The sequence below is a fragment of the Sciurus carolinensis genome, unplaced genomic scaffold (genome assembly GCF_902686445.1).
Source record: "Sciurus carolinensis unplaced genomic scaffold, mSciCar1.2, whole genome shotgun sequence".
NCBI classification, from domain to species: domain Eukaryota; kingdom Metazoa; phylum Chordata; class Mammalia; order Rodentia; family Sciuridae; genus Sciurus; species Sciurus carolinensis.
Genome location: NW_025920187.1, coordinates 6,332 through 78,420, shown reverse-complemented (window position 1 = coordinate 78,420; position 72,089 = coordinate 6,332). Strand labels below are relative to the sequence as shown.

The following is a 72,089-nucleotide window of genomic DNA, read 5'->3' as shown; positions in this document are numbered from 1 at the left end:
ACACTCTAGGCTGCCATCTTGAAACTCCAGCATGTCATTGTTATAGAGACTGCCTTTAAACAAGCAATCCTCCTGCCTCAGCCTCCTGAGCCCATGGGATTACAGGCATGTGCCACCACACCTGGCTCAGTTGCTTAGAAATCTTTAAAGCATTTGTAGATCATTTTGGAAACATCCTGACTCTTCACTTCCTGCTGCAGATGTTCAATGGGTCACTGAAAACAGAAACAAGAAGCATGCCCTCTCTGCCCTCTTGTCATATGTCTCTTCTCTGTTAGTCTAAAACTTTGGGTCAGATTTTTGCTCAACTCTGCAGGTAAACATACTCATCATTTCTCAAGTGGCTCCTCTGGACTCAAATACAGGTTGATTTGATGTCAGCTGACCTAACTTGCCTCCTCCCATGAAGGCTGCATACAGCAACAGAAAGTTAACCAAGACTCTGTCCCTTCCAGGCCTCGGGAATGGCTCCTAAGGTCTCCAGTCAGCAGTTCATTCCTGCCCACTCCCCTACCTGCCCCTTCTTTGCTCTCCCTGTGGTCCTTTAGGATACAGGATCCCTATCATGGCTTTCCTGGTAAGAGCCTACTATCTTCTTGGGCTTGCTAGCTGTCCAAATTAACCTCTCTCCTTTCCCATCAAGTTGGCATCAAAATCTTGGCCTTTTTCAGTGGGAAACAAATGGATTCCATTGTGACAATTCTGTTGTCAATTAGACATGACGTTCCTTCTTTAAGACTTTTCTAATGTTCTTAATAATTACTGGCCTTCGTGTCTTTGTATTTGTCTTGTACCTGTGTTGCTCAGGATGTGAGCACAGGTTCTCAGGGCAGTGCTCTCTGTTAATTCAGGCTCCCCTTGCAAATGCTGATGGTATGCAGGCTCCCAATATGAAAACCTAAGAGATGGCACCATGCAGAAAGCCTTGTTTGATGCAATTTACCTGCAGCGACTCCCATGGTGGTTATCGTAGATTTTAGCTAAAATTAAACAAGCAGTAAAATGTTTTTCTTGGTGAGATGGACAGGTCAGTACTTTGACCTGCCTAAAACAAAGATTGACCCATGAATTCAAGTATTATCATATATCTCTCTCTCTCTCTCTCTCTCTCTCTCTCTCTCTCTCTCTCTCTCTCTCTCTCTCTCTCTCTCCTTTCCCTTTTCCCCCTCTCTGGCATTACCTATCCTCAACCTGAATCATTTGCACCTCAATGTTGAGAAAAGCATCAAACATTATCCAATTTTCTCCAACTCTGAACATTTCACAAAAGAATATTATTCAGAAACCTGTAGAACTCGAGTGAGAAATATGAAAAAACAATGAAAATCATCAAAAATGAAGATGAAATTCAAAGGAGTGCCATCAACTTCACAATCACCAAATTCAAGGAGCATTATAAACATAATGGGGGAAGGAAAGATGAACAATCTTGGAAACACAAAGGTCATTTCAGAAAATGGTTAAATACAGAAGACTGGCAAAGATGATCTGACACAGAATAAGTGCAGGTTCCAGACAAGGAACCAATATTTGTAATCAAGAGAACATTCATAAAACTAGAAGTGTCATAAGGTGACATATCTATAAGGCAAACCAGTAAGTGGAAAAATTTACTCTGAGTAGGCAAGGCCAAATAGTGTCCATGTAAACTATGTAACTTGAAGCAGCCTGATTACTTCAAGCTTCCACAAAGGGCAAAGTTGTCAAAAAAAAAAAAAAAAAAAAACCTTACTTCTAACTTCTACCTAATCCAAAGTATATGCGGCATCATTGTCAATCACAGTGTGCCACGGAACACCAGGACAAGTTCATCCAACCTATGAACCTGTGCCATTGACCAAGCTCCCTTCTTCACTCCTCCCTACCATTCCTGGTCTCTGCTCAGCACTATTCTGATGTTCTGATGTTCTGTTGTTGATTTTTCTATGTTCCTTGCAAGTGTAGAATTGGTTTTCATTAGCTGGCATATGTCACTTATAATGTCCTGTAGGTCCATTCATGCTGCATAACAGTAGGATCGCATGACTTTCACACTGAACAGATGACATGGCTTATATCTGCCATATTTTTTTGTCCACTGATCAGAAAACACACATTAACTACCAGAGAATTTTATCACACTAGTGGGAGATGACACACCAACACTCAGTGGCAGTAAAGTGTCAGGAAAATGCTATAAAACAAATCATACAAGTATGTGTACCAACAATTTTATAACCAATGAACTGTCCATTGAATGTAAGGGATCCACACAAAAGTGTGCACAATCAACAACTCGGTAACTGTTCTCACCTGCTATTCCACAGGAATCCAATAGGCATCAGCACTGCTCACTCTCCATACATAAAACACAGTTCTACCTCGATGGACACCAAGGCCCATGAATTTGCAGTGTGTTAGTTAATGAACGCAGTAAATTCTGACCACACACGTAAAATGGCATGGTGACTTAGGTCTTGCCACAAGCAGATGACTTGAAATTTGAATCCCCACCTCATACTTTACCAACAGTGAGAACTTAAAAAGTTTACTTAACTTCTTCGGGCTTTTGTGAATGCTAAATTCGTTGAATACCATTTTATACTATATGGAGCTTGGAGGTTTTGTTTTAAAGTAGAATCATCATTTTAAAATAGCCATTTTATTGTTATAAATTCTAGTACTAGAAACAAGACAAGCAACAGTGACTAAACAAAACTCCTCAGCACACACTGTGTGCTAGATATTCTTTTACTTGTTTGCCACATAATATCATGTACAGTCCAGCAAATTCATGAGTAAGGTGCTATTCTTACCTGCATTTTTATAAAAGGAAAGTGGATCAGAAAGCAGTGTAGACCACACAGTAAATGTAAAAGTCACCATGTGAATCCAGAGAGACTGACAACAGAGACAGCATTTGTAAAATTAATCATTGCCTATGATAATAATTTTACTCATTGGCAGAAATGACAATCAATTTCTCTTTTATTCAAACAGTCACAGGGTTTTCCATCAAACTACCCATGCTCTAAACATGACACATGTATTTCATTTATGTTTTTCCAGGACCAGTGTATAAATCATTCCACCCCAGGAAACATAAAGACATTGGTAACAGTTATGCAAGCAGCCAACAAACAGAGATTTCCCAGTATGATCCACAGACCAGAGATGATTAACTGGACATTACAGGCATAGTTGCCAGCAAAGCCTAAACTTTGCTCTCCAGTCTTCAGACCCACAAGTACAAATTGGAAGTACTAACTGGTGAAAGGTTACCAATAGAAAGGAGTCTGGAAATATTCTTCTCTGCTCTCCGGCAGGCATGAACATCAGATTACTTATGAAGATTTAAAAGCATGGCATAGGCACTAGACTCATGGGCAACAACAGGAATTCTTCACAGCTCAGCAGCTGTCCTGTTTGGGCCTGAAGGTTCTCTCCACATCAAATCACACATTCCTCACACCAAATCTATGAAGAAACCCAGGTCAGTTAATTCAACAAAAGCTCGTTAATCAAGTACTCATTCTCAGGAAATGTTTTATCTTCCTGCAGTGAAATGTTAAAGCAAAGATTCCACCATCTCAGAATGTGCAGTGTGGTTGAGGAGAATGATAAGGAAACCACACATTCACAGATAAGATTGTAAATGAAGGTAAGGCCACCAATGTAGAGTATAAAGTCAGGCAGAGACGCTTACTGTGGAATATCAAGTCCTTGTAGGGGGGATGGAATTGTGTGAGTCACCATTTTAGACAGTGATTACAAAGGCTCCTCTGACTGCTGACGTGGATTTGCTAAACTATGAGGATTGGAGGAGGAAGAGAGAACTACCTGCCATCCTTCAGGAATATTTTGGCAGACAGAGCCAAAACGTCAATGAAATGAAACCAAATTGTGCTTGGACAGTTTGAGGAATGGCAGGAAGGCCGCCTGATTGGAATGGGAGTAGTTTACTACTAAGCTCTAGAGATACTTTGACTCTCTCCCAAAATATGGAGCACTATGTGCTTGGGACTCACTCCATGGTTGAGCTCTTGCCAAGATCACGTGAGATCACAAGTCAATCCCCACAAATGTAACAAAAATCTTTCTGAGCTGTGCATCTGTGAAACACAGGTATTAAACAACCCCTGTCACAGATACAGAGTGAGTCATTAGCTAACAAGCCCACTAAAACAAAGGAAATTCCAGGATTGGAAAGTTAGTCTACCTGATGGTAAAGCTCACATATTCTCCTTGGTTTGAAAGACACATTGCAGAAGTTCTCAATGGAAACTGCCAAATATATCTTCCCTGTTATATAGAGAAAATTTGACCCACGGCCACCCCTGGTTCTGCCCAGAGGAGAGCACCTGTCCACACAGGTCCTCCTGGCTCCCCAGGCCAGCCTCCATCTTGGAACACTGCAGTGGCCTCCATAGCCCCCTCCACATGGTAGCCTCCACCTTAGGAAAACAGACAGACAGGGCCTGGAGGCAACTGCCTGAGGAAACAACATCTGCCACAGAGTTGCTATCCAAACAGGTTCCCCTAGGACGCCCGAGGGCCCAGCTTCGCAGCCCTATTTCTGAACATTTGCCTCTATTCTAGGTCACCTCCACTGCCCTCTTGGTTCACCTCTGTGTTTCCTCTGCATCTTCCATCCTGGGACACCAGCCAGGGCCTGAAAGCCCAACACCAAAGCACCTACAGGTGTGATGCTGCCGCTGCCAACTTACACCATGGTGCTTCCATCTAGGGACAAGAGCCAGGATCTGAAAGTCCACTTCTGAGTCCCCACAAGGTGGTACAACTGAGAGTCCCGTTCTCTTTTCTCTCCTGCTAACAACCAACTTATACTGATTCCTCTTTCACTCTTCCTATGATCTAATACCTCCATGTTCTCACCTATTTCTTCATAAACATCACATCCTACAACCCCTTCTCTCTTCATCCACCATTAGAACTGTACACACTATTGCAAACCTACTGTTTACATTGTAGGTAATAATTGAACGCATCATTTCTGTTTGTTGCAATAAAATGTAAACAACTTAATAGGGACTAATTGATTTAAAGCTGCATATTCTTCAGATTGGGTGCCCTTCATATTGATCTCCCCCTTAAAGGGGAGGTATTGGAAACCTGCAGGAACACTATAAATCTATAGGGTTTAAAATGTAATACTTCAAATCTGCACTGCTAGAGGGGAAGACACAAGTACATAACGAAAAAACACAGGAAGAAAGCACCCCAAACAATCCAAGACACTACAATAAACAACTCATTGACAGCACAGTAGAAGAAATATCAGAGAAGGAGTTCAGAAAGTACATCATTAAAATTATCTGCAAAGTAAAGGATGATATATGACAGCAATGCAGGAAGCAAATATTATTTCAATACAGGGATAGAGATTCTGAAAACAATCAGAAATCCTTGAAATGAAGAAACAATGAACCAAATAAAAAACTCAATAGAAAATTTAACCAACAGACTAGATCACTTTGAAGACAGAACCTCAGATAATAAAGACAAAATATATAATCATGAAAATAAAGTTGACCACACAGTGAATATGGTAAGGAACCATGAACTGAACCTACAAGAACTAACTATGGGATAACATGGAAAGAAAAAATTTAAGAATTATCAGGGTAGAGGAGGTGCAGAGACAAAAAACAAAGGAATGCACAATCTTTTCAATGAAATAATAACAGAAAATTCCCCAAATATGAAGAATGAAATGGAAAATCAAATCCACAAGGCTTATAGGACACCAAATGTACAAAATTACCACAGACCAAACCAAGGCACATTATAATGAAAATGCCTGGCATACAAAATAAAGATAGAATTTTAAAGGCTGCAAAGGAAAAGTGTCATACATCTTATTGGGGGATTAAATGCTACTCTTATTTCAGCCAGAGTCATACTCTTGCCCCAATTGGTGGTCATTCTCCCCAGGATGCACACAGCAGCTGAGCCACATCAGATTTAGAATCAGCATCAACAGCTCCCAGTTGAATACACAAGTGCTCAGTCTAGTAACACACCCAGGAATTGGCAGGAAGGGTGGAAAGGGCTTCTGCTCCTGATGACCAAACATTCGCCATAAAACACCATTACCTTCAACGTGGGTTGACATCATTCATCAGATGGTTCTCACTGGAGGTGACAGAAGTCCATGGGGAATTGATAAAAATGCAGGTGTATCCTGAAGCATTCCTGACAGCAGGAGACCAGTGTTTAAGGACTCCGTGGATTTGATATGTTGCCTACACATGTGAAGTGTTGACCCCCAGGGTCAACTGGGAACTGAAAGTGCTAGCGCAAGTATGTGACAGGGTATTCATTCATTGCTGATGTGGCAGATAAGAAAATTCACTTATCTCAGTCCTTAAATCCTGGAAGAATGAAACCCAGTCTCATGCGTCAATCAGAAGGTAGAGAAGGACTGGACCCCAGATCCAGTTACAGTCCACCCCCATATCTAACGACCCTAATGCAGGTCCTTGTCCTTTAGAATCAAAGAGTCATCAGTGCATGTTCCTCAACATCCTTCCAGGCTATTATCACTACACTGTACCTCTCAGTTTCATGTAGAAATTCCATATTGAAAACTCTTTGTAATGCAAATAAATGGAAAAGAATGGCCTTCTTCAGGTCCCAGGTATTGCTCACTGGTTTATATGGCCGCATTGCTGTGGGGTCCTGCCCATGAACTCATGCCCAGATCATCATGCTCATGGTCACTGAATGAGTCCAAAATTGCTGAATACCATGAAGCTTTGGATCACCCGTCAAAATTTCCTTTTACCAACCAGTTAAATTGACAACAAGAAAAAGTTAATGATTCTTTGAAATTTCCTTTAAAGGCTAGTCTCCCAAAATCTCCCACAACTTCCAATGGTGGCTACAGTTGAAACCCAGCCCCACGACCAGAGAATTCCTCATCATGACATATGAGTTCCTGTGGTTTGAAGGGTTACCTTTTCCTTTTGTTGGTCACACCATTGAAGGTATAAAAGAAGCATGTACTAAGTATGTGATAAAGGATGAAGATACAGTAATGGTGTCGTACCCTAAATCAGGTAAGGAATCAGGACAGGAAACACCCATGAGAAAGGTGAGAGCTACGTCCTTGTGCACTCAGCAGATGGATGGAATGTGCTCCACATGCCAGGGAGCCCTGCTCTGGGAGGAAGGGGCAGTGCCCCAGCCACTTCCATTCAGACAATTGCAGAGAGTGAAACAAGTGCTCAGCAGGGATCATCTTAGGTATTGGAAGAGCGTATAGGAGTGAATCCTAAGCAGATTCAGATGTTTGTGTGATGGCATGGGAGAAATGGGTGGTGAGCAGGACCAGTGAAGAACTAACAGCAAAAGAGCAGCTCAATAGAAATAAAAAGTTGAATAGGAGATCATGTGCAGAAGAAGGCTATTTTAGAGTAGGAGAATCAGCATGGGAAAAGGCTGGGAATCAAAAATGAGCAGGGAAATTGTAAAGGACTGAAAGGGCAGGCATCCTGCAACCTTGGGAGTGGAACTGGGGGCAGGAGCAGGGCAAACTGTGTGACAATGGAGGCCAAGGAATCAGAAGGGATGGTGTGTTGGAAAGTCAAGAAGAGTGGGAACATCATCAAAGGATCTCAGCAAAGAGCCATGAGGTGGAAGCAACCTCAAATGCATTGACAAGTGAATGCATAAACAAAATGTTGCATATTAATACAATGGAATAAAATTCATTTTTTTTTCTTTTTTTTGCAGTACTGGGGATCGATCTCAGGGCCTTGCACTCTACCAGCTGAGCTATATCCACAGCCCTAAAATTCAGCAATAGCAAGGAAAAATATTCAGAACCTTCTACAACATAGATCAGTCCTGAGGGCATTGTGCTAAATAATATGTCAGGCACAAAAGGAAAAATACTACATGATTCAATTGGTGCAAATACCTAGTGTAGTTAAGTTCATAGAAACAGAAAGCACTATGGTGGATCCAGGGACTGAAACGTGTACATAAGTAGGGAAATGCTGTTAATAAGCACAGAGTTCCAGTTATTAAAGATGAACAGGTTCTGAACATTGGCTGACAAAAACAGGAACGTGATTAACACTACTTAGCACTACCTGATTGCATGCTTTGAATGGGGATATGGTTATGTTTATGTTATGGATTTTATCATGGTTTTTTGTTCACAAGTCAGGTTAAAATGAATGAACATCACTTTTACTTCCTTATCTAGGAACCCACTGGTTGATTGAAATTCTCTGCCTGATTCACTCCAAAGGGGATACCAAGTGGATTCAGTCTGTGCCCATCTGGAAACGCTCAGCTGGTTACAGACAAGACTGGGTTGCAAATTGCTAAATGAGAGTGAAAGACCAAGACTCCTGACCTCTCACCTTCCCTTCCATCTATTCCCCAAATCTTTCTTCACTTCCAAGGCCAAGGTAAGTGTCTAATGTTTCATCAATGCTTTTTGTCCTTCATGGGCCTAGATAAAACCTGTAGATCTTGCAGGCTGTCTGCTCATGGGGTAGGTTGGGAGAGACCTGAGATTCTCAGACACTAGGTGAGGTTGATGAGGCCACAACTCAGACCACACTTGAGTGCAAGGATGTGGACCATTGCACTCATTACCTAGCCTGAATTGAGCCATACAGGACTGGCTAAGGCCAGAGTCTTAGAAAACCACAACTTATGTGCAACCAGAATTTATAACTTCATCTACACTAGAGTATCCCTCCTTCCTGCTCTTGAAGATGTTAGCTAATATTAATTCAATAAAAGCCTCGTGCCAGGTAGGTGGAAGCCCCCATGTCAGAATTGCCCATATGGAGTGCAGAGTATGCATACATCAATAAATGCATAAACCCTGGGACTGATCGGGAGCCTGGCTCTCTATTCTAACCACCACAGCCCACTGCATGTCAATGTGCTTTGTGATCAGCAGCCACTTCAGCCTCCCCATGGCTGAGGATTAGTCAGCATGGACCATGGATATCCAAGATCTAAGGTGTCAGAGGCTATTTGTAGAAACATGCTTTCTAAAAGTGTTTGTTGACTTCTGATTTTTTTCATATGTTTCTTTAAACATCACCAAGAAACCTAGATTAATGAACTCCTGTCTTGGAAAGTGCCTCACAGTGAGGCTGCTCCAATACACACAATTCCATGTCTCCTGTTGGGTTTCCTTAACCTCTGCCTCATTAAACTGAGGCCTAAGAAGACATTAGACCTGCAAGAATAACACCAAGACAGTTGATGCAAACACATGTCAAATTCTGATGTTCCACTCCACTGGTGTGTGTTATGTTTGTGTGCGTTTGTGTGTGTTTTCATTAACATTGAACACAGGCCTCTTAATATATACATATGTACACAGTTAAGCAACTATATTCCAGACCAGACTTAGACATTTCTACAGTCCAGAAAGATTCCCCAGGCCCCTTCTACTAATCGGTGCCCACAAACTGAGGAAACCCACCCTGGAATACAGTTACAGATTACTTTGCTTATTCTTGAATTTGTATAAATGCCTTCATGCTTTATGAAAGTAATGTCTGTGCAATTCTCAAAGGTCTTTTGTGTGTGAATGACCGTATATTGTTATGAATCTCAATATTTCATAACTTCTTAATCCATTCTGCTGTTAGTGATCATTATGGGAGAACACAAAAATAATTCAACCATTACCATGTAAAACTTTTCAGCAGCTTCCTCTATTCTGTAGACTGATAACCCAGAAATAAGAAACAAGTTAGACCTCTTCTATTCCTATCAAGGAATATGATATAGGAAGTTTACAATGTATATTTTATTAAGGAATACTATAACGAATTTGTCAAAGGAACCCACTGAAGTTAAATAGAGATTCAGTAAGATCTACCTGAGGAAAGATCAAGATCAAGGTGAGAAATGACTGATTGAGACTGATTTTTCATTCCCTCATTTTTTCCTAATTTAAGGTGCTATATCTCATGAGAAATCCCAAAGATGTTCTTGTATCAAGTTATTATTTTTGGACTACATCAAACCTTACTTAAGAAACCAGAGTCACTGGAACAATACTTTAAATGCTTCATCCAAGGAAATGGTGAGAGTTCCGAGACATAAGATCTGCTTCCCCAACTCTACTGCCCTTTCTACTAATTTCCTGTTATCACTTTTGTGTTCTTTTTCTGTATACTTTCCACATATGAGAGAAGACAGACAACCCTTCCCTTTGTGAGTCTGACTTCTTTCAATTAGCATGTTGTTCTCCAGTTCCTTCCTTTTTCCTGCAAGTGACAGAATTGAGTTCTTCTTTATGATTCAGTAAGCCATGTCATGTATATGGAGTACATTTCCTTTATCCATTCATCATCCAGTGGATACCTAGGCTTGCTCCATAACTTAGCTGCTGTGATTGAACTGCTATTAACATGGGCATGCATGCATTGCTATAGTACAATGACTTTAATTCTTTTGGATAAATACCAAGGGATTCTATGACCAAGGCATATGGTGGTTCCATTCCTAGACTTTTGAGAAAACCCCATACTGATATCCATGCTGGTGGTACTAATTGTAAGTGTTCTTTTTCTCTCACATCCCTGACAGCATTTATTGTTATTTGTGTTCTTGATGATTCTAACTACAGTGAGATGCAATCTCGGTGTGGCTTTAATCTGCTTTTATCTGGTTGTGTAAGAAGTTGACAATATTTTGTATAAAATTGTTTGCCATCATATTTCTCCTTCTGAGAAATGATTGTCATTTACCCATCTATTCATTGGGGTATTTGATTTTCGGTGTTAAGATTTCTGAGCATGTATATATTCTGGGTATTAATCCTGTCACAGGAGTAGCTGGCAAAGATTTTCTCCCATTCTGTAGACCCTCTCTTCTTTGTCTCATTCCCTTTGCTCTGCAGAAAGTTTTTAATTGATGCCATTTCATTTACCAATTCTTGGTTTTGTTTCCTGAACACTAGGAGTCTTATGGAGAAAGTCATTCCTGCATCTATACATTGACGTGAAGGTGCTTTGTTTCCTACTAGTAGTTCCAGTGTTGATGGTCTAATTCATGTTTTATTGATCCACTTTGAGTTCATTTTTGTGCAGGATTTAGCGTCATTTCTCTATATGCAGGTATTCAGTTTTCCAAGCACCATTTATTAAATAGGCTGTTTTCTCCAATATTTGCTTTTGGTGTCTTTGTTAAGGATCAGAAGAGTCTGTCTCTGAAGATTGTCTCTGTGTCTTCCATACTAATCAATTGATCTATAGGTCTGGTTTGATATAAGTTCAATTTTTCTGTTACTACACCTCTTTGGTATGATTTGAGATTGGGAAGACATTGGAATGTGACACCTTCAGCATTACTCTTTGTGTGTGAGTGTGTGTGCTGGGGACTAGACCAGGGCCGAGCACATGCCAGTCAAACGCTCTGCCACTGAGCCTCATGCCAGCTCTTCATCATTGTTCTCATTGCTCAGATGGCTTTAGATTTTTCTGTGTCATTTCAATTCTGGGATTCTTGCTTCTATTTCTCTGAAGAACGTCAATGGTATTTGATAGGGATTGCATTGACTCTGTAGATTTATTTTCGTAATATGTCAATTTTGATTCTGGTGATCCAAGAACAAAAGAGGGCTTCTCAAATTCTCATGTCTTCTTCAATTTCGTTCTTCAGTATTCTATAATTCTCATTGAAAGAGATTTTTCTCCACTTTAGATAGATCACATCCAGGGTTTCTTGAGTATTGTTTGATATGGTACCAGGGACTGAACGCAGGAGTGCTTAACTACTCAGCCACATCACCAGCACTCTTTTGGATATTGCTGAGTTGCTTAGGGCCTCACTAAGTCGCTCAGGCTGGTTTTCACCTCCCAATCCTCCTGCCTCACCTTCCTGAGTCCCTGGGATTGTAACCATCTGTCACGAAACCTGGATAATTAGGATTTTTTAAGACCATTGTGAATGGAATTATATTCGTGATTTCTTCCTCAGCAGATTCATTACTGTTATGAAGAACAGATCTTGGGCTTTCTATATTGGTTTTGCATCCTGCTACTTTGCTGAATTTGGTAATCAGTTGTAGAAGTGTTTGGGGAGAGTTTTTGTGTCTTCAAAGCATACTATCTTATCATCTGCAAACAGTGATAATTTGGCTTCATTCCTACTTGTAATATTCTTTACCCATATCCTGCCTGATTTCTAAGGCTAGAGTTTCAAGAACTCTATTGAATGGGAGCCGTGAGTCTGGACATCATTGCATTCTTCCTGATCTTAGGAGAAATGTTTACAGTTTTCACCAATTAGCATGATATTGGCTTTGGGTTTGACACATATAGTCATAACGTTCAGCCAAGTTCTTCTCTCAAGAAGATTCTTCAGATGTGGTAAAAACCCTTCATAAATTTTCACAAGTTGAACCAAACTTAAATCCCTAGAATGAAACCAACGCATCATGATATGTAATCTTACTGTTGAATAGGATTTGCTAATATCTCAATAGGTTTTCTGTGTCTGTGTTCATCAGGAATAGTGATCTGTTGTTTTCTGACTTGATATGTCCTTGGTTTGGGTATCATGATGATATTAGTTTCTTAGAATGAGTTCAGGAATGGTCCCGCTCTCTGTTTCATTACCTAGTTTGAGGAACATTATCAATATACCTGAATCAAACTGTCAGAGTGTGATGAGTGACAGGGACAGCCCAGCCGCTGTTTGGTAGTGTTTAACCTGCACCCCTGTACCTGACCTGCATTGCCTGATGGATCATGGTTTGAGCACATTCGTGGCTGGATGTCCATGAGACACAGGGAGAACGTCCTGCTGCTGAGTTATGAAGAGCTACAGAAGGTGAGAACGCTCTCATAGTCAGTGCCTGCCACTACACAACTTCCTTGCTCCCTCTTGATCCTCAGTGTCTCCACTACACGTTTCCTGTCAAAGCGCAGCCTCTCGGAGAACACTGGGAATTAATAAGCCCTGGGTCTTCTTTACCCTGCTTATGCTTAACACTCACCAAGTTCAAGCCCTTTCTCCATGCCTCATCCTGAGTTCCATCTGGGAACAACTAAAGGGCCCTTCCACACACTGAGGCAGGGTGCCAGGGTTTATTCTCATACCTGTGGCTGTCAAGGATTTCTCTGTGCAGAACCCAGGATGCTGACAGGAACCTAGTCATCACAACGGACAGGCAGAAAGTACTAACCCCAGAATGTGTCCCTCTCTCTGGCTTCTCCCCTTGACTGACAAGGTGATGAGAAGATGAGAAGTCACTCTGTGTGACTCCTCTGAGAGGTCAGGGATTGGAGTGACAGGAAAGGTCTGCAGATGGTGCTGAGCACTGGGGTGGGTGCAGGTAGAGCTGGGCAACTGGAAGACCTCTACCTATCTGAGCACAGGACGGTGACTGTGGATGACAGTCATTGTGCCTTTCCACATTGCAAATGGAGAGTCTGTTCAAATTTCCCAAGTAAATATCTGAGTGTGAGGACACTTACACTGATGGATATAGCACGCTGAATATCTACTGATTCTAAGTTGATTTTTCTGTTGGTGCACGACCATGCCACACTGACCTGCACAAAGCTGCACAGTTCTGTGTGAGTTTACTAGGTCCAGATGTAACTGAAATCTTTAGAATTTTTATAAATATCATTCAGAATTATTAAATATTGTGCAAAAACCAAAACAGTGAACAGACTTTAGAAAACACGTGGTCTGTTAGTGATGTCTTGGGGACGGAGCAGATGCCATATGCAAGCTGTCTGCTTCCCCTGGTGAAAGGCCTCTGGTCTCCTTCCTGCAGCTACTTCATGTTCTCCTGTGTTCTCAGCATGAAGTCAGTTCTCACCAAGGAGCCCTGGATACCATGTTCACCTACCTCAGCAGCAAGCTCCCACACTTCCCTGTAATTCTCACTAGAAATCACACAATACTTTTTAAATTACTACCACAGTTGTTTCTTATTGTTCTATAGTAACTGGGGCTCAGAGGACAAAAATAATTATAAAGCACTGTTACCCTAAAGGGAAGGTGTAGGAGCCAAAGCAATATTTTTTCTTACAGATATACATGTCTTTTTTGGGATCTCCCAGGGATATCCCTCCATAATCATGGGTCTGAGTTGAGGAAGATTTTCCAAAGTCCTATGTTATTCAAGTGCCAGTTATGGGACACAGCATCATCTGGGGTAAGGAGGAGTCTTTTGGACTTTGTCTCTTGACCTTATCTTGCACTCTCAGGAGTCTCTTTAGAAATCCTGACACCTGCCTCTGGGGTGTCCTAAACTCAACCACACTGGGAAGCAACCCTGATCTTCATATCACACACCCTTTCTGTCCCTCTTCCTGTTCCCTTTTGCTTTCTCCCTCCTTCTGGAATCCATCTCAGCCTTTTTCCATTTGGATACATCTTCCTCTCCTCTTTCTCTCCCACATCCCTCTTAACACTTCGATTCCAATCTTCTCATGTCTGCTGTCTTTCTCTTTCACAGTCTCAATCTTGCTTGTTCGCATTTTAGGACCCAAGAAGCACCATAGAGAAGATCTGTCAATTCCTGGGAAAGAAGTTAAATCCAGAAGAACTGGATTCAGTCCTCAAGAATAGCTCCTTCCACGTCATGAAACAAAATAAGATGTCTATTCTTGAAACAATGCCTGAATCTTTAACGAGTCAGCACTTCTCAATTGCAAGGAAAGGTAAATGCTCTGGTTTCAGAATGCATGAGATTACTCTTCTCTTTACCACCCGACAATAAGAGTGAAGGTGTTTGAACATATCACCTTTAATCATGTATGGCCCTGAAGCTGCTAGTGTTGCCTTACAGAAAAAAAATGTTTGATTGAAACTGGTATTGGCTGCAGGTACCTGGGGAAAGCTGATTCAGTGCTAGAGAGGAGGGTGGTTTTGGAGATGGTGGTGTCTGGGCTACTCCACTGCTGACTTACCATAGAAAACAGCCCTAAAGATAGAGATTCCCAAAGAAAGAGCAAGCTGAAGAAGGTAGAGAGGAGGTCGTTTGCCAGGAGACATTGTCAGGCCTCCTTCTTGTGAGGAAAGATTAATCCCATCAACGCACTTGGATTCAGGCCTATTGAAAACGTCTACTGCAAGTGATGTGAGAACCTCTTTTTCCAAAATTCCTCCAGTTCTCACGTATCTGGAATGGTGAACCATGGAATAAATCTAACAAATGCTTCAAAAGATACTCAAGAGGTCAGGATTCCTGCACACAATGCACATGGAGCACAGAGAGATAAACCAGAGGACTGGGCTGGGGATGTCACTCAATGAGGGAGCAGAGTCTAGCAGAGGAAATCAATGAAGATTGTCTGATAATGAAGACAACAATGAAAATAAGAGTGAGAATGAGTGTTTATAAGATAGCAACGACATGTTAGGCATTCTACTACAATAGTGTTTACATAAATATAACATATTAGCATAGATATTTTATATATTTATTGTACGATTATATGTAACAATTTAAATGATACATAATATAACACAAAATCACTTAAGTGAAGGCTTTATATCCATATCATTAATTTCCATTTCACACCAATATTCTCAATGGTAAAGCCTCTGGGGCTTCCTAAATTCTTATCTGTAAAAAAGGATATGATGCTCATATTTTATTCACTCCTTATTAATCCTGCCAACATTTACTTAGTATATAGCATGTCATTCTTTGAAGCACGAAGAATGAGACAATTAATAGAAAGTGTTGACTTCCTAATATTTTAAAAACATACCATATGCACATTCCAAAAGGAAATGCCTAGAACATGCCATGTTTGATCATTGCTGTGAAGTGAACGAGGGTGGAGGTGTTCAGTCTGAACTGAGGGCCTCACTGAGTAACTGCATGGGAGCAAACACTTGAAAGAGGCAAATGAACAAGAGGTGAATGCGTCCAGCAGGACAGCACTTTAGGGAGAGGTCAAGACATGTAAAGAGCCTGCAGAGGGGGAGCCTGGCATGTTTAAAGCTGGGCAGTCCCAGGGGTGGCATCTGGAACAACAAGAACGCTATGGCCAGAACAACAAAAGCACCAAGGGACTTACCTGCAAGAGACTGGAAGTCCTGGGAGACTCGGAACCAGAAGTGACTGGAGCCACTGGGCCTGGCAACGCATCAGTGTGGGTGCCAGGGGCAGAATAGCTTCTATCAGAGAATGGCCAAAGCAGACTAGTTGTCGTCTGATCTGATCACCCAGGTCAGAAATTTGGTAGCTTGGGCCAAAGGGGTAAAACAAGAAGTGGTCAGGCTTAGTTATATTCCAGATATTCTGATTTTATACCCAGCACTGTGGCTTATGGATTTGGTACAAGATGGTTGGGGAGAGAGGGGGAGTCAGGACACACTATAGAGGCAGGTAGAAGTGTAAAAGCATATGGTGCCCAGGCAGCAGGAGGGCTCTCCATGACCCAGTGGTCATTATACTGCTTTGACAGTGTAAGGACATCCTAGTTTTCAGACCTGTCACTAGATCTGATGTGACTCTCCTTCATGTTTCCAGGCATCTGTGGGGACTGGAAGAATCACTTCACAGTGCCCAAGATGAAGCCTTTCATAAAGTATACCAAGAGAAGATGGCAGATTTTCCCAAAGACCTGTTCCCATGGGAATAATGTCCAAGACATTTTGGGTCTTATATGGATGCTAATAAATGTTGTCCTGTCCTGGGATGAGTACAGAACTGGGGAGTTCTAGAATAAAACCCATTTCTAGAGGAAAGGGGAGGGAAGGACAAGATGGCATAAAGAACCAATGAAATATAAACTAATAGAGGAGCAAAAGGAAATCTAGCTGAGAAGAGAAGGAGAATGGGAAAGGGGAGGAGGCCCAGCAGGGAGGGGGGAGCGAGACCTGAAATGTCTTTCCCTGCAGGGATGAGTGTTTCTGGATCTACTCAACTACTGTGCATAATAAATCTAACGCTCTGACACAAAATTAAAAACCTTGTTCCTCACTCTGGAGCCCGGAATTATACATTTTGCTTCTCTGATCACTTACTTCTTAAAAGTGACTGGGATTTCTCTATTCAATTCATTACTTTCTAGCTTTAAAAGAACTTTATAGTCTTTTAAATGCATAGAAGGCCAGACACAGAATATGAATATCACACACAATTGTGTCTAATTTTTAAAACAAGAATAGAATATAGAAGAAGCTAAGGTTCCTTTTCTATGACATCTATCTCCAGAATCCATGAGGAAGATGATCTGCAGGAGTCTAATTTGCAACCTAGTTTTCTTTTCATTCCTAGTGGTGTAAACACCATAAATAACAAGTGCTGGGAATGGAACTTTCATAAGGTACCTAAATGATGAGTGGTATGATACATTCACAGACTTACTATTCAGCAGTTATCCTTGGTTTTATCTGAGCTGATGTGCATAGAGTACTTCAGAACTGAATTGAGGCTTGACACACTGTAGAGTTACCGGTACTCCTGTAAATGTCTCTGGGTTCTCCTCACCAATTTCCCCATATTTCCTTGGGCAAGTAAGAAAAAACCAAGGTCAGAGTTTTCCTCAGGTGAACATTTAGAACTGATTTTGACTGTTCACTTTTAGTCTCTTGTAGGTGTAACAAAATGTTTCTCCAATCATCTTGGAATGAAAGTAAAAGTCAAATCAACTCATTTACCACTGCTCACTTTGAGATGACTGTGGAATTCATTAATTTTGGAGGTCAAGCAGCTGAGCTACATAGCATTGGTCTCCTACTACCTTGCTGTAGAAAACACCTCTTCCATGAGGGTATGATGATAACAGTTGCTTAGGATTCTTTTTTGGTGATGGGGGTATCAGGAATTAAACTCCGGGACTTGACCACTAAACCACAAAAGGAGCTCTATTTTGTATTTTATTAGGGACAAGGTTTCAGTGAGTGGCTTAGCATGTCACTTTTATAGAGACTGGCTTTAAACAAGCAATCCTCCTGCCTCAGCCTCCTGAGCCCATGGGATTACAGGCATGTGCCACCACTCCTGGCTCAGTAGCTTAGGAATCTTTAAAGCATTTGTAGATCATTTGGAAACATCCTGACTCTTCACTTGCTGCTGCAGATGTCCAATGGGTCACTGAAAACAGAAACGAGAAGCATGCCCTCTCTGCCTTCTTGTCATATGTCTCTTCTCTGTTAGTCTAAAACTTTGGGCCAGGTTTTTGCTCAACTCTGCAGGTAAACATACTCATCATTTCTCAAGTGGCTCCTCTGGACTCAAATACAGGTTGATTTGACCTCAGCTGACCTAACTTGCCTCCTGCCATGAAGGCTGCATACAGCAACAGAAAGTTAACCAAGACTCTGTCCCTTCCAGGCCTCGGGAGTGGCTCCTAAAGTCTCCAGTCAGCAGTTCATTCCTGCCCACTCCACTACCTTCCCCTTCTTTGCTCTCCCTGTGGTCCTCTAGGATACAGGATCCCTATCATGGCTTTCCTACTGAGAGCCTACTATCTTCATGGGCTTGCTAGCTGTCCAAATTAACCTCTCTCCTTCCCCATCAAGTTGGCATCAAAATCTTGGCCTTGTTCAGTGGGAAGCAAATGGATTCCATTGTGACAATTCTGTTGTCAATTAGAGATGATGTTCCTTCTTTAATCTTTTCTAATGTTCTTAATAATTACTGGCCTTTGTGTCTTTGTATTTGTCTTGCACCTGTGTTGCACAGGATGTGAGCACAGGTTCTCAGGGCAGTGCTCTCTGTTAATTCAGGCTCCCCTTACAATTGCTGATGGTATGCAGGCTCCCAATATGAAAACCTAAGAGATGGCACCATGCAGAAAGCCTTGTTTGATGCAATTTACCTGCAGCGACTCCCATGGTGGTTATCGTAGATTTTAGCTAAAATTAAACAGGCAGTAAAATGTTTTTCTTGGTGAGATAGACAGGTCAGTACTTTGACCTGCCTAAAACAAAGATTGACCCATGAATTCAAGTATTATCATCTCTCTCTCTCTCTGTCTCTCTCTCTCTCTCTGTCTCTCTCTCTCTTGCTCTCTCACTTTCTCCTTTCCCTTTTCCCCTTCTCTGGCATTACCAATCCCCAACCTGAATCATTTGCACCTCAGTGTTGAGAAAGCCATCAAACATTATCCAATTTTCTCAAACTCTGAGCCTTTCACAGAAGAATATTATTCAGAAACCTATAGAACTCAAGTGAGAAACAAAAAAACAACAATGAAAATCATCAAAAATGAAGATGAAATTCAAGGGAATGCCATCAACTTCACAATCACCAAATTCAAGGAGCATTATAAACATAATGGGGGAAGGAAGGATGAACAATCTTGAAAACACAAAGGTCATTTCAGAAAATGGTTAAATACAGAAGACTGGCAAAGAAGATCAGACACAGAATAAGTGCAGGTTCCAGGCAAGGATCCAATGTTTGTAATCAATGGAACACTCATAAGATTAGAACTGTCTTAAGCTCACATATCTATAAGGCAAACCAAACGTGGAAAAATTTACTCTGAGTAGACAATGCCTATTAGTGTCCATGTAAACTATGTAACTTGAAGCATCCCGATTACTTCAAGCTTCCACAAAGGGCAAAGTTGTTTAAAAAAAAAAAAAAAAACCTTACTTCTAACTTCTAACTATTCCAAAGTATATGAGGCATCATTGTCAATCACAGTGTGCCACAGAACACCAGGACATGTTCCTCCAACCTATGAACTTGTGACATTGACCAAGCTCTCTCCTTCACTCCTCCCTACCATCCCTAGTCTCTGTTCAGCACTATTCTGATGTTCTGATGTTCTGTTGTTGATTTTTCCATGTTCCTGGCAAGTGTAGAATTGGTTTTCCGTTAGCTGACATATGTCACTTATAATATCCTGTAGGTCCATCCATGCTGCATAACAGTAGGATCGCATGACTTCCACACTGAACAGATGACATTGCTTATATCTGCCACATTTTTTTGTCCATTCATCAGATAACCGACATTAGCTACCAGAGAATTTTATCACACTAGTGGGAGATGACACACCAACACTCAGTGGCAGTAAAGTGTCAGGAAAATGCTATAAAACAAACATACAAGTATGTGTACCAACAATTTTATAACCAATGAACTGTCCATTGAATGTAAGGGATCCACACAAAAGTGTGCACAATCAACAACTCGGTAACTGTTCTCACCTGCTATTCCACAGGAATCCTATAGGCATCAGCACTGCTCACTCTCCATACATGAAACACAATTCTACCTCGATGGACACCAAGGCCCATGAATTTGCAGTGTTAGTTAATGAACGCAGTAAATTATGTCCATACACGTAAAATGGCATGGTGACTTAGGTCTTGCCACAAGCAGATGACTTGAAATTTGAATCCCCACCTCATACTTTACCAACAGTGAGAACTTAGAAAGTTTACTTAACTTCTTAGGGCATACTTTTTGTGAATGCTAAATTCGTTGAATACCATTTTATACTATATAGAGCTTGGAGGTTTTGTTTTAAAGTAGAATCATCATTTTAAAATAGCCATTTTATTGTTATAAATTCTAGTACTAGAAACAAGACAAGCAACAGTGACTAAACAAAACTCCTCAGCACACACTGTGTGCTAGATATTCTTTTACTTGCTTGCCACATAATATCATGTACCGTGCAACAAATTCATGAGGAAGGTGCTATTCTTACCTGCATTTTTATAAAAGGAAAGTGGATCAGAAAGCAGTGTAGACCACACAGTAAATGTAAAAGTCACCATGTGAATCCAGAGAGACTGACAACAGAGACAGCATTTGTAAAATTAATCATTGCCTATGATAATAATTTTACTCATTGGCAGAAATGACAGTCAATTTCGTTTTATTCAAACAGTCACTGGGCTTTCCATCAAACTAACCATGCTCTAAACATAACACATGTATTTCATTTATGTTTTTCCATGACCAGTGTCTAAATCATTCCACCCCAGGAAACATAAAGACATTGGTAACAGTTATGCAACCAGCCAACAACCAAAGCTTTCCCAGTATTATCCACATACCAGAGATGATTAACTGGACATTTCAGGCATACTTGCCAGTAAAGCCTAAACTTTGCTCTCCAGTCTTCAGACCCACAAGTACAAATTGGCCCCTATGACTGCTGACATGGATTTGTTAAAATGTGAGGATTGGAGGAGGAAGAGAGAACTTCCTGCCATCCTTCAGGAATATTTTGGCAGACAGAGCCAAAACGTCAATGACCCGAAATCAAATTGTGCTTGGACAGTTTGAGGTATGGCAGGAAGGCCGCCGGATTGGAATGGGAGTGGTTTGCTACTCAGCTCTAGAGATGCTTTGACTCTCTCCCAAAATATGGAGTACAATGTGCTTGGGACTCACTCCATGGTCGAGCTCTTGCCTAGATCACGTGAGATCACAAGTCAATCCCCACAAATGTAACAAAAATCTTTCTGAGCTGTGCATCTGTGAAACACAGGTATTAAACAACCCCTGTCACAGATACAAAGTGAGTCATTTAGCTAACATGCCCACTAAAACAAAGGAAATTCCAGGATTGGAAAGTTAGTCTACCCGATGATAGAGCTCACATATTCTCCTTGGTTTGAAAGACACATTGCAGAAGTTCTCAATGGAAACTGCCAAATATATCTTCCCTGTTGTAGAGAGAAAAATTGACCACGGCCACACCTGGCTTCTGCCCAAAGGAGAGCACCTGTCCATACAGGTCCTACTGGCTCCCCAGGCCAGCCTCCATCTTGGAACACTGCAGTGGCCTCCATAGCCCCCTCCACATCATAGCCTCCACCTTAGGAAAACAAACAGACAGGGCCTGGAGGAAACTGCCTGAGGAAACAACATCTGCCACAGAGTTGCTATCCAAACAGGTTCCCCTAGATGCCCGAGGGCCCAGCTAAACAGCCCTAATTCTGAACATTTGCCTCCATCCTAGGTCACCTCCACTGCCTGCTTGGTTTTCCTCTGTGTTTCCTCTGCATCTGTAGTTGGGGCATCTTTCATCCTGAAACAACAGCCAGGGCCTGAAAACCCAACACCAAAGCACCTACAGGTTTGATGCTGCCGCTGCCAACTAACACCATGGTGCTTCCACCTAGGGACAACAGCCAGGATCTGAAAGTCCACTTCTCAGGTCCCCACAAGGTGTACACACTATTGCAAACCTACTGTGTACATTGTAGGTAATAAATGAGCACCTCATTTCTGTTTGTTGCAATAAAACTGTAAACATCTTAATAGGGACTAATTGATTTAAAGCTGCATATTTTTCACATTGGGTGCTGTTCATATTGATCTCCCCCTTAAAGGTGAGGTATTGGAAACCTGCAGGGACGCTATAAATATATCGGGTTTAAAATGTAATACTTCAAATCTCCACTGCTAGAGGGAAAGACACAAGGACATAATGATAAAACACGGGAAGAAAGCACCCCAAACAAACCAAGACACTACAATAAATAACTCATTGACAGCACAGTAGAAGAAATATCAGAGAAGGAGTTCAGAAAGTACATGATTAAAATGAAATATCAGAGAAGGAGTTCAGAAAATACATGATTAAAATGATCTGCAAAGTAAAGGATGATATACGACAGCAATGCAGGAAGCAAATATTATTTCAATACAGGGATAGAGATTCTGAAAACAATCAGAAATCCTTGAAATGAAGAAATAATGAACCAAATTAAAAACTCAATAGAAAATTTAACCACCAGACTAGATCACTTGGAAGACAGAACCTCAGACAATAAAGACAAAATATATAATCTTGAAAATAAAGGTGACCACACAGTGAAGATGGTAAGGAACCATGAACAGAACCTCCAATAACTATGGGATAAGATGAAATCACCACATTTAAGAATTATCAGGGTAGAGGAAGGTGCAGAGACAAAAACCAAAGGAATGCACAATCTTTTCAATGAAATAATGTCAGAAAATTTTCCCAATCTGAAGAATGAATTGGAAAATCAAATCAACAAGGCTTATAGGACACCAAATGTACAAAATTACCACAGACCAAACCAAGGCACATTATAATGAAAATGCCTGCCATACAAAATAAAGATAGAAATTTAAAGGCTGCAAAAGAAAAGTTTCGTACACCATATCAGGGGATTAAATGCTACTCTTATTTCAGCCAGAGTCATACTCTTGCCCCAATTGGTGGTCATTCTCCCCAGAATGCACACAGCAGCTGAGCCATATCAGATTTAGAATCAGCATCAAAAGTTCCCAGTTGAATACACAAGTGCTCAGTCTAGTAACACACCCAGGAATTAGCACTAAGAGTGGAAAGGACTTCTGCTCCTGATGACCAAACATTCTACATAAAACACCATTGCCTTCAACGTGGGTTGACATCATTCATCAGATGGTTCTCACTGGAGGTGACAGAAGTCCACGGGGAATTGATAAAAATGCAGGTGTGTCCTAAAGAATTCCTGGCAGCAGGAGACCACTGTTTAAGTTCTCCGTGGATTTCGTATGTTGCTTACACATGTGACGTGTTGACCCCCAGGGTCAACTGGGAACTGAAAGTGCTAGTGCAAGTATGTGACAGGACCTTCATGGATCACTGATGTGGTAGATATGAAAATTCACTTATCTCAGTCCTTAAATCCTGGAAGAATGAAACCCAGTCTCATGCATCAATCAGAAGGTAAAGAAGGACTGGACCCCAGATCCAGTTACAGTCCACCCCCATATCTAATGACCCTAATGCAGGTCCTTGTCCTTTAGAATCAAAGAGTCATCAGTGCATGTTCCTCAACATCCTTCCAGGCTATTATCACTACACTGTACCTCTCAGTTTCATGTAAAAATTCCATATTAAAAACTCTTTGTAATGCAAATAAATGGAAAAGAATGGCCTTCTTCAGGTCCCAGGTATTGCTCACTGGTGTATCTGGCAGCACTTGCCCATGAACTCACGCCCAGATCATCATGCTCATGGTCACTGAATGTGTCCAAAATTGCTCAATCCCATGAAACTTTGGATCACCCGTCAAAATTTGCTTTTACCAACCGGTTAAATGGACAACAAGAAAAAGTTAATGATTCTTTGAAATTTCCTTTAAAGGCTAGTCTCCCAAAACCTCCCACAACTTCCAATGGTGGCTACAGCTGAACCCCAGTCCCACAACCAGAGAATTCATCATCATGACATATGAGTTCCTGTGGTTTGAAGGGTTACCTTTCCCTGATTCTGGTTTCAGCTCTGAAGTTATAAAAGAAGCATGTACTAAGTTTGTGATAAAGGATGAAGATACAGTAACGGTGTCTTACCCTAAATCAGGTAAGGAATCAGGACAGAAACCACCCATGAGAAAGGTGAGAGCTACGTCCTTGTGCACTCATCAGATGGATGGAAAGTGCTCTACATGCCAGGGAGCCCTGCTCTGGGAGGAAGGGGCAGTGCCCCAGCCACTTCCATTCAGACAATTGCAGAGAGTGAAACAAGTGCTCAGCAGGGATCATCTTAGGTGTTGGAAGAGCGTATAGGAGTGAATCCTAAGCAGATTCAGATGTTTGTGTGATGGCATGGGAGAAATGGGTGGTGAGCAGGACCAGTGAAGAACTAACAGCAAAAGAGCAGTTCAATAGAAATAAAAAGACTGAATAGGAGATCATGTGCAGAAGAAGGCTATTTTAGAGTAGGAGAATCAGTATGGGAAAAGGCTGGGAATCAAAAATGAGTAGGGAAATTGCAAGGGACTGAAAGGGCAGACATCCTGCAACCTTGGGAGTGGAACTGGGGGCAGGAGCAGGGCAAACTGTGTGACAATGGAGGCCAAGGAATCAGAAGGGATGGTGTGTTGGAAAGTCAAGAAGAGTGGGAACATCATCAAAGGATCTCAGCAAAGAGCCATGAGGTGGAAGCAACCTCAAATGCATTGACAAGTGAATGCATAAGCAAGGTTTGGCATATTAATACAATGGAATAAAAGTCAGCCTTAACAAGGAAAAATATTCAGACACCTTCTACAACATAGATCAATCCTGAGGGCATTGTGCTAAATGTATATGTTGGGCACAAAAGGACAAATACTATATGATTCCATTGGTGCAAATACCTAGTGTAGATAAGTTCATAGAAACAGAAAGACCCATGGTGGATCCAGGGACTGAAACATGGACATAAGTAGGGAAATGCTGTTAAAAAGCAGAGAGTTCCAGTTATTAAAGATGAACAGGTTCTGAACATTGGCTGACACAAACAGGAACATGATTAACACTGCTTAGCACTACCTGATTGCATGCTTTGAATGGGTACATGATTATGTTTATTTTATGGATTTTATCATGGTTCTTTTTTTCACAAGTCAGGTTGAAATGAATGAACATCACTTTTCCTTCCTTATCTAGGAACCCACTGGTTGATTGAAATTCTCTGCCTGATTCACTCCAAAGGGGATACCAAGTGGATTCAGTCTGTGCCCATCTGGGAACGCTCACCCTGGATAGAGACAGATCGGGGTTACAAATTGCTAAAGGAGAATGAAAGACCAAATTTCCTGTCCTCCCACCTTCCCTTCCATCTCTTCCCCAAGTCATTATTCACTTCCAAGGCCAAGGTAAGTGTCTAATGTTTCATCAATGCTTTTTGTCCTTCATCGGCCTAGATAAAACCTGTAGATCTTGCCAGGCTGTCTGCTCATGGGGTAGGTTAGGAGAGAACTGAGATTCTCAGACACTAGGTGAGGTTGATGAGGCCACAACTCAGACCACACTTGAGTGCAAGGATGTGGACCATTGCACACATTAGCTAGCCTGAATTCAGGAATAAGAGGACTGGCTAAGGCCAGAGTCTTAGAAAACCACATCTTATGTGCAACCAGAATTTATAACTGCATCTACACTAGAGTATCCCTCCTTTCCTGCTCTTGAAGACGTTAGCCGATATTAATTCAATAAAAGCCTCCTGCCAGGTAGGTGGAAGCCCCCAAGTCAGAATTCCCCATATGGAGTGCAGAGTGTGCCTACATCGATAAATGCATAAATCCTGGGACTGCTCAGGAGCCTGGGTCTCTATTCTAACCACCACAGCCCACTGCATGTCAATGTGCTTTGTGATCAGCAGCCACTTCAGCCTCCCCATGGCTGAGGATCAATCATCATGGACCATGGATATCCAAGATCTAAGATGTCAGAGGCTATTTGTAGAAACATGCTTTCCAAAAGTGTTTGTTGACTTCTGATTTTTTTCATATGTTTCTTTAAACATCACCAAGAAACCTAGATTAATGAACTCCTGTCTTGGAAAGTGCCTCACAGTGAGGCTGCTCCAATACACACAATTCCATGTCTCCTGTTGGGTTTCCTTAACCTCTGCCTCATTAAACTGAGGCCTAAGAAGACATTAGACCTGCAAGAATAACACCAAGACAGTTGATGCAAACACATGTCAAATTCTGATGTTCCACTCCAGTGGTGTTTGTGAGTTGTGTGTGTGTTGTGTGTGTTTTCATTAACATTAAACACCGGCCTCTTAATATATACATATGTACACAGTTAAGCAACTACACTCCAGACCAGACTTAGACATTTCTACAGTCCAGAAAGATTCCCCAGGCCCCTTCTACCAATCGGTGCCCACAAACTGACGGAAACACACCCTGGAATACAGTTACAGATTACTTTGCTTATTCTTGAATTTGTATAAATGCCTTCATGCTTTATGAAAGTAATGTCTGTGCAATTCTCAAAGGTCTTTTGTGTGTGAATGACCGTATATTGTTATGAATCTCAATATTCTATAATTTCTTAATCCATTCTGCTGTTAATGATCATTATGGGAAAACACAAATATAATTCAACAATTACCATTTAAAACTTTCCAGCAGCTTCCTCTATTCAGTAGACTAATAACCCACAAATAAGAAACAAGTTATACCTCTTCTATTCCTATCAAGGAATATGAAATAGGAAGTTTACAATGTATATTTTATTAAGGAATACTATAACGAATTTGTTAAAGGAACCCACTGAATTTAAATAGAGATTCAGTAAGAACTGCCTGGGGAAAGATCAAGATCAAGGTGAGAAATGACTGATTGAGACTGATTTTTCATTCTCTCATTTTTTCTTAATTTAAGGTGCTATATCTCATGAGAAATCCCAAAGATGTTCTTGCATCAGGTTATTATTTTTGGGCTACATCAAAGTTTTCTATTAAACCAGAGTCACTGGAACAATACTTTAAATGGTTCATCCAAGGAAACGGTGAGAGTTCTGAGAAATAAGATCTGCTTCCCCAACTCTACTGCCCTTTCTCCTAATTTCCTGGTATCACTTTTCTATTCTTTTTCTGTATACTTTCCACATATGAGAGAAGACAGACAACCCTTCCTTTGTGAGTCTGACTTCTTTCAATTAGCATGTTATTCTCCAGTTCCATCCTTTTTCCTGCAAGTGACAGAATTGAGTTCTTCTTTATGATTGAGTAAGCAATGTCATGTATATAGAGTACATTTTCTGTATCCATTCATCAGCCAATGGATACCTAGGCTGGTTCCCTAACGTAGCTGCTGTGATTGAACTGCTATTAACATGGGCATGCATGTATTGCTGTAGTATGTTGACTTTAATTCTATTGGATAAATACCAAGGGATTCTAGGACCAAGTCATATGGTGGTTCCATCCCTAGACTTTTGAGAAAACCACACACTGATATCCATGCTGGTGGTACTAATTGTAAGTGCTCTTTTCCTCTCACATCCCTGACAGCATTTATTGTTATTTGTGTTCTTGATGATTCTAATGGGAGTGAGATGCAATCTCGGTGTGGCTTTAATTTGCTCTTATCTGGTTTTAAAGATGTAGAAAATGTTTTCTCATAAAATTCTTCACCATCATATTTCTTCTTCTGAGAAATGATTGTCATTTACCCATCTATTCATTGGGGTATTTGATTTTCGGTGTTAAGATTTCTGAGCATGTATATATTCTGGGTATTAATCCTGTCACAGGAGTAGCTGGCAAAGATTTTCTCCCATTCTGTAGACCCTCTCTTCTTTGTCTCATTCCCTTTGCTCTGCAGAAACTTTTTAATTGATGCCATTTCATTTACCAATTCTTGGTTTTGTTTCCTGAACACTAGGAGTCTTATGGAGAAAGTCATTCCTGCATCTATACATTGACGTGAAGGTGCTTTGTTTCCTACTAGTAGTTCCAGTGTTGATGGTCTAATTCATGTTTTATTGATCCACTTTGAGTTCATTTTTGTGCAGGATTTAGCTTCATTTTTCTATATGCAGGTATTCAGTTTCCAAGCACCATTTATTAAATAGGTTGTTTTCTCCAATATTTGCTTTTGGTGTCTATGTTAAGGATCAGATGAGTCTGTCTGTGAAGGTTTGTCTCTGTGTCTTCTATTCTAATCAACTGATCCATTGGTCTGTTTTGACATAAGTTCAATTTTTCTGTTACTACACCTCTTTGGTATGATTTGAGAATGGGAAGACGTTGGAATGTGACACCTTCAGCATTACTCTTTGTGTGTGAGTGTGTGTGTTGGGGACTAGACCAGGGCCGTGCACATGCCAGTCAAACGCTCTGCCACTCAGCCACTTGCCATCTGTTCATCATTATTCTCACTGCTCAGATGGCTTTAGATTTTTCTGTGTCTTTTCAATTCAGGGACTCTTCCTTCGATTTCTCTCAAGAATGTCAATGGTATTTGATAGGGATTGCATTCAATCTGTAGATTTCTTTTGGTATTATGTCAATTTTGATTCTGGTGATCCAAGAACAAAAGAGGGTTTTTCAACTCCTCATGCCTTCTTCAATTTCTTTCTTCAGTATTCTATAATTCTCATTATAAGAGATTTTTCTCCACTTTAGATAGATCACATCCAGGGTTTCTTGAGTATTGTTTGATATGGTACCAGGGACTGAACACAGGAGAGCTTAACTACTCAGCCACATCACCAGTCCCTTTTTAGAAGTTGCTGAGTTGCTGAGAGCCTCACTATGTTGCTCAGGCTGGTTTTCACCTCCCAATCCTCCTGCCTCACCTTCCTGAGCACCTGGGATTATAAGCATCTGTCACCAAGCCTGGATACCTAGGATTTTTTAAGACCATTGTAAATGGAATTGTATTCCTGATTTCTTCCTAAGCAGATTCATTACTGTTATGAAGAAAAGATCTTCAGTATTGTATGTTGGTTTTACATCCTGCTGTTTGCTGAATTTGGTAATCAGTTGTAGAAGTGTTTGGGGAGAGTTTTTGGGTCTTCAAAGCATAGTACTTATCATCTGCAAACAGTGATAATTTGGCTTCATTCCTACTTGTAATGTTTTTAATCCCTTCTTCTACATGATTTCTAAGGCTAGAGTTTCAAGAACTCTATTGAATGGGAGCCGTGAATCTGGACATCATTACATTGTCCCTGATCTTAGGAGAAATGTTTACAGTTTTTCACCAATTAGCATGATATTGGCTTTGGGTTTGACACATATAGTCATGACATTCACCCAAGTTCTTCTCTCAAGAAGATTCTTCAGATGTGGTAAAAACCCTTCATAAATTTCCACATGTTGAACCAAATTTACATCCCTAGATTGAAAACAACACATCATGATGTATAATCTTACTGTTGAATAGGATTTGCTAATATCTCAATAGGTTTTCTGTGTCTGTGTTCATCAGTAACAGTGATCTGTGGTTTTCTGACTTGATATGTCCTTGGTTTGGGTATCCGGGGATACTAGTTTCATAGAATGAATTCAGGAATGGTCCCGCTCTCTGTTTCATTACCTCGTTTGAGGAGCATTTATCAATATACCTGAATCAAGCTGTCAGGTTGTGATGAGTGACAGGGACAGCCCAGCCCCTGTTTTGGTAGTGTGTAACCTGCACCCCTGTGCCTGACCTGCAGTGCCCTATGGATCATGGTTTGAGCACATTCGTGGCTGGATGTCCATGAGACACAGGGAGAACGTCCTGCTGCTGAGTTATGAAGAGCTGCAGAAGGTGAGAACGCCCTCATAGTCAGTGCCTGCCACTACACAACTTCCTTGCTCCCTCTTGATCCACAGTGTCTCCACTCCACATTTCCTGTCAAAGCACAGCCTCTCGGAGAACAATGGGAATTAACAAACCGTGGGTCTCCTTTGCCGGGCTCCTGCTTGACCCTCCCCAAGCTCCGCACTCTTTCTCCATGCCTCATCCTGGGTTTCACCTGGCAACATCTAAAGGGCCCTTCCACACACTGGGGCAGTTGCCAGGGCTTATGCTCACACCTGTGGCTGTCAAGGTTTCTCTGTGCAGAACCCAGGATGCTGACAGGAACCTAGTCATCACAATGGACAGGCAGAAAGCACTAATCCCGGAATGTGTCTATCTCTCTGGCTTCTCCCCTTGACTGACAAGGTGGTGAGAAGATGAGAAGTCACTCTGTGTGACTCCTCTGAGAGGTCAGGGGCTGGAGTGACAGAAAAGGTATGCAGATGGTGCTGAGCACTGCGGTGGGTCCAGGTAGAGCTGGGCAAGCCGAAGACCTCTACCTATCTGAGCACAGGATGGTGACTGTGGATGACAGTCATTGTGCCTTTCCACATTGCAAATGGAGAGTCTGTTCAAATTTCCCAAGTAAATATCTGAGTGTGTAGATGGGACACTTACACTGATGGATATAGCACACTGAATATCTACTGATTCTAAGTTGATTTTTCTGTTGGTGCACGACCATGCCACACTGACCTGCACAAAGCTGCACAGTTCTGTGTGAGTTTACTAGGTCCAGATGTAACTGAAATCTTTAGAATTTTTATAAATATCATTCAGAATTATTAAACAATGTAGGAAAACCAAAACAGTGAACAGACCTTAGAAAACACTTGGACTGTTAGTGATGCTTGGGGACAGAGCAGATGCCATATGCAAGCTGTCTGCTTCCCTGGTGAAAGGCCTCTGGGCTCCTTCCTGCAGCTACTTCATGTTCTCCTGTGTTCTCAGCATGAAGTCAGTCCTCACCAAGGAGCCCTGGATGCCACGTTCACCTACCTCAGCAGCAAGCTCCCACACTTCCCTGTAATTCTCACTACAAATCACACAACACTTTTTAAATTACTGCCCCAGTTGTTTCTTATTGTTCTATAGTAACTGGGGCTCAGGGGAAAAAACTAATAATAAAGCACTGTTATCCTAAAGGGAAGGTGTAGGAGCCAAAGAAAATTCTTTTTCCTTACAAATATACATGTCCTTGGTGGGATCTCCCAGGATATCCATTCATAATCATGGGGCTTGAGTTGAGGAAGATATTCCAAAGCCCTATGTGTTATTCAAGTGCCAGTTATGGTACACAGCATCATCTGGGGTAAGGAGGAGTCTTTGGGGCTTAGTCTCCTGGCCTTATCTTGCACTCTCAGGAGTCTCTTTAGAAATCCTGACACCTGCCTCTAGGGTGTCCTAAACTCAACCACACTGGGAAACATTCCTTATCTTCATATCACACACCTTTTCTGTCACTATTCCTGTCCCCTTTTGCTTTCTCCCTCCTTCTGGAATCCATCTCAGTCTTTTCCCATTTGGATATATCTTCCTCTCCTCTTTCTTTCCCACATCCCTCCTACCACTCTCATTCCAATCTTCCCATGTCTGCTGTCTTTCCCTTTCACAGCCTCACTCTTGATTGTTCACACTTTAGGACCCAAGAAGCACCATAGAGAAGATCTGTCAATTCCTGGGAAAGAAGTTAAATCCAGAAGAACTGGATTCAGTCCTCAAGAATAGCTCCTTCCACGTCATGAAACAAAACAAGATGTCCAATTATGAAATGTTGCCTGAATCTTCAATGATTCACTCTCCAATAGCAAGGAAAGGTAAATGCTCTGGTTTCAGAATGCATGAGATTACTTAGAGGGCACTCTTGTCTTTACCACTCAACACTAGACTGAAGGTGTTTGATCATATCAAATTTCATCATTCATGGCCCTGAAAGTTGCCTGTGTGCTCTTTTGGATGATATGTTTCCATCTTACTGGTATTGGATGCAGGTGCCTGGTAGAAACTGATTCAGTGTTGAAAAGGAGGGTGTTGTTGAAGATGGTCATGTCTGGGCTACTCCACTGCTGACTTACCATAGAGAACTGCCCTAAAGAAAAAGATACCCAAAGAAAGAGCAAACTGAAGACGGTAGAGAGGAGGTCATTTTCTAGGAGACATTGTCAGGCCCCCTTCTTGTGAGGAAAGATGAATCACATCAACACCCTTGGATTCAGGCCTATTGAAAATGTCTACTGCAAGTGATGTGAGAACCTCTTTTTCCAAAATTCCTCCAATTCTCATGTATCTGGAATGGTGAACCATGGAATAAATCTAACAAATGCTTCAAAAGATACTCAAGAGGTCAGGATTCCTGCACACGGTTTACATGGAGCACAGAGGGATAAACCAGAGGGCTGGGCTGGGGATGTCTCTCAGTGAGAGAGCAGAGTCTAGCAGAAGAAATCAATGAAGATTGTCTGATAATGAAGATAACAAGGAAAATAAGAGTAAGAATGAGTGTTTATAGGATAGCAACGACATGTTAGGCATTCTACTACTTTATATTCATATGAGTATAGTGTTTACATAAATATAACATATTAGCATAGGTATTTTTATATATTCATTCATTAATTGTACTATTATATAAAACATAATTTAAATAATACATAATATAATACTTAATCACTTAAGTGAAGGCTTTGATTATGTCCATATCATTAGTTTCCATTTCACCCCAATATTCTCAATGATAAAGCCTCTGGGGCTTCCTAAATTCTTATCTATAAAAAAGGGTATGATGCTCACATTTTATTCACTCTTTATTAATCCTGTCAACAACATTTACTGAGTATATAGCATGTCATTCTTTGAAGCACCAAGAATGAGACAATTAATAGAAAGTGTTGACTTCCTAATATTTTAAAAACATACCATATGCACATTCCAAAAGGAAATGCCTGGAACATGCCATGTTTGATCATTGCTGTGAAGTGAACGAGGGTGGAGGTGTTCAGTCTGAACTGAGGGCCTCACTGAGTAACTGCATGGGAGCAAACACTTGAAAGAGGCAAATGAACAAGACGTGAATACGTCCAGCAGGACAGCACTCTAGGGCAAGGTCAAGACATGTAAAGAGCCTGCAGAGAGGGAGCCTGGCATGTTTAAAGCTGGGCAGTCCCAGGGGTGGCATCTGGAACAACAAGGACCCTATGCCCAGAAGCACAAAAGCACCAAGGGACTTACATGCAAGAGACTGGAAGTCCTGGGAGACTCGGAACCAGAAGTGACTGGAGCCACTGGGCCTGGCAACGCATCAGTGTGGGTGCCAGGGGCAGAATAGCTTCTATCAGAGAATGGCCAAAGCAGACTAGTTGTCATCTGATCTGATCACCCAGGTCAGAAATTCAGTTATCTTGGGCCAAAGGGGTAAAACAAGAAGTGGTCAGGCTTAGTTATATTCCAGATGTTCTGATTTGATACCCAGCACTGTGGCTTATGGATTTGGTACAAGATGGTTGGGGAGAGAGGGGGAGTCAGGACACACTATAGAGGCAGGTAGAAGTGTAAAAGGGTATGGTGCCCAGGCAGCAGGAGGGCTCTCCATGACCCAGTGGTCATTATACTGCTTTGACAGTGTAAGGAGAAGATCTGTCTTCAGACCTGTCACTAGATCTGATGTGACTCTCCTTCATGTTTCCAGGCATCTGTGGGGACTGGAAGAATCACTTCACAGTGGCCCAAGCTGAAGCCTTTCATAAAGTATACCAAGAGAAGATGGCAGGTTTTCCCAAAGACCTGTTCCCATGGGAATAATGTCCAAGAAATTCTGGATCTTCTATGGATATTGATTATTGTCCTGGGACATGTAGAAGACAGGGGGGTTCTTTGCATAAAACCCATTTCTAGAGGAAAGGGGGAGGGAAGGATAGGATAACATAAAGAACCAATGAAATATAAACTAATAGATGAACAAAAGGAAATCTAGTCAAGTAGAGAAGGAGAATAGGAGAGGGTGGGGACATGGCAGGGATAGGTGGAGCATAAACATTAATGGATCTCCAACTATGACTGAGTGTTTCTGGATGGAAACAACTACTGTGTATAACTATGATGTTGTGACCAAAAAAAAAAAAAAAACTGTGTCTTCACTCAGAAGCCTTGAGTCATACATTTTTGTTTCTCTGATCACATGCTTGTTAAAAATCACTGGAATTCCCAATTCACTTTTCACATCCTAGCCTTGAAAAGATCTTTGTAATATCTTAACATGTAAGAGGCTACAAGCATGTAATATCACCCACAATTGTGTCTAAATTTTAAAACAAGAAACAAAATGTAGAAGCAGCTAAGTGGGAAGCAAATGGATTTTGTTCAGTGACTGTTCAATTGTCGATTAGTGAAGATGTTCCTTCATTAAGAACTTTCTAATGTTCTTAATTATTATCTGGGCTTTGTGTGGTTTTATTTGTCTTGTACCTGTGCTGTCAAGGATCTGAGCAGAGGTTCTCATGGCAGCATCGCTGTTAGCTCAGTCTCCTTGTACAACCATTATCTGCACCCAGGCTCCCAATATGGAGAACTAAGAGATGGCACCTTGCAGACTGTCTTGTTTTATGCAGTTTCCCTGCTGCATCTCCCATTGAGATTACTGTAGATTTAACTAAAATTAAACAGGCAGTAAAACCTTCTCTTGGTGATATAGATAAGTCAGGTTTCAGCTGCCTAAACCAAACAATGATCCATGATTGCAAGTATTATCATCCTTATATTCTTATTCTCTGTGTGTCTCTACTGTCTCTGTCTCTTCGTGTATCTATCTCTCTCTCTCTCTCTCTCTCTCTCTCTCTCTCTCTCTCTCTCTCTCTCTCTCTCTCTCTCTCCTCACCCTCTTCTCCTCTCTCTGGCTTTATTTATCCCCAACATGAATAATTTCCACCTCCGTGTTGAGAAAAATGGTAAACATTATTTCAATTACCTCAAACTCTGACTCTTTCAAATAAAAAGAGTATTATTCAGAAACCTAGAGAACTAAAGTTAGAAACAGTTAAAAACAATGAGTCATCATAAGTGAAGATGAAAGTCAAAGTAGTGCCATCAACATCACAATCATCAAATTCAAGAAGGAATGTAAACATAATGGGGGATAAAAAGAAACACAACGTTGAAAAGATAAAGACCATTTCAGAAAATGATTGAATATAGAGGACAGGAAAAGAAGATCAGACAGAGAATAATTGCAGTTTCTAGGGTCTCACTGCACATCCTTATTGGGTGAGGAAAAGGGTTCCTGTTGTAGGAATCGTCTGGCTCTGAAACAGTCTCCTAGAAATGTATTTATCATCAAGAAAGACAGGAGACAATTGTCTTCTGAATCAAGGGCGTGCTCGCTTGAGTCGTCCATAAGGGACTGGTGCTAACAAAATGGAGGAGCCCATGTTTCCTCATTTAATGTGTCAGATCAAAGGGGGACTAGTAGGAGCTTCTTCCATGAGAAACAGGATGGGGTGGACAAAGCCATTTTGCTCTAGCTGGTCAGCCCACCAGGTCCTGCAAATTCTGGCGGTGAACCACGGCATGGAAACCACATACTCCAGGCAATCTGGAACAATTTCTCATAATTGTCAGCTCCTGAGAGCCAGATTTCTGTGTCTGATAGCTCAACCAAGTCTGGTTTTATATGCAGGCCATGAATGGCACCCTGCATCTCCTCCTTTTTTCTCTTTTTCTAAATGTAAATTATGGGCATCTACTTTGAGGTCCTGGATCTTGGTTCTGAGAGGATGGCAACCTGTTATCATGATACAAAAAAGAATTAGTAGCAAACATATCATTCCAATAATATACCATGCAGAATGTTTCAATATATTTCCAGAATTAGAGTCATTTAGTTCATGAAGTATTTAATCAGCTAGAGATGCAGTTAGTTACGTTGCATCTTTTACAAGCTATGACATATTTATTGTCTTTTCTCTTAACTCTTACATTTCCAGTAATTAAAGCCTAAGGAGATTAAACACAGACTCACAAGCCATAGCAGGAGTCCTCTTTGTAATTTCCTCCTACAAAGTCAGGTATAGGGCCATCTGTAAAATGGAGAAAATCTGAGGCAGGAATTAAACGCCAAAAGGTCTTTTTGAATACCACCTTCGCTGAAAGTGAGAATATGACCAATGAAACCTCCAGGGGTCATGGTATCCTTCTGTAGTTGTCTTTTATCGATTCTTGGGAACCAAACGAAACTGTATTCACCATTTCTAGAAATTTTATGTTGTACTGGCAAGACATTTGCACATTCCATCCATTTAAGAAAGATGCCAACCTCTATTGCAGATCTATTGGGGCAATAAGGTATTGGTGGATGTTCTGCAGAAATGACAGGCTTGTTATTTAAAAAGTCTCATTTTAATAACTGTTTGAACATATAATCTTAAGTTCCAAGAGCCAGTGTGATTGTCTGGCCTAGGTACTCTTCAAAAGCTACCTTTAAATAGCCAGCATATTTATCATGGGACCATCATATAGTAATTTCCCACTGGAACCAGTATAATTAAATCCAGTAGCATGAATACATGTAATATGTTTGTCTGTAAAATTTCCCATTATATGAATATCATTAGTAGATACTGGAATGGATTCTCCAGTCCGCATCACTGGGTGTATTAAAGGTGGATCTGGGAAATAGGAATAACAAGTTTCCCCATGAACTCCAATTACCTGACAGCTCAATAGAGCTAACATGGCCACAAACATAGTGGTTGGAGACTTAAGATCTCCTTGTTGAACCATCTCCAGCCTGAAGGTTAGATCCTTCAGTTGTCTCCATGATGACCGGTTGGTTTTGTTGGAAATATAGCTTCTACCCTATAGTATTATAAAACCTGGTGCATTCTATTGCTGCATGTGCCACTCAGCAGTGGTAAGACTTTTAATATCACAATTTTTTTAAAAAATTGAAATAATTTTGTGAGACTTACTGGGTTTATATAAAGTTCTGCTTTTTTCCTCTTTTATTTTTTACAATTGTAGAAAAAAGTTGACATAAACTGGAGTATCATTAACCTTAAATTTTAGACAATAGCCTAGTTTTTCTTGGACTCATAAAAATTGAGAAAAATAATTTAATATTATATCTGAAACATGAAACAGCAAGAGAGTTTTAATCCCCTCTTGAGGGAAGGTGTCCAAATATTTTTATATCTCATATTGCTAACCTTTAAATAAGCTAGTGTCTCTTAATTGTCTTTTAGAAATATAGTTAAGTTTACTTCTCAGTGTAGAGAATAACAAAAATTTTGTAACTTATGTTTATTTAATTCTAAATTATTAAATGACACAATTAAATATTTAATTAAGTTGTTACTGTTATATAAGTTTGTACAAGACCACTATTGTAGAAAGCTTTAGTTTGGAGAGCATCACCTGAGTAAAATGTCTTTTTAAATCTTACACTTTAAACAATTGTTTATTTGAGAAATAAAGATACAATTAACATAACAAGTCAGTAATAATTATCACAATTAATTAAAATGTAGTCATTGATATTTTTATATTAACCAAATTTAATTTTTAAAGAGAAATTTGAAATCTGGAATGTAAAGTGGTATTTTAAAATAACAGTTATAGTTTAACCAAAATTTTATAAATCTTAATTGCTTTAAAATTAGCTTTTCTAAATAATAAAACTCAACAGACATAAGAAATTATTTTATTGGAATGATAATAAAGTTTTAATTATTTCCTTTTTATCCTTAGAAATTTTAGACCTTTTTATTAACCAAATTACAAACACAACTAATGTTTAAATATATTTTAGTTAAGAGCATTTAATATTTTTATATTTTGTACATGATATTTTAGCACCCCATCAATGATTTTTTTAGCATTTCGTCCTTGTCACCCAAGTGATAAATTCCAGTAAGATACTGACCATCCGGTTGCTCACCAGGTACTCTTCAAAAGAGTACCTTGTTTTGACATCTATGATTTCAGTGCCTCTCACAAAAATAATTTTTTCTGACCCAGTTCTTTATTTTTCTTATCTTCTTCCTATTTTGTCTTGTGAGGGCATTACCTTGAGTTAAGACAACAAATGCAATAGCCAGCTGTACTTCAAAGGGAGTGCAGTTATGGGGCCCAGTTCATGTCCTCTGATGACTGGGCACTGGCAAACACAGAAAGTACCAGGAATAAGCAAATTGCAAAGGCTGATTTTTAAAAACACAACAACATATTAATTTGCAGGCATTTTTGGTCATTGATTTGCCAATTTAATTTAATAAATTAAAAATGTAGCTTAAGAAATTTTTTTCCTAAAATTTTGCTGACCCACAGACTGCTTGACAATGATCCAATAATCTTTCACCAGTGAGAGTATCTAAGACTCAGGCTTGACTGCACTCTCTGAGTGAACTGTTTGGAGACCCCAGGGAATGTTTTGCATACAACTGCTGGCTTATGTGAATAAATGCAATCAGAGATATATGACTTTATTTCATTATAATGTCTGCAAAGGGCATAAACCAATATGCTAAAGAAAATTATTCTAAAAGTATAAAAACACTTTAAACATTCCTTGTGCCTCTGGAAATGTCAATGAGACACTAAGGATTTTGTTTAAATTTTTAAGGGATTATAATGACAATATAATTGTGCTGAGATCAGAAAACTTTCTTGGAGCAGAAAACTTCTTTTATTTATTCATTTATTTATTTATTTATTTATTACCAGGGGTTTGAACCCAGGGGTACTGAATCACTGAGCCACATCCCCAGCGCTTTTTTATATTTTATTTAGAGAGAGGGTCTCACTGAGTTGCTTAGGGCCTCACTAAGTTGCTTTGAACTCGTGATCCTCTTGCCTCAGCCTCCCAAGCCACTGAGAAAACTTCATTTAAAAGACCAAATGAGCATTAATCAAGTGTAGCAGTTCTCAGAAAGCTGATCTCAGGATGCCTAAAGACTCAAAGAAAGAAAGAAAAGAAAGAGAGAGAAAGAAAGAAAGAATGAATTTCATCAAAATAAAGAAAAGAGCAATAGAATAGCTAAAGGGAATTGAAAAGGAGGAAGGGTGGACAGAAAAGGGAAGAAGAGTTGGATGAATCTGAGGAACTTCCATATGCAACTTGCACAAATACGCCGCAGTGAGTCCCAGCACCAAGTATATCCACGAGACACCGATTTTTTTTTTCAAAAACTATAAATAAATTGCAGAAAGATCAGTAGAGTAGAGGGAGGGGAATGGGGGAGGGGGGAGGGGAGAGGGAAGTGCTGAGGACAGAATTAGAGCAAATTAGTTTCCATGCGTTTGTGATTTTGTCAAAGTGTATCCTAATGCTATACATAAGTAAAAAGAATCAATAAAGATAAAACTATATTGATGTCCCTGCGATGTAAGCCTGACTGGGCTAAGCAGGCACAGGGAGCTGCAAGCATTCTCTCTGGGAATACCTGTGTGGTGTTTCTGGCAACCTTGGCATTTGAGCAGTGGACTGAGAGAGGAAGATCTGCCTTGGGTGTCGGTGGGGGCCAGCTGGTCAGCTGAGGACACAGAGAACAAACTGCTTTCTCTCGTGGAGCTGGGCACCCTTCTCCTGCCCTGGAACGTCAGAACTCCAGTTTCTCAGTCTCAAGGACTTGTCCCATCTCCTCCCCAGGCCTTGGGACTCTGGCCTTGGACTGAGGGTTACTCTCTGAAAGTCAACGGATCTGAGCCCTTTACACATGTACAGAGAGTTACACAATCTGTTTCCATGGATCTGAGCTTGTTGGACTTGGACTGAGTTCTGGGCCATTGGTTTACTGCAGAAACTTCACAAGAAATCAGAGACTGTTTCTGGAAGGTTCCATGCTGACAGACTAACCGAGAGCACCACCTCCCTCGCAGAGCTAAGCACCAAGCAGTGTCTCCTCTCCCTGGTGGAGGAAGGGGCAGGTGTCCTTTCCAGAGTGGCCTCGGCTCCTTGCCTGTCCCCACTGGGAGAGAGATTTTGTATGATGGCGGCAGAAGCAATGGCATCACCAGCAATAGCTGTTTAGTTTGTATGTGTGACCAGCGTCCCAAGGAGTGACTGTCCCAGTGTCCATGCAATAAAGTCCCTTTCCACAGACAACACTGGCTTACCATAGCCTCAGTGTGCACAAGAGAAAGCCAGCATCCTTCAAGGCAGCATGCACCTGGACTTTCCCACCCAGGCTTGCTCTCATTGTCCCCAAAACTCGACTGGGTTTTGGAGAACAGCAAGGGGTAATTCAGGGACATGGTGTTTTGCTGTGTGCAAGTGTATATGCATAGATCTAGGCACACGCTCTGTTGTTTATGACTCCCTGGAGAATCTTGACTAATATAGTTGCCAGACACCTTTTGTCTATGTGAGCTATATCTATCATTATTTACCATATTATTTACCAAGCAGGGCTGGGCGGCTGTAAACCCAGCTACTTGGGAGGCTGACACAGGAGGACTGCACATTCAAGGCCTGCCGAGGCAACTGAGTGATGCCCCATCTACAAAAAGAAGAAGAAAGAAGACATTTAAACTAAGAAAATGTTAAGATACAAGTATACACAAGCACGTCTTCTCAGTCCCTCAAGTGATGTCATCACGTATCTTCTTGCTCCTGAAAACCCCACTGTAGGCCCATAAAACAGTAAAACTGAAAGAGCAAATGATTCTTAATCTCGTTATGAAAATAATTTGGACCCAGTAGACCTGATGAAAGGGTATCTTGGAGGAGTCTAGACCACACTTTAGATTTAGAGGATCTTTATTGGGATTGTGGGAAATCTACCTCAAAGAAAAGGTGTTCCATCTGAACACCAAGAACCAACACCTGAATTTCCATAAGGAAGGTGACGGCCCAGCACTTCCTGTATGTGACTCATTTAATCCCTTTGGAAACTTTATGCAGTGAACACCATTATCTTTCCCATTTCTAGAACAGGAAAATGGCACAGAAGGGTTCTATCACCTGACAATCATCACACAGCCCAAAATTAGTAGGCCTCAGTTTATAATCCTAAGGATAGAGTTTCTAGCTCCTGAATGTTACCTCATATGCAGAATTTACCCTCCAGACTTCTGAAGCTGGAAAGCGATCGCCAGCTCCTGAATTTACAGGTGTCTCATTCAGAAGAATCACCTCAGTGTGAGTCCTGGTTTTCTTAATTGTACAAGAGGTGCAATGATTACTTGTTGATCTTGATATAAGTTAAATAGAATGAAAATTAGGAACTGGACTGAGGTTACTCCATACTAGGGGACTGTTATCAAAGAAAACTGGAAACTTCAAGAACAATTACAGGTTAGACCAGAATTATGGGTAAGGCATGTTTGCTGATAAAACATCAAATGAGGGGAAACCGTTTTTGAGAACTTGCTTATTTTAAATGCTTCTTTTTTATGCTATGCAAACAAGTGGACCTATTTTGAATAGTATAACAAGGCAGGAAAAAAAAAGATTGATGAGCAATAACTTAAAATAAACTGGTCTGTCGCTCTCGCCAGCAAGAACGACCCGGAGACGTGATGGGTGGCAAACTTCTTTATTAACAGCAGATTCTTCTTCTTTCTTTTAGGGAAGTTATTGTCACTTATATAGGTTATATCAACTAATTAGAATATTCATGATATGTGGGGAGAAGATAGACGTATATGGGTATAACTTGAAGCACCTAAGAATCACGCAAGAATCATGCAGAGGCCCTGACCAATTACTGAGACTTCCTCAAGGTGAAGTTAGTTGTTTGCGTGCAGAATAGCAGTTTTTCAACCGCACTGGCAGCTTGCCAGGCGCCATCTTGGCCAGGCTCCACCTAGGGCCAGGGGTCCGGCCGAAACCCCGACAGTTCCCCCTTTTTTCTTTTAAAAGAAAAGCTCGGGACCAAGCCTGTCTTAGGCGGAGTGGTCAACCACCGTCCTTACCCGTCATCGGATAACTGTAGAGCATGCTACAGCTCCTGTCTTAGGTCGGTACGGTGTCACCGCCTTCCTTACCCGTCTGGTCAATGGTCCAGCCTCGCGAGCCACACTTGTGGGGAGCTGCCGGCCTCTAGGGCAGCCATGGCCTGATGGAAGATGATACGATCTCTCGCTTGACTCTGGCGCACACGCATGATAGTGCGTGAGAGGAAGATAACAGTAATGATCATAAGCATGCATAATGCTCCCGTACCAGCCCACTGCTTAATAAAACTGAAAGAGGAGGATAACCAATTTAGTACTTCAGACATAGGAGCTACATCAACTCTAGTAGCGTTAAGGCTAACAATTTGAGATCTAAGAATAGCTGTAAGATTATCAAATTCATAAGACCAGTTGGAACGTAGCTGAACAGACAAGATTCTAGACAAATTTGCTGCATAGCTGAAGTTATGATAAGCTATGGGTGTAACACAAAGTCCTCTTAGGTGATAAATGCATCCTACGCTTAACAGTTCCTGCAAAATGTCCATTTGTTCTTGAAGTAAGTCCACTCGCTGGTTCACTAAAAGAATCCCTGCTTTGAAGTGTTGATCCACTGTCTGCTGAGTAGATAAGGCAGTAGCAGTCTGTTGAACCACCTTATTGATTGTGGCTGCAGATTGTACAGACGTAGTTAAGGCTACAGCTGCCGCAGTGGCTGCTGCCGCTGATGCAACTATGGCGGTAATGACTGCTGCGGTGATTCCAAAGTCCCTCTTGTTTCTAGACAGCAATACTGGCAATTCATCATCTGTAACATAGACTGGGACTGGTAGGAAGGTAGGAACACACATTAAGTCTGCCAGCAGGAACCTAGAAGCATTTTAACATTGAGAGATAGCACAAATCTGAAGTACAATTGAGAGAAGCAGTTGTTTTGTTACATAGTTGAACTGTTCCTCCTAAGAGACTAAAAAGAGGTTGTAAGTTAGTTTATTCCGTGGAAACACACAAACTGAGCCGCAGCTCCAGTAAAGCACCGAGTTACCCTTATTACCCAGAGTTAAAAAACCCCAAACAAAGAGACAAAGAGAAAGTTTATCTTTAGGGGACCTGAAGGTCTCCTCTATTCCCCCTTTTTGTTTATAAAGAGCATTTTTGAGGGTGAGATGTGTATGTTCGACAATACTTTGTTTTTGTGGGTTATAAGGTACATCTGTGGTTAGAGTTATTTTAATTTTAGTGAGGAATTGGTTCTTACCAATTTTAGTTTTTAAAGAAAAATTTAGACTTTATAACGTAGTACAATCTTTAACAGTTGCTTAACCATAATTGTATAAACCCCTATTTTTAAGACAATTGTTCTAAAGAATAAAACTTAATAGACACAAAGTTAAGAGTAAATTAGTGTTTCTAAGAAATCCTTGTCATTTTACCATGTCATTTTACCATATAGATTAAACTTTGGCTTATATCAGAACATTAGTATTTCACCTTAGGAGAAACCTTAAATAGCTTTGGCTGTTTACATGTTGAAACTTGCCCTTTATTTACATAGACGTTCTTAGCACTTACTTAGACCCTCATGTATTTCATCATACAAGCACTTTTTTACCCAGAAACATTTCCTTTTCTCTTTTACTAAATATATTTCCATATCCAGACCCTTTTATTTTCTCTTTCCTATCTGTTGACCCCTTTTTGTTCACATTCTGAAACAACTCTTATGAAATTTTTGAATTTAGATAAATCACTCTATTTTAATAAGATTAAATATTTTGTTGTTTATAGTACTCTTAATTGAAACACAGTTGAAACTTTTGGGACCCTTTATATATAGAATTCCACTTGTTAGGACATAACTCTTAGTAACCTTGTTTTTAGTTTAGTGAGGACACAAAGTAATCGTAAACCCTTCTTATTTACCAACCTATGAAAACACCAATAATGTTTAAGTATGTTACCCCATGTAATTTAAGGAGTTAAAAGTACTTGATGTTATTTAACAATTAGCATTTTAACTTTGTAAATTAACCAGACGTCTCTACAAACACATTTGAGTAATCCCATACATGTTAACTCTAATTTATTTATTTTATAAAAACCGAGATATCAGACAAGTGTCCTGAACAGGATCTGCTGCCTCTTTCCTGCTGAAGATAAGTCCTAGAAGCAATTGATATTAGACATTGTTTAACATTAACATTTCATTAGTTTGACCACCTGGAGACTTGCAAGTTATTTTCAAAGATATTTTACTTTCATTAGTTTACCCAATTTAAATTGAACCTTTTAAATCACGTGAATAAAAGTATTTGGATCCATTTTTAAATTTTAATTTTAAGAGCGCTCAGTTTTGACGCAGACAAAACATGACATTAGACAGCACAACATAACACATAACACAAAATCAAAGGCCTTGTAACTTTATAGGTAAATGTTCATTGCAATGAAACAGCTGTTTAAAAACTTCAGTTGAATAAAAAATAGAACTGATCAAAAAGAAAAAAATCATTAACCTAGGTATGTAGGATCAAAATTATGAGCTCAAAAATACAGCATCAAAGAAAAACAAAACAAACAAAGAATCCTAGAAAATAAGTTAGTTAAGTTTAAAACGGACACCCTTTTTTTTTTTTTTTTTCTTCAGGTTACCCCTCCTCCTTCCCGCTGAGACTGCTGTAATTTACATTCCATTGCAGGCTTTGACAAGGCCAGGCAGAGGGGAGGGAGGATCACCCAGGACTTTTTAACCCTTTTTTTACCTGGTTGAGAAATCAGGTTAGGTTTGAATGCAGAAAATCACAAAACATTATTTTTTATTACTTTTAAGGAATGGAGCTGCTGAGCTCTCTGCCTAGGGGGACCCTCCCCTAAACTGATTTTCCTCTTTGTGCTCTGTTTGTGGTTTTATTTGTACTTTCTCCTTTTTTTTTTTTTTTTTTTACTGTGCCACTGTATATTTTTGTAAGCTCAACTCTTGTAAAGCCTTTTGTAACGCCTTTTTTTTTGTCTTCTAGCTGCTGCCCTATGCCCTCCAATTCCCTTAATGTCTGTTGACTAATTGAACCAGCTTGAGAACACTTTGTTTCTTTACTAATTTTATTTAACTCCATCTCTGAGAGTCCCTCTTCGCTCTCATCAGAATCTGACTGAGCGCTAACAGAGCCCTTTTGTGACTCTTCTTTTACCTTTTCTAACACTTCCTCTCCCTGCGCAACTGCCTTTTGTAAAGCCTCCCGAGGGGAACGCAAACAAGTTCTGACTAATGACCAAACTGCTAACGTCCCCGGGAGTGTGACCGGACAACGCTTTAAATCTTCCCCCGGGTGTTCCCACTGTGGGATAGTTAGCAATCCTTCCTCCAGAAACCAAGGTGAAATCTCCTCTACCTGCTTTAAAAATGCCCGAGCGGTTTTTGTCTTTAAGGAAGTGCCGTTAGCTTTAAGAATTTCTTTCAAGGGACCTTCCATTCGATATCTAGCAACCTCGTTCCCCATTTTTTGAGGAAACTTTAACCTCTCGTTCCTAGGAACTTTATCGCAATCACAATATTCTCGTCTCTAGGAAACCTCCCTGTCCACTGACAGATCTGGGTGCACACTTTCACCGATCCGTTGCTCACCTCACTCACCTCTCCGCGGCACGTAAGATTCCCGGGTTTCGGCACCACTTGTCGCTCTCGCCAGCAAGAACCACCCGGAGACGTGATGGGTGGCAAACTTCTTTATTAACAGCAGATTCTTCTTCTTCTTTTAGGGAAGTTATTGTCACTTATATAGGTTATATCAACTAATTAGAATATTCATGATATGTGGGGAGAAGATAGACGTATATGGGTATAACTTGAAGCACCTAAGAATCACGCAAGAATCATGCAGAGGCCCTGACCAATTACTGAGACTTCCTCAAGGTGAAGTTAGTTGTTTGCGTGCAGAATAGCAGTTTTTCAACCGCACTGGCAGCTTGCCAGGCGCCATCTTGGCCAGGCTCCACCTAGGGCCAGGGGTCCGGCCGAAACCCCGACACTGGTCACAGTGGCACACGCCTCCAATCCCAGCGCCTCCGGAGGCAGGAGGAGCACAGGTTCAAAACCAGCCTCAGCAACTTAGTGAGGCTGTAAGCAATCTAGTGTAACTCTCTCAAATTTTTAAAAAGGGGACTGGGGATGTGGCTCAGTAGTTAAGTGCCCCTGGGTTCAATCTCCAGGACCAAAAGACAAAAAATAAAGAAAATTGATTCTCAGGGTAGCAGGTGTAACTCAGTGGTAGAGCACTTACCTAGCATGAAGGGGCACTGGATTGAAACCCCAACACCACAAAAAAGGGAAGAAATAAAGAAAATGGATATAAGACAGACATGAAAAAGAGATTCCAGTTACAATTTTCTCAGCAGCCCTAGAGGTCAAACAGCACAAACTCATTTAAACTGAAGAAGAAACAAAGAAAATTAACCTCAAGCAAATAACCAAGACAAAAATGAAATAAGAAAAAGGAGCTAAACAAAGAGGAAAGAGCATTGTTGAATGTCTACGGAGCTAAGGTTTTCGCCATAACTTAAACTGAAACAGGTTGAATTCCAGAATTAAAACAAAGCTTACAACTATTTCAAAGGGATGAAATTGCATTGGATATTGCTTGAAAGAAACCCACTAAAAATGTGTGGAGATGGGTTGCCATATCTGCTGTAGCTGTAGCCATTATCAGAGGATTGTGGGAAAATCTTCGAGAGAAAGCAGAGTTCCTTTGTCCCTGAAAGATCCACCTGGCTGCACACAGTGATGCAGACAAGGGTCCCTGTAAATTTGGTAAGACAATTATAAATGTTTTTGGTTCTTAAAAATCAATAGAACTCAGTTGATTGATGGGAAATATGCATGCCATTAAGTTTAATGATGTGAGAAGCAAAGCCCAGAACTTTGTTTAGTTTCTCAGGCTTCTGAACATTGTGTTCAAGGCAGAGATGTGACCCCATCCGGCAGTGCCATTAAATGGAGCATCACTGCTTCCCTGGGGCGAAGGATGACCTCAGGCCTCCTCTGCCTCCCTCCCTGCCCTGCTCTCACCACCACCTCTCCAGGAGGAACCTGGCTAAATTCTGCAGATTCCTAGGCAAGGCTGGTGGTGCGAAGAAATTTACAAAAGTCTCCAATTCCTTTCAGAGGCAGCACTCTGATTTAATGTTTCTACATGACAATCAAATGGAATAGGAGAGGCGATCTGAGTTCTGTGCTGATTTTTTTTTGAAGAAACTGTCCTTGACTCTCCCTACCACAAGATGACTAGAACTTAGAGATCCCCCGAGGAAGGATGAGGTCCTGAATGTTGTTAGAAAACTTCAGCTGGGCACAATGGAAATGGCGGACACCAACTAAGAGGGGATACTCGCAAGCTCAGGAAGAAGTCATGTGCATGGATTAAAGAGCACCGTATCAGCTTCCTGTGGCTGCCATAATAAGCACCATGACCTCGGGCATGCTAAAATTCAGGAACCTACTGCCTCATGGTTCTTGATGCCAGAAGACCAGAATCAAGGTGTCAGTAGGGCCATGCTCCACAGGATGCTCTAGGGTGGAATCCATCCTCACCTCTCCTGGAAACCAGTGGACGCGTAGGTGTTTCTTGACTTGTGACTGCATCCCTTCAGTGTCTACCTCCATCTTCACCTGGGATTCTTCCTCTGTGTGTCTTCTCTTCCATCTCTCACAAAGACCCTCTTCACTGGATTTAAAGCCCACTACATAATCTAAAATAATCTCATCTTGAGGTTTTTTTACATGACACCATTCTCAGAGAGCAGCGCCGTGTTTTTACTCAGCTGCCCCTGAATTTATCCATGTGACTTGGGCTAATCTTGGTTCACGTCTCAGTTGTGTCCCTTTCAGGTGGTTCTACCTTGGTGAAAAAATTGTCCTCAGAACATGTCAGCTACTCAGGCCTCTGCGTTCTCCTCACTGCAGAACTGAACAAATTCTCTCAAGTTACCTTCCACCAGGTACACCAGGAATGCTGTAACTAGGATTCCTGCTTAATTTTCTCTTTCTTAAAACTACCAGTGAGAAGCCCGAAGACGCCTTCGGCGACACCGCCACCATCGGCGACACCGCCACCGTTGGCCCTTCTCCTGCTGTCCACGGCCCCTCATCCCCTTCCCCGGCTCGTGGCCGCAAGTCGGCCCTCCCGCCTAGCCCCCGGCTGGGCCCTGCGAGGCCCCCGGCATTGGCAAGGCCGGCCCGGGCCCCAACGCCGTGCCGCCTTGCGCCTAGCCGGACTGTCTGGACTCGCGACTCAGTGCTGTTGTTTTCTTTCCCAGGACTGGTTCCGAGGGGTCCGCAGGCACGCAGACCCGCCGCCCGCTGGAGCACTCCTGCCTGGCCCAGGAGCGGCCCCTTGCAGACGTTGGAGGAGCCTGTCGAGTGCCTTCCCGGCGCCCGACCGCCCACCGTTCGGCCGGCTGGCCCGCTTCTTCCTGATGCAGACTGCGGTCCACTAGAGGCTGGACAGGACCCTCGAGGTGATTCATGGCAGGGGACGTGGGAGGATTCTGTTCCTCCATCCATGACACCAGTGTCTCTGCTGGGTTCAGAGCACTGTATGAGGAGGGATTGCTTCTTGATGTCACTCTGGTTATTGAAGATCATCAGTTCCAGGCCCATAAAGCACTCTTGGCCACCCAAAGTGATTACTTCAGAATTATGTTTACTGCAGACATGAGGGAAGAGATCAGGACAAAATTCATTTGAAAGGTCTAACTGCTACTGGTTTCAGCCACCTCCTTCGATTTCTGTACTTTGGAACTATAGAACTGAGTATGAATGCTGTTCATGAAATTCTTCAGGCTGCCATGTATGTGCGACTTGTAGAAGTGGTGAAGTTCTGCTGCTCTTTTCTCTTAGCCAAAATCTGCTTAGAAAATTGTGCAGAGGCTGGGGAGATAGCTCAGTCGGCAGAGTGCTTGCCTTGCAAGCACAAGGCCCTGGGTTCGATCTCCAGCACCAAAAAAAAAAAAGAAAAGAAAAGAAAAAACAAAATTGTGCAGAAATAATGAGACTCTTAGATGATTTTGGTGTAAACATCAAGGGTGTCAGGGATAAGCTGGACACCTTTCTGCTAGACAACTTTGGGCCACTCATGTCCAGGCCTGACTTCTTGTCCTATCTGAGCTTTAAGAAGCTCATGTCTTATTTGGATAATGATCATCTGAGCAGTTTCCCAGAGATAGAGCTGTATGAGGCTCTATTGTAGAAGACACTGGAGACATACCGATACCATCATTCAGAACATCGGGTTTCGTTTGATGACCCCGTCCAGTGTTTTTGAGAAGGTTAAAACATCAGAATTTTATAGATATTCCCAACAGCTGCGCTATGAAGTTGACCAAGCATTGAATTACTTTCAGAACGTTCACCATCAGCCTTTGTTAGATATGAAATCAAGCCGCATTCGTTCTGCCAAACCACAAACTACAGCATTCTGTGGAATGATTGGACATAGCATGGTTAACAGCAAAATACTTCTCTTAAAGAAGCCAAGAGTCTGGTGGGAACTGGAGGGCCCACAAGTATCTCTATGGCCAGACTGCCTTGCTATCATCAATAACTTTGTTTTCCTGTTGGGGGGGCGGTGAAGAACTGGGCCCAGATGGCGAATTCCATGCTTCTTCTAAAGTGTTCAGGTATGACCCAAGACAAAACTCTTGGTTGCAGATGGCAGACATGTCTGTACCACGTTCAGAATTTGCAGTTGGTGTTATTGGGAAGTTCATTTATGCTGTAGCAGGCAGAACCAGAGATGAGACTTTCTATTCAACAGAGAGATATGACATCACCAATGATAAGTGGGAATTTGTGGATCCTTATCCAGTTAATAAATATGGACATTAGGGGACAGTGCTCGATAACAAGTTGTTTATCACTGGAGGAATCACCTCATCTTCCACTTCTAAGCAAGTGTGTGTGTTTGACCCCAGTAAAGAAGGGACCATAGAACAGCTGACCAGGATAACTCAAGTAGTTACCAACTGCTGGAAGAATAAGAGCAAGATGAATTACGCAACATGCTTTCATAAGATGATTTCTTACAACGGCAAACTTTACATCTTCAGTGCATCTGTGTGATCTTGAGGGCCTCTTTTGAATCTCAGGGCTGCCCTTTCACAGAAGTGTACAACCCAGAGACTGATCAGTGGACCATCTTGGCATCCATGCCAATTGGTAGAAGTGGCCATGGTGTGACTGTGTTAGAAAAACAAATAATGGTTCTTGGGGGCCTTTATTATAATGGTCATTACAGTGATTCCATTCTCGCTTTTGATCAGAATGAAAACAAATGGAAGGAAGATGAGTACCCCGGGATGCCCTGCAAGCTCGATGGTTTAAAAGTATGCAACCTGCATTTTCCGGACTATGTACTGGATGAGTGAGAATCGGAGTGGTACATGACAAGCTCTGACCCTGCAGTGCAGCATGCAAACACTTTTTTAGAATTTAGGTAATACCAGGAAGGAAGAGAGGGAGGGAGGAAAGGAAGAGAGGGAGGGAGGGAAGAAGGAAGGAGAGAAAAAGATAAACAAGAAAGGACAAATAAAATTAAAAATAAAATAGAGGATTTTCAAGATGGCGGCCTAGAGGGTGGCTGTATTTCACGTTGCTCCAGGACGCAGGATTCAAAAGAGGAGATAGTGAGAGACTTGGGACCAACTCAAAGCCACCGGGTGAGTCTCTCCCATTGGGAAGGCGTCCCAGATGGGGCGGTAGCCCCGGAACGCAGGGAATTTGTGAATTAGAGTTGCTCGGCAAGACCCACCTCCCCCCGCTGGAGCAGTAAACACTTACAACTGGGATCATCGTAGAGGAGGCGGCTCAGCATAGCGCTTGGACTCGGAGCAACCACTGGGGCTCCGGGCGGCTGCCTGAGGAGGAGCTGCATGGTGAGCTGTTTAGACTCAGATAAATCGCTTCCGAACACCAGGGGGTTACCTGGAGGAAGAGGAGAAGCGCAGCGGGTCGCTTGGTCTAGGAGTGACTGCATCAGAGCCACAGGCGGTTGCCAGAGGAGGAGCTGCGTGGTGAGCTGTTTGAACTCAGAACAACCGCCTCTGAACACCGGGGGGTTGCCCGGAGGAAGAGGAGAAGCGCGGCGGGTCGCTTGGTCTAGGAGTGACTGCATCAGAGCTACAGGCGGTTGCCAGAGGAGGAGGCGAGTGGTGAGTTGATTGCACTCAAAGCGACCGCTCCTGAACACCGGTGGCCTGCCTGGAGGAGGAGCGCGGTGGGTCACTTGGTCTCAGAGCCACCGCCCCTGAACACCCGGGGGGCTACCCCGAGGAGGAGGAGGAGGAACAGGGCGGGTCACTTGGGCTTGGAGTGACTGCCTAGGGCTACGGGCGGTGGGCGGGAGGAGGAGACGCGAAGTGAGTTGCTTGGACTCCTAGTGACTGCGTCGGAAACCGGGCCACTGTGCGGAGGAGGAGGTGTGTGGCGGGTCTCTGGGTATCGGAGCTATTGTACGAGCTCCAGGTGGTGGCTCAGAGGAGGGGCCGCATTAGCCAGGAGATTAGGTGCAGAGCAGGGTCCCAGGAGCTAGGTGGCTTCTTGCTGGAAGAGCCGCACAGAGACACGCCTAGGGGCGGAGCGAAGTTTCCAGGACTGCTGGCAGATTCTCTGGGAGAGGCAGCCTAAGGAGACTCGCCAGCAGAGGGTGAGGCTCCCAGGCCCAGGAGGTAGGTCCGGGCCCCTGGGAATGTTGCAGAGGAAGACAGCCCAGCCCAGGTAGTAGTTGTAGATTGAGGGGAACCTCTAGGAGGAGAACTGACCAGCGAGACGTTACCACCGAGTGAGTCTTCCCTACCGGGAGAGGTTTTCCCACAGGGACGGTTAAACCAGAGACACAGGCACAAATATGCCTTGCCTCAGCCTGCAGCCTAGTTCCCCGTTGGATGACCATTGGTCAACAAGTGGAGGCACCTCTGCCCACTAGCAGGGAATATACGCCACCTGAGGGTCACCACCCTAGAGAGGCAGCTTCTTCGTGGAGCTCTGCATTATCAACTTCCTCCAAGACTTCAGGCTACTGAAGGATAAGAGGGGATATACTAGCAATCTTCAGGGACATTATAAGTCAATAGAGGAAATCTGCAATATCTTAATGACCCACTGATTCCTGAACAATATGAGAAAACAAGGGAAGAAAATGCCCCAAACATATCTAGATGTTACATCAATAGAATCCAACGACAGCATGGCAGAAGAAATGACAGAAAGGGAGTTCAGAATGTACATAATTAAAATGATTAGGGAAGCAAACGATGAGATGAAAGAGCAAATGCAGGCACTGAATGATGAGATGAAAGAGCAAATGCAGGCATTGAATGATCGCACCAATCGACAGTTAACAGAGCAAATTCAGGAAGCAAAAGATCATTTCAATAAAGAGTTAGAGATATTGAAAAAAAAAACAAACAGAAATCCTTGAAATGAAGGAAACAATAAACCAAATTAAGAACTCCATAGAAAGCATAACCAATAGGATAGAACACCTGGAAAACAGAACTTCAGATATTGAAGACAAAATATTTAACCTCAAAAACAAAGTTGAACAAACAGAGAAGATGGTAAGAAATCATGAACAGAATCTGAAAGAACTATGGGATATCATGAAAAGGCCAAATTTGAGAATTATTGGGATTGAGGAAGGCTTAGAGAAACAAACCAAAGGAATGAACAATCTATTTGAAGAAATAATATCAGAAAATTTCCCAAATCTGAAGAATGAAATGGAAAATCAAGTCCAAGAGGCTTATAGGACTCCAAATACACAAAATTACAACAGACCCACACCAAGGCACATTATAATGAAAATACCTAACATACAAAATAAAGACAGAATTTTAAAGGCTGTGAGAGAAAAGAACCAAATTACATTCAGGGGGAAACCAATACGGATATCAGCAAATTTTTCAATCCAGACCCTAAAAGCTAGAAGGGCCTGGAACAACATTTTTCAAACTCTGAAAGAAAATGGATGCCAACCAAGAATCTTATACCCAGCAAAGCTTACCTTCAAATTTGACGATGAAATAAAACCTTTCCATGATAAACAAAAGCTAAAAGAATTTACAAAAAGAAAGCCAGCATTACAGAACATTCTCGGCAAAATATTTCATGAGGAAGAAATAAAAAACAAAGAAGCAAATCAGCAAAGGGAGGAATTATCCTAAAGGAACTGTCAAATAAAGGAGGAACCAAGATGTGTCAAAAAATAAATAAATAAATAAATAAAATTTTAAATATGAACCAAATGACCGAGAATACAAATCATATCTCAATAATAACCCTGAATGTTAATGGCCTGAATTCATCAATCAAAAGTCCTAGACTGGCAGATTGGATTAAAAAGAAAGATCCAACAATATGTTGCCTGCAAGAGACTCACCTCATAGAAAGAGATACCCATAGACTAAAGGTGAAAGGATGGGGAAAAACATACCATGCACATGGACTCAGCAAAAAAGCTGGAGTATCCATCCTCATTTCAGATAATGTGGACTTCAAGCCAATGTCAGTCAGAAGGGATAAAGAAGGACATTTCATACTGCTTAAGGGAAGCATAAATCAGCAAGATATAACAATCATAAACATCTATGCCCCAAACAGTGGCTCATCCATGTATGTGAAACAAATCCTTCTCAATTTTAGAAACCAAATAGACCATAACACAATAATACTAGGTGATTTTAACATGCCTCTCTCACCACTGGACAGATCTTCCAAACCAAAATTGAACAAAGAAACCATAGATCTCAATAACACAATCAATAATTTAGACTTAACAGACATTTATAGAATATACCATCCAACCAAGAGCGAATACACTTTCTTCTCAGCAGCACATGGATTCTTCTCTAAAATAGACCATATATTATGCCACAAAGCTAATGTCAGCAAATACAAGAAGATAGAGACACTACCTTGTATTCTATCAGATCATAATGGATTGAAGTTACAAATTAATGAAAGAGTAAAAAACAGAAACTACTCCAACACCTGGAGATTAAACAATATGCTATTATATGATGAATGGATAACAGAAGATATTAGGAAGGAAATTAAAAAATTCTTAGAGATAAACGAGAACAAAGAAACATCATATCAAAATCTCTGGGACACTATGAAAGCGGTACTTAGAGGAAGATTTATTTCATGGAGTGCGTTTAATAAAAGAAGTAAAACTCAAAAAATAAACAACCTAACACTACAGCTCAAAGCCCTAGAAAAAGAAGAACAGACCAACACCAAAAGTAGTAGAAGACAGGAAATAGTTAAACTCAGAGCTGAAATCAACGAAATTGAAACAAAAGAAACAATACAAAAAATTGACAAAATAAATAGTTGGTTCTTCGAAAAAATAAACAAAATTGATAAGCCTTTAGCCACACTAACAAAGAGAAGACGAGAGAAAACCCAAATCACTAAAATTCGGAATGAACAAGGAAATATCACAACAGACACGACTGAAATACAAAACATAATTAGAAGCTGTTTTGAAAATCTATACTCCAACAAAATAGAAAATTTTGAAGACATCAACAGGTTTCTAGAGACATATGAATTGCCTAAACTGAACGAGGAGGACATACACAATTTAAACAGACCAATTTCAAGTAATGAAATAGAAGAAGTCATCAAAAGCCTACCAACAAAGAAAAGTCCAGGACCAGATGGGTTCTCAGCCGAGTTCTACAAAACTTTTAAAGAAGAGCTCATTCCAATACTTCTCAAAGTATTCCATAAAATAGAAGAGGAGGGAACCCTCCCAAACTCATTCTATGAAGCCAATATTACCCTGATTCCTAAACCAGACAGAGACACATCAAGGAAAGAAAATTTCAGACCAATATCCTTAATGAACATCGACGCAAAAATTCTCAACAAAATTTTAGCAAATCGCATACAAAAACTTATTAAAAAGATAGTGCACCATGATCAAGTGGGTTTCATCCCAGGGATGCAAGGTTGGTTCAACATCAGGAAATCAATAAATGTCATTCACCATATCAATAGACTTAAAGTCAAGAATCACATGATTATTTCGATAGATGCAGAAAAAGCATTTGATAAAATACAGCATCCCTTCATGCTCAAAACACTAGAAAAAATAGGGATAGTGGGAACATTCCTTAACATTGTAAAGTTCATCTACGCTAAGCCCATGGCTAATATTATTCTAAATGGTGAAAAACTGAAAGCATTCCCTCTAAAAACTGGAACAAGGCAGGGATGCCCTCTTTCACCACTTCTATTCAATATCGTCCTTGAAACTCTAGCCAGAGCAATTAGACAGACCAAAGAAATTAAAGGGATACGAATAGGAAAAGAAGAACTCAAACTATCCCTATTTGCTGATGATATGATTGTATACTTAGAGGAACCAGGAAATTCCACCAGAAAACTGTTAGATCTCATAAGTGAATTCAGTAAAGTAGCGGGATATAAGATCAATGCACATAAATCGAAGGCATTTTTATACATAAGCGATGAATCTTCAGAAAGAGAAATTAGGAAAACTACCCCATTCACAATAGCTTCAAAAAAAATAAAATACTTGGGAATCAATCTCACAAAAGAGGTGAAAGACCTCTACAATGAGAACTACAGAACACTAAAGAAAGAAATTCAAGAAAACCTTAGAAGATGGAAAGATCTCCCATGTTCTTGGATAGGAAGAATTAATATTGTCAAAATGGCCATACTACCAAAAGTGCTATACAGATTCAATGCAATTCCAATTAAAATCCCAATGATGTACCTTACAGAAATAGAGCAAGCAATTATGAAATTCATCTGGAAGAATAAAAAACCCAGAATAGCTAAAGCAATCCTTGGCAGAAAGAGTGAAGCAGGGGGTATCGCAATACCAGATCTTCAACTCTACTACAAAGCAATAGTAACAAAAACGGCATGGTATTGGTACCAAAATAGAAAGGTGGATCAATGGTACAGAATAGAGGACACGGACACAAACCCAAATACATACAATTTTCTCATACTAGACAAAGGTGCCAAAAATATGCAATGGAGAAAAGATAGCCTCTTCAACAAATGTTGCTGGGAGAATTGGAAATCCATATGCAACAGAATGAAACTAAACCCATATCTCTCACCATGCACAAAACTAAACTCAAAATGGATTAAGGATCTCGGAATCAGACCAGAGACCTTGCATCTTATAGAAGAAAAAGTAGGTCCAGAGCTTCAACATGTCGGCTTAGGACCAGACTTCCTCAACAGGACTCCCATAGCACAAGAAATAAAAGCAAGAATTAATAACTGGGATAGATTCAAACTAAAAAGCTTTCTCTCACCAAAGGAAACTATCAGCAATGCGAAGAAAGAGCCTACAGAGTGGGAGAAAATCTTTGCCAATCATACTTCAGATAGAGTGCTAATCTCCAGAATCTATAAAGAACTCAAAAAACTCTACACCAAGAATGCAAATAATCCAATCGACAAATGGGCTAAGGAAATGAATAGACACTTCACAGAAGAAGATCTACAAGCAATCAACAAACATATGGAAAAATGTTCAACATCTCTAGTAATAAGAGAAATGCAAATCAAAACCACCCTAAGATTCCATCTCACCCCAATTAGAATGGCGATTATCAAGAATACAAGCAACAACAGGTGTTGTCGAGGATGTGGGGAGACAGATACACTCATACATTGCTGGTGGGGCTGCAAATTAGTGCAGCCACTCTGGAAAGCAGTATGGAGACTCCTTAGAAAACTTGGAATGGAACGACCATTTGACCCAGCTATCCCACTCCTTGGCCTATACCCAAAGGATTTAAAATCAGCATATTACAGAGATACAGCCACATCAATGTTCATAGCTGCTCAGTTCACAATAGCCAGATTGTGGAACCAACCTAGATGTCCTTCAATTGATGAATGGATAAAGAAAATGTGGTATATATATACAATGGAATATTACTCTGCCATAAAGAATGATAAAATTATGGCATTTGCAGGCAAATGGATGAAACTGAAGAATATCATGCTAAGTGAGATAAGCCAATCTCAAAAAACCAAAGGAAGAATGATATCGCTAATAAGTGGATGAGGACACATAATGTGGGGTGGGAAGAGTTAGTGTTAGGTTTAGAGTTAGGTTTAGGGAGGGGGGCAAGAATGGAGGAAGGAAGGACTGTATAGAGGGAAAAGAGGGGTGAGAGGGGTGGGGGGGGAGGGAAAAAATAACAGAATGAATCAAACATTACCCTATGTAAATTTATGATTACACAAATGGTATGCCTTTATGCCATGTACAAATAGAGAAACAACATGTATCCCATTTGTGTATAATAATAAAAAAAATAAATAAATAATAATAAAAAAAAAGAATTTAGGTAATACCAGACTCGTAAATAAAGGCCCCTCAAAACAGCACCTTTGGACACCTCATTCTGGGAAGCCTGCTCGAGTCATAGTAAAGGACACACACATTTGTGTGGGGAGAAATGGTAAAAATGGAGAATTTTGTCTTAATTACATGAAACTAAGTTTTAAAATATTTTATAACAAATTATTTGAGCTGCATAATCTAAACATGTCAAACCTTCAGTGGGACTATTTTTATATATGTATATGTGGGTGTAGGTCTTAACATTTCAGTTTATAATATAAATTGTTATTTTAGTTTATAAACTGTCAGAAGAGACTAGCTCTTTTGAGAATACATAAAGTTTTAGACTGAAGTAAAACAGCATAGATACAGTGTAAATTAGATATAATTGAGGGCTATATGGCAGTAAAACTGCTAGTGCCAGTTTTCTTGTTTGCCTACTATACATTTTTGATTGTTGTATTCTGAACATTTTCAGAGACCATATATTTGTTCAATCGCATTCAGAGTCGGTTTGGGAATAAATATCTTCTAAAAAGAGATTTATCTTAAAAATTAAAGTCCTGAGAAATTAGTTTTTTGGGAGTTTATAAAGTCAAATATTCAATAGGCATAGACTGGAATAGATAAATTCATGGAAATCATATCCTCTCAGTATACCAGTACAACTTCAATATTACACAAGTAACATTGAGAGAATGCCATCAGCTTTGTTCCCCCTTCAAATTCTTGAATTTTCTTTTTACATCTTTGGGAACAACTGCATTAAAAATTTTATTAATCAGTATACCAGTAAGGATTAGGTGTTTGCTTTCTGAAGCAATGTTCCCAGCAGGTGATCAGAGAGGTTATTTTCTACCTAACTTGCATGTGCCCTATACCTCTTGGGCATCCTTTGTCTATAGAAAAATATTTTGAAATTTCAGTACATTTTGGGTCAGTAGTCAAATAATCCTAGGGTCAATATAAAAATCTTAGAATTATTTAAGTTTTGCCTTTTTTGAAAGCCTTTACATTTTTGTCAGGTAATTTTTTCCCAAGCTGTGGATATAATCTATTCAAACATGTTTATGCTGTCCATTCTGTTTTTTAAATTGAAAAAAATGTTAGAAGTGTTTATGAAGAAAAGTTTAAATAAAATATTTTTTAATCTTTAAAATATAAAAAAAAACTACTAATATTCTTCCTTCCTACTGCATTAGACACAGTGAATATCTGAGGATAGACTGATTCTCCAGGTGGGTCAGTAGCAGCTGTACCCAGGGCTCATTGGGAATGAAGATTTTAGGATGCCATGGGTCTCACTGAGTAAGAAACTCCATGGTGGGAGTCCAGCAATCTGTGTTTCCAGGAGTCTTCCAGGGACACTGAGGCACACTAAAGATTAAGAACCACTGTGCTAGGCAGGGCAGAGCAGCCACCACAGATGCCTGATGCATTGGACTGAGGAGCAATCAGTGATGCAATGGAGTAAACAAGGGCTATAAACCTTCTCCTTAAAATTGCCTTCATATAACTGGAACAAGACAGGGATGCCCTCTTTCATCACTTCTATTCATTGTTCTTGAAACTCTAGCCAGAGCAACTAGACAGAAGAAAGAAATTAAAGGGATACAAATAGGTAAAGAAGAACTCAAACTATCACTATTTTTGCTGATGATATGATTCTATATTTGGAAGATCAAAAAAATTCCACTAAAAAATCTTCTAGAACTAATAAATGAATTCAGCAAAGTAGCAGGATATAAAAATCAATACCCATAAATCAAACACATTCCTATACATCAGTAATAAATCCACTGAAAGAGAAATAAAGAACACTACCCCATTCACAATCACCTCAAACAAAGTAAAATACTTGGGAGTCAATCCAACAAAAGAGATGAAAGACCTCTACAATGAAAACTACAGAGCACTAAAAAAAAAATTGAATAAGACCTTAGAAGATGGAAAGAACTCCCATGCCCTGGATAGGCAGAATTAATATTTTGGTCATGCTACCAAAAGTGTTATACAAATTTAATGCAATTCCTATTAAAAATCCCAATGACATTCTTCATAGAACTAGAAAAAAAATCATGAAATTCATTTGGAAAAATAAGAGACCCAGAATAGCCAAAGCAATCCTTAGCAAGAAAAGTGAAGCAGGAGGCATCACAATACCAGACCTTAAACTATACTACAGAGCAATAGTAAAAAAAAAAAAAAATGGCATGGTATTGGCACTAAACCAGATGCATAGACCAATGGTACAGAATAGAAGACACAGAGACAAATCCACATAAATACAATTTCCTCATACTAGACAAAGGTGCCAAAAACAATCACTGGGAAAAAGATACTTATTCAACAAATGGTGCTGGGAAAACTGGAAATCCATATGTAACAAAATGAAATTAAACCTTTATGTCTCACCCTGCACAAAAATCAACTCAAAGTGGATCAGAGACTTAGGCACTAGAACAGAGATCCTACAACTACTAGAAGAAGTAGACCCAAATCCTTACCATGTAGGCCTAGGAACTGACTTCCTAGAAGTTAAATCAAGAATCAATAAATGGAACGGACTCAAACTTAAAAGCTTCTTCTCAACAAAAGAAACAATCAATAATGTGAAGAGACAGGCTACAATTGAGAGAAAATCTTTACCACATGCACCTCAGATAAAGCATGAATCTCTAGGATATATAAAGAACTCAAAAAACTTAACACCAAAAAAAAAAAAAACTCAATCAATAAATGGGCTAAGGAACTGAACAGACACTTCACAGAAGATATACAATCAATCAATAAATATATGAAAAAATGTTCAACATTTCTAGCAATTAGAGAAATGCAAGTCAAAACTACTCTAAGATTTCATCTCACTCCAATCAGAGTGGCAGTTATCAAAAATAAAGCAACAATAAATATTGGCAAGGATGTGAGGAAAAAGGTACACTCATACATTGCTGGTGGGAATACAAATTGGTGCAACCATTATGGAAAGCAGTATGGAGATTCCTAAGAAAACTTGGAATGGAACCACCATTTGACCCCATTATCCCATTCCTCCATTTATACCCAAAGGACTTAAAATCAGCATACTATAGTGACACAGTCACATCAATGTTTATAGCAGCTCAATTCACAATAGCTAAACTATGGAACCAACCTAGGTGCCCTTCAACAGATGAATAAAGAAAATGTGGTATATATGATGGAATATTACTCAGTTTTAAAGAATTAAATTCTGGCATTTGCTGGTAAATGGATGGAGTTAGAGAATATCATGTTAAGTGAAATAAGCCAAAGGTCAAATGTTTTCTCTGATATGTGGAAGCTAATTCACAAGTGGGTGGGGATACAGAAGAATAGAGTTACTTTATATCAAGTAGAGTGGAGTGAAAAGACCGGTAGGGGTATGGGGGAAGACATTATTACCTCATGTACATATATGACTGCATGACTGATGTGATCCTGTAATATGTATAATCAGAAAAATAAGAAATTACACTCTCTTTATGTATGATCCATCAAAATATATAAATGCATTATACTGTCATGTACAACTAATTAGAACAAATAAAATTAATTATTTTAAATTGCTTTAATAGTGTCACAGAGATACTATCTCATATGTTTCTAAGAAACTTTAAGTTTCTACACTGATTTCTTCAATGACACATTCATCATTTTATAGTACGTTGTTCAATTTCAGTGTGTTTATATAGTTTATGTAGTTTTTCTTGCTCTTAATTTCTAATTTTATTCCATTATGATCTGATAAGATGCAAGGGATTATATCAACTTTTTTGTATTTACTAAGCTTACCTTTGTGTCCAAAAATATGTTCTGTTTTAGAGAAGGTCCAATGAGCAACTGAGAAGAAAGTGAAATCAGTTGTTGTTGGATAACATATTCTTTAGATTTGTGCTACATCCATATGATTTACAGTAATTTTTAGGTCTGAAGAGTCTTTAGTAAATTTATGTTGGGTGACCTATCTATTGGTAAGAAGGATGTACTGAAATCACTCAGTATTCTTGTATTTAGTGTCTATCTGAACCTTTATCTCAAGTAGTATATGTTTTATGTAATTAAGATGTGCCAGTGGTTGGGCATAAATATTTGCTATCATTATATCTTCTTGTTGGGTTGTTCCTTTTACCAATATAAAGTCACTCTCTTTGTCTCTTCTGATTAATTTTAGTTTGACATCTGCTTTCTTGGATATGAGAGTTGCAATCCTGCCTGCTTTTGGTCTCCATCCTTTCACTTTTAACCTGTAGCTGTCTTTGCCCATGAGGTAAGTCACTTACAGACAAAATATACTTGGATCCTCTTTTTCAATCCACTGTGCCAGTCTAAGTCTTTTGATGGGAGAACTAAGACCATTTACATTCAGAGATGTTTATTTCCTGCCCTTTCATCTTCTTCAGATGTTTAATTTGGCCATAATTATCATTTGTGTAACATCCCTCTAATGCAATTAATCCATTTGCAACTTCTAGAGTTGTTTTTTGTTTGTTTGTTTGTTTTGTATATAGGACTTTTCTAAGCACTTTCTAAAATAATGGTTGTGGTCACAAATTCTTTTGGTTTATGCTTATCTTTGAAGGTTTTCCTTTCTCTTTCAATTCTGAAGGATAGCTTTGCTGGATATCATAATCTTTGCAGCTATTTTTTTCAGGGTTTGGAACACATCATTCCAAATCTTCCTGGGTTTCTGTTCTCTCAGTTTCTTTTCTACCAGTGTTTCCAAAGAAATCTTGTCAGCTGTGCTTCTTCTATTCCCTCAATTATTCCCCACCCAAGACCTGCCCTGATTGCTACAGTGCTGGTTTCAGGTAGGCAAATTCTTTCCTATTTGTGTTCTAGTCAGCAGAATTTCTGAGGCTACCTGGCCCTTGGACAATCCAACATCATGAGCCAGTGTGTTCCTGCTGTCATGACCACTCTGCTCAGCTGTTCATTTCTTACATTCCAAACTGTGGAGGAGTAGAAATCTGCATCCTACCTCATCGCCAGCATCTTGGATCCCCTTCTCCCTTTGGAATGTTGCCTGAATATGTGAAGCCATTGACCCTCAGAGCCTGACACTGGGAAATAAACATGTTAGATCAGTGATAAAATAACCACTGCTATGGATCGTCAATGTACAAGATACAGGAATTCTCTTGCCTCAGTCCCTAAAACCTGAAAGTACATAACTTCTTGTCTTTCATACTCAAAGGGTTGCAGTTCATGGTTACACAGTTCCCCTCCAACTTATTATTCTTAGGGTACATCTGTTGATTTCAAGTTAAACCTTTATTTTGAAATATCTTCACACTTAGGAAAATCTTGCAAAAGCTACACAGAATTCAAAAGTTCAGGTCACACAAATTCAATTTTGTTGACATCTACAACATCTCCTAGGTCATTTTCCTGTAATTCCAGCTACCCAGGAGGATTGCAAGTTCAATAATGACTTGGAAAGTTAGCAAGACATTCCCTCAAAAAGATTAAAGAGAGCTGGGGATGTAGCTCAGTGGTAGAGCTTCTGGCATGCATGAGACCCAGGGATGAAACTCCAGTACCACAAAAAAAAAAAAAATGCAGTGTGTATTTTCTTACAGTCTATAAGTTAAAGTAAAATCATAGAAATCAGTGAAATGAATGGCAATAAAATATTACATCTAATTCATGATTAACACTCAAATTTACTAAGTTTTCTCAATCACCTAATTATAGTGTGTGTGTGCACATGTGTGTGTTTGTGTGTTTCCAGGATTCAATCCAGAATTCACATTGTCCTAATTTACGTGATCCTTTTGTCTGGAAAATATCTGGTCAGCTGTAAGGAACATTCCTCAAGCTTATTTGACAGCTATCACTGACACCATGGTTTCAATAAGTCTGGACGGAGAAACTGAAGAAATGGTAAAGACTTGCTGTGGATTGCAGGCCTTTGCAGTTACTGAGGCTGAGCTACGAGCTGAGGGGAAGCCTCACTCAGCAGGCATCACAGCAAGCTGCGGTGTGAGCTCTCAGTGCTGCCTCGCCTCATGCTGGGTGCTGGAGCTTGCCCTTCCCCCAGTCCTTTGTCTCAGACGTGTTGCCAGACAGAATCACTTAGGGATACTTGGTTTGTTTACATTAGTACCACGTATAGCTTACCTATAGGTTGATTCTGTTATGTTTTAACAAGTATCTTAACCTGATTGGATAATGTGCCTATATATGTCTTGTACAATCATAAGTAAGATTAGATCTGTGCCTTCTGAGCCTGGTCTCCAATGTCTGTGTTTACTGGAAGACATCGTCATCACCCTCAGTAGGACCTCCATTTCAAATAACAACAGTCAACTTTTCCTTTTCTATTTCTGTTTTTTAACATAACAATTGGACAATTTAAAGCATTCGGGCCCACCATTTTGTACAATCTCCCTATAGAGATTTTACATAACATGTTTCACAAATGCCTTTGGATCTCAGTTCATGTATAAATTATGCACACATAGGGAGGGAGGAGAGCTAAAGTAAATTTATAACAGAAAAACTAGATTCATATTCTGTCTAAGGACCAAGTTCAATATCATCACTTCTAAGTCATGTTGATAGTAAGTACCCATGATATAATAGATGATATAGTGGATTTTACAAACTCTATGACCTTCCCCTTCTAAGCCCATGAATCTTATTTAAAAACATATATAACCCCTCCCAATACAGGGCATTCAACAAAACACCTCACCAGGTAGTCCTAAAAAATGTTGAGGTCATCAAAGAAAAAGAACTGTATGAGAAAACACCACAGTTAAAAAGAGCCAAAGGAGACACAAAGGCCCTTTGTGATGTGGTACCCTGAGTGGGATCCTGGAGCAAAAAGAGACCATTAGGGAAAAACCAAGGAAAGCTCAATGAAGATTGGACTGTTTGCTCTCTGGCATTCTGATATTTAAAATAGTCATTAGGGCTGGGGAGATAGCTCAGTCAGTAGAGTGCTTGCCTTGCAAACACAAGGCCCTGGGTTTGATCCCCAGCACTGCAAAATAAATAAATAAATAAATAAATAAATAAATAAATAAATAAATAAATAAAATAGTCATTAAATATGTTCACATTTCTATTGTTTTTCAATTTGTTTCCTGTCCAGGAATTGAAACTCAGATAACCACTAGAAATTCTCTATATGAGGTCAAAAGGGAATAATAATACCAAACATTTGACCACCACTCACAATATCTATTTCCCAATATCATCCAGTTCAATGCAAAACATATAGGGAAAATTAATGATTCTCTTGTCTTGATTACAGTATCTGATATCCCACCATCTTCCACAACCGTCAACAGGGGATTCAGCAGATAAAACAACAGCACACACAAAGAGTTCATCATCGTGACAGAAACCATTCCTGTTTTGAAGGGACATGTTTCCCAGGTTGTGGTGCCCCCTGTGACTACATAAGAGAAGAATGTTGTGATTCGGTTGTGAAGTGTCCCTCGAAATTGCACATGTGAGACAATGCAAGAAGGTTCAGATAAGAAATGAACCTCAGTCCTTTCACCTGATGGGATTAATTGAGTGGTAACTGAAGGCAGGTGGGGTGCGACTGAGGAGGTGGGCATTAGGGGCATGGCTTAAGGCTATATATTTTGTATCTGGCAAGTGGAGTCTCTCTCTGCTTTCTGATCATCATGTGAGCTGCTTCCCTCCACCACTCTCTTCTGCCATGATGTTTAGCCTCATCTTGAGCCCTGAGGAATGGAGCCTACTGAAACCATGGACTGAGACCTCTGAAACCATGAGCCCCAAATTAAACTTTTTCTCCCCTACAGTTGTTCTGATCAGGTCCTTTAATCACAGCAGAGAAAACACTGACTAAAACAGAGAACATGAGGGCTGGGGAGATAGCTCAGTCAGTAGAGTGCTTGCCTCTCAAGCACAAGGCCCTGAGTTCAATCCCCAACACCACAAAAAAAAAAAAAGAACTTGCTAAGTTTATGATAAAGGATGAAGGTACAGTAACAGTGTCTTATCCTAATTCAGGTAAGGAAAGAGGACAGGAACCACCCATGAGAAAAGCGACTGCTGCATCCCTCGCTCACTCAGCAGATGAACAGAATGTGCTCTACGTCTTGTGTCAGTGAGCCCTGCTCTGGGGCTGAAGGGGCAGTGCCCCATGCCACTTCCATTCAGGGAAAGGTTTGGCAGACAATCTCACAGTGACAGAAGGGTTCACAGGGATCATCTAAGGTATTAGAGGAAGCCGCAGGAATGAATCCTAAGTAGATTCAGGCATTTGTGTGGTGGCATGGGAGAAGAGGGAGAAAGAAGATAAACAGTGAAGACCTCATAGTGAAATAGCATCTCAGTGGAAATGAAAAGAATGAATGTGAGATCATTTGGTGTAGAGGAATATTTTCAAGTAGAATAATCAGGAATTGGAAGAGAGCCTGGAAAATTCAAGGAATTGAAAGGACACGTTTAATACATCTTGGGGAGTGGAACTGGAGGTAGGGGCTTTGCAAACTGGGGAAGGATTCAGGCTCATGACATTGGAAGTGGCATGGAGCTGAAGACCTAAGGGTAATGGGAATACATTATAAGAATTTCAGCAAGAGACTGGGGATGTAGTTCAGTGGTAGAGTGCTTGCCTAGTGAGCATGGGACCCTGAGTTCAAACCTGAGGACCGCAAAAAAAAAGTCTCAGTGTCTTTGGGAGCTCTATGCTTTTAGTGAGCAGAGGTTTGGGTGCTTTCAATTTGACGATTCCTCCTCATGCTGGGTGAAGAGTCCCACATTTCAGCTGTGATGCGCCTCCCAAGCTTCCGCAGCCTGGAGACACTCCCTAGAGAGCACCACAGTACCTGAGCCCCTGTGTCCCTGACTGAGCTCATCTTTCCCACACCGCAGGCTCAGGCTCGGCTGCCTCCCATTCATCCTGCTCAACCAGCAAAACCAGCCCTGCCCCAGGCCCAGCTCCACTCTGACCTCACACCCTCCTGTCCTGGCCACCCCTGCCTCGTGCCCCGGTCATCTTCCTTTATATGATTATTAACCGAGTCCCATGACCTTGGTTAAAGACCTGTGCTGTGGGGGCTGGGGCTGCAGCTCAGCAGTAGAACACTTGCCTAGCACACGCAAGGCACTGGCTTCAACCCTCAGCACCACACAAAAATAAAATAAATAAACAATTTTTTTTTAAAAAACTAACTGCATTTTTAAAAAAAGACCTGTGCTGTTATATGTAAGGAGATCTTTCCTTTCCACGCTCTTAAAGCAGCAGCCACCCATCTCTGCCCTGACGTTTACCTTGCTTTTTCCTTCATGCACATCACCCACAGGCACGGACTTTCTTGCTGACTCCATAAGCCTCCACACGAAAATGCCAGCTCCTTGAGTGCTCGTTGTTGGACGCCGGCTATTAGGATGACTCCTGTCACTTGGTGAATATCTAATATGCCCTTGTTAAATAACAATACTCCTTGGCATTTATTCTAAAGAATTCAAGCCAGCATACTATACCAACACAGGCATGCTCACGTTTACAGCAGCACAATTCACAATAACCAAGTCACGGAACCAGTCTAGATGTCTGTCGATGGATGAATGGATAAGAAAACATGGTATATATACACAATGGAGTTTATGCAGCCATAAAGAAGAATAAAATTATTTTATTTGCTGATAAATGCATGAAACTCGAGAACATCATCTTGAGCAAAATAAGCCAGACTGAGAAAGTCAAGAGTTCTATGTATGCTCTCATATGTGGAATGTAGGGAGAAATAATGAAAAAAAAGATGGGGAGCATGTTATGAAAATAGAAGGGAGACTAGTGGAGAGGGGAGGTGCTGGGGAATGACTGGGAAATACAATGGATCAAATTATTCATGACTTTGTGTGCACATATGAATATGTAACAAGGAATCCCAGTGTTGTGTATAATAGTAATGCAACAATAAAAACGGGAAAAAATAAAAGAAGTTGACCTCAGTGACCTCCTAGAGAAAAGAGAAAAGCTGACACAGGTTTTGCTTCCACCTGGAAAACACAACTGCCTATCACCTGCCTCCTGTTACTTCAGTACAGTTCTCTGGGTTGTCGACATGAATTCCATTCTGCTCAGAACCTTTGGTACCCAATCTAGCTACCTCAAGAGCAAGCTCCCACACCTTCTTGTGATTCTCCTTTTATATCAAATTGAACTTTTTCTTGGTTATTTCTAAACATGTGTATACTTATCATGATAACTGGTACTTGTGAAATCAAAAAATAATAAAAGCATAATACTTCTCAAAACAAGGCCTAGAATTCAAAGCAAAGTCTTTCTTGTTAAAAAAAAAAAAAACTCATTTCTCTACCATGATATCCCATGATTTTATGCCAAGTGGTAATTCTGGAGATCCTGCACAAGAAGATATTATAAAACTCTACGTGTAAGGCAAAGTTCAGTCATAGGACACAGACTTACTTGGTATATGTATTAATCTTTGCCAAGAGCTTCCTGGGCCTGTCCTTGCTTCACCGGGATCATGGCCTGGAAGCATTTCCAAGCCTCTCCAGGAAGCCCAAGCCCTGTCTTCGAGGTGTCCTATATTCAACCACACTGGGAACCCATGTTGATCCCCACTGTTGCACACTGTGCGCCCTCCTCCACTTTTTCTCTTGCTTCTTCTTACCTCCTACTCAATCCTTTCGTTTCAGGGTGTCATTCCTCTCTTCCTCCTTGTTCTGCTTCTCCTTGCACAGTTCCCTCCCTCTCCTCTCCTTACTTCTCTTATCTTTCATATCTTCACTCCAGTTTTTTTTTTTTTTTTTCTTTCTTTAGGATGGAAGAAACACTATAGAAGTTAGATCCAGAAGAACTGGATTTAGTCCTCAAGAATAGTTCCTTCCAAGTTATGAAAGAAAACCAGATGACCAATCATTCCATCCTGCATGATGATCCTCCTGATCAAGGCTTCTTAGACACAAGGAATGGTAAAAGGAAATGTTCTGATATGAAACTCTGTGAAAACACAAGGAGGGCATTCTTGTTCTTACAGCAGCAGGTTGTGAATGCAGACATCTCAATTTCTCAACTTTAACTGCCACCCTGAGAGCTTCTCATGAGCCCTCCTTGGGCATCTTTCTAATGATGTGGGCATCAGGTACTTGGAAAGAGTTGATTCAGTCTAGGCGAGGAAGATGGCATTGGAGATGGTTATTATGGACTACCTACCTGGAGAGTTAGAAAGCAGAACCACCTTGAGCAAAGACAGATATAAGAAAATAACCTTACTGGGAAATGGAGAGATGAGACTTTGCCATGAAACATTGCAAGGTCCCCTAGGTGAAGGTTAAGTATGTCTATGCCCTTGGGCTCAGGTCTAACAAAAATGTCTACTGCAAGGAGTAAAAGAACTTTTCTTTTTTTTTTTTTTTTTTTTTTTGCAAAAAACACTGCAGGTCAAATATATCTGGGATGATAAGCCATAGAATAAATACATTGCTTCAAAAGATCTAGAACAGGTCAGGATTGCTGCTACACAGTGGACCAGGAGTACAGAGCACTGAGACCTAAAGGATTGTTCTTGAGCCTTGAGCCCTAATGGAATTTGCCCATCTAGGTTCTGGGTTGCAAAGGACCCATGGTTTCTTTCTTCTGGATTGTTTCTTCTGCAAAGGGAGAGGAGACATGTCCCGCTACCCTCTTCATTTGGGGAGCCAACAACTTACATAGCTTCATACATGGGTTTAAAGCTGGAGAGGAATTTTGCCTCAGAATGAATCATACTTTGAACAATCTCCCTCATGCCTAACTTAGGGAATACACAGATGAAATGTGGGGACCAGAGTTGATACTGAAATGAGTTAAGATATTAGGGCTTTGGAAATGGGGTACTTGGGAGAAGGAAATGGAAGTGGAGGGGTGTAAAAAGTGAAGCATTATTGTCTAAATTGTGTCTGCCCAAAATCCAATGGTAAAGTCCTAAGTTCCAGTCTCTCAGAATATAATCATATTTGGATGTCAGGGCTTTAAATAGAACTAAGGAAGTCAAAACAAGGTTTGGAAGGTGAACACTAATCAAATATGACTAGTGTCCTTACACATTGGACACAGTCTAGTGAGCACACAAAGAAGACCACATGATGGACATCTACACATCAACCAGAGAGGCCCCAAGAGTGGACAAACGCTGCTGACACCTTGACTTCAGGCTTCCAACCTCCAGACCATGAGAAAACTAGATCATTCTAACCTAGAACTAAAGAGCATACATGATATGAAAATTTGTTCTTAGGTTTCCTTTTATGAATCAGAAATGGGCAGAAATTTAAAAATATATATATATATACACATATATTTATATATATACATATATATTACATATATACATATATATTACAAATATATACATATATTTACATACCAGTTTGGTGTGAAATGGGTAAAAGAATGAAAGAGGGTTGCTTAACAAAAACGTTGCAAATTAACCACAAAGGTTTTGTCTGAGACAGATCAGAGCAGATGCTGCTAATTTTGCTGCATAATTCCATGAAAATAGCTTTTACATCTGCTTGCTTAGGATGATTCTTCCACAAGGCAACCACACTAGACTTTCAATCTACTCCACCTACTCATGGCATTTGCTGTATGGCCTACAGAGTCGAGAGGAAAAGCATAAGAATGATAGTTAAAAATTACACTGGGATTATTTTTGTTTAAACTAGTGATCTGAATTTATAAGTAATTTATCAGAGAAACCTTAAAGTAATGTGATGTCATTTTTTTCCATTTTAGTGGATGATTTTACCTTGAGGTATTATTTGTTTAGAAAAGTGTGATGATTTACATGTCTCTGAAGTCAGAATTCCTGTAGAAAGCCCAGTCCCTGGACCAGGGTATAGCTCAGTGGCAGGGCACTTGCCTAGCATGTGTGAGAGCCTGGGTTCCATCACCAGCACCACAAAATAAATTAATAAATTTTTTAAAAAACAAGATCTCTGGTACTAGTGACTAAACTTATCACCATGTTTACTACTTCTGAATGCTACCACAGAAGTGACTTAAAAATGGACATGTGACATGGACATGTGTTAGATTTATTTTTAACAAGAAAGAAAAGGATGAAAAGCAGTAACACTCTACCTCTCTAGTCTCAGGTCATGTCTGCACACTTTGCTTCATCTTAAATGTACATCGGAATCCAAGATTAATTTTCAAGTTGATGAAATCAATTATAATTAGATAATGAATTATAAAAAATCATAATGTCCTGAAAAGCTCTTTTAAATACTTACTGACCTGATCCACAGGTATTCTATTGATCTATTTTCATGATCTGTGGGTCCTTTCCTTCTCAGGGCACATTGTCTCTCTTGGACTACAGGTATGATTTGTACTTAGGAGAAGTCTGGCCATGAAAATTCCCCACTTAGTGGTAATGTAACTGATGTTAAGATTAAAGCAATTATACATGTTAGTCAGCTTGGCCTCTCTGTAGCAAAATACCTGAGATGAACAAATTAAAAGGGAAGGATTTATTTTGACTCAAAGGCCTGTTCACATCATGAACTAGGAAGCAAAAAGAGACAGCAAATGTAAGGGTCTCAGTATCACCTTCAAAATCTTATCCCAGGAGATTTAACCCCTTCCCATTAGTCCCCACCTCCTAAATGCTCCACCAACACGCACAATCCCAAAGGCTGGCAATCAAGCCTTTAACACATGGGCTTTGGTGCACACTTCAAAACCACTGCAGTGGTTTATTTATTTTACAACCATTTACACTTATTATTAACCTTTGACCATTTTTTTATTTACAAGACTGCCTGGAACAAAAATAGCAATTCTTAGTTGGTTTTCTGGATTGACAGAAAAAAATTGTGATAAATACATTCTATGAAATTATTAATTTGGTTTGCGATGCAGTAATTAACATGTGGTAGTGACACTTCACAAACCTGATTATAACACATCCACAGTCCTTCACATTAGAATATGAAAACAATTGAAGATGTTAACAACAGAACAGTAAACATAAATAATGATGAATAATCTCTAATGAGCTTCATTCAAAACTTGATGCCAACAGCACATTGCAGCTTCAATATTTAGAAACAATAGGAAACCTAAATGAGAAAGATTTGTCCACTCACAGACATTGGTAATTTAGTGACTGACAGAACTTTTTAAAAGAGATGTTCATAACAAGATGAATGGGCTGGGGATTTTCAAGATGGTGGACTAGGGGGCGGCTGCATTTCACGCTGCTCCAGGACACAGGATTCAAAAGAGGAGATAGTGAGAGACTTGGGACCAACTCAAACCCGCTGGGTGAGTCTCTCCCATTGAGGAGGCATCACAGGTGGGGCGGTAGCCCCGGAACGCAGGGAACTTTGTGACGTAGAGTTGCTCGGCGAGACGCCCCTCCCCCCACTGTAGCGGTAAACACGGACAACTGGGATCATCATAGAGGAGGCGGTTCAGCACAGCGCTTGGATTCGGAGCAACCACTGGGGCTCCGGGCAGCTGCCAGAGGAGGAGCTGCATCACGAGCTGTTTGGACTCAGAACAACCGCTTCTGAACACCGGGGGGTTGCCCGGAGGAAGAGGAGAAGCGCGGCGGGACGCTTGGTCTAGGAGTGACTGCATCAGAGCCACAGGCGGTTGCCAGAGGAGGAGGCGAGTGGTGAGTTGATTGCACTCAAAGCGACCGCTCCTGAACACCGGTGGCCTGCCTGGAGGAGGAGTGCGGTGGGTCACTTGGTCTCGGAGCCACCACCCCTGAACACCCGGGGGGCTACCCCAAGGAGGAGGAGGAGGAACAGAGTGGGTCACTTGGGCTTGGAGTGACTGCCTAGGGCTAC

At 40.7% G+C, this 72,089-nt stretch overlaps 1 protein-coding gene and 2 pseudogenes across 2 annotated transcripts; all 3 read left to right on the top strand.

Annotated features, from left to right (window-relative positions):
• Positions 1–6,925: 6,925 nt before the first annotated feature.
• LOC124974885 (sulfotransferase 2A1-like) lies at positions 6,926–16,604 on the top strand (annotated as a pseudogene).
• A 7,479-nt stretch (positions 16,605–24,083) lies between these two features.
• Positions 24,084–34,143, top strand: LOC124974873 (sulfotransferase 2A1-like). Of its 2 annotated transcripts, none has more exons than XM_047537843.1 (6): positions 24,084–24,263; positions 25,379–25,542; positions 27,064–27,190; positions 29,849–29,943; positions 31,619–31,793; positions 33,662–34,143. In XM_047537843.1, the coding sequence occupies exons 1-6, from the start codon at positions 24,128–24,130 to the stop codon at positions 33,772–33,774; spliced, it is 810 nt and encodes a 269-aa protein (XP_047393799.1). In that variant the 5' UTR covers positions 24,084–24,127; the 3' UTR covers positions 33,775–34,143. The 2 variants fall into 2 exon arrangements, with proteins under 2 accessions (XP_047393799.1, XP_047393798.1); XM_047537842.1 differs by having other exon boundaries at positions 25,334–25,542.
• A 14,095-nt stretch (positions 34,144–48,238) lies between these two features.
• On the top strand, positions 48,239–50,280 carry LOC124974880 (kelch-like protein 15; annotated as a pseudogene).
• The last annotated feature ends 21,809 nt before the right edge of the window (positions 50,281–72,089 follow it).

Coding starts and splice junctions, on each gene's coding strand:
- LOC124974873 (XM_047537842.1), top strand. CDS start 24,128: ATGACATATGAGTTCCTGTGGTTTGAAGGGTTACCTTTCCCTGATTCT. Junction 25,543..27,063: donor TATTCACTTCCAAGGCCAAG/GTAAGTGTCTAA, acceptor TCTTAATTTAAG/GTGCTATATCTCATGAGAAA. Junction 27,191..29,848: donor ATGGTTCATCCAAGGAAACG/GTGAGAGTTCTG, acceptor CCTGACCTGCAG/TGCCCTATGGATCATGGTTT.